The sequence below is a fragment of the Brassica rapa genome, chromosome A01 (genome assembly GCF_000309985.2).
Source record: "Brassica rapa cultivar Chiifu-401-42 chromosome A01, CAAS_Brap_v3.01, whole genome shotgun sequence".
Classification (NCBI taxonomy): Eukaryota; Viridiplantae; Streptophyta; class Magnoliopsida; order Brassicales; family Brassicaceae; genus Brassica; species Brassica rapa.
In genome coordinates, this window is record NC_024795.2 from 15774325 (window position 1) to 15839422 (window position 65098).

At 37.1% G+C, this 65098-nt stretch overlaps 1 protein-coding gene, 3 long non-coding RNA genes and 1 other non-coding gene across 9 annotated transcripts; 2 read left to right on the forward strand and 3 right to left on the reverse strand.

The window, feature by feature from the left end:
* Positions 1 to 13252: 13252 nt before the first annotated feature.
* Positions 13253 to 13358, reverse strand: LOC117129113. Its single transcript, XR_004452692.1, has one exon. It is a non-coding gene; the product is annotated as a small nucleolar RNA R71 (small nucleolar RNA).
* Positions 13359 to 23587: 10229 nt separating this feature from the next.
* On the forward strand, positions 23588 to 29218 carry LOC117125961. 2 transcript variants are annotated; one of them, XR_004448429.1, is made up of 2 exons: positions 23588 to 28829; positions 28894 to 29218. It is a non-coding gene; the product is annotated as an uncharacterized LOC117125961 (long non-coding RNA). The 2 variants fall into 2 exon arrangements; XR_004448430.1 differs by having other exon boundaries at positions 23588 to 28757.
* Positions 26360 to 41146, reverse strand: LOC108872028. The gene is made up of 7 exons (XR_004448427.1): positions 36630 to 41146; positions 36459 to 36541; positions 36233 to 36336; positions 35115 to 35946; positions 33461 to 35026; positions 33212 to 33380; positions 26360 to 33136 (listed from the first exon to the last, which is right to left on the reverse strand). It is a non-coding gene; the product is annotated as an uncharacterized LOC108872028 (long non-coding RNA).
* Positions 41147 to 41210: 64 nt separating this feature from the next.
* Positions 41211 to 44792, forward strand: LOC103872981. Of its 4 annotated transcripts, none has more exons than XR_001958499.2 (6): positions 41211 to 43455; positions 43538 to 43648; positions 43772 to 43843; positions 43927 to 44033; positions 44141 to 44412; positions 44501 to 44792. It is a non-coding gene; the product is annotated as an uncharacterized LOC103872981 (long non-coding RNA). The 4 variants fall into 4 exon arrangements; XR_004448426.1 differs by having other exon boundaries at positions 41212 to 43455; positions 43538 to 43581; XR_001958498.2 differs by having other exon boundaries at positions 41212 to 43455; positions 43927 to 44412.
* Positions 44793 to 47307: 2515 nt separating this feature from the next.
* On the reverse strand, positions 47308 to 48354 carry LOC117126724. Its single transcript, XM_033275666.1, has 2 exons — positions 48152 to 48354; positions 47308 to 48049 (listed from the first exon to the last, which is right to left on the reverse strand). The coding sequence occupies exons 1-2, from the start codon at positions 48352 to 48354 to the stop codon at positions 47308 to 47310; spliced, it is 945 nt and encodes a 314-aa protein (XP_033131557.1).
* Positions 48355 to 65098: the final 16744 nt, after the last annotated feature.

A 65098-nucleotide genomic window follows, 5' to 3' on the forward strand; every position in this document is an offset into this window, starting at 1 on the left:
TGTTTCTATTTCTTTTCATCTATTCTATGAGTTTCTATTTCTCTATTGATATGAATTGCTTTGCTATGTCTGAGTAGTTCAACTGTTAGATCCAGGGTTCAGATAGGTTTGTGGGATTAGCCCCAAACTATAGATCTGCCTTGTTGTGATATTCATGATAGATTTGTATTCATTGCTTGTTTTAGCCTTGCTAACTAGAACTTGATCATAGGATTGCATATTCAAGCCCCCTTGTTATCCCATCCTGACATCTATCTATCATATTAGGATTGCTAGAGAGGGCTAACCGCCAATTTAGAATCTTAGTAGGGCATTTCATACTCGCGCATAGGCCTGGCTAGAACCCCTTCGATCGATGTCCTCAACTGACAATCGATCGACGTTGGCAAAGGTAAATCGGTCGACGTCTTAATAGACTATCGATCGACACTCTCTCGTTGTCTGCATACTAACCGTTGAGACACGAGATCTAGCCTATTAACCAGTGGTACATGCGACAGCTGATCACTGAGTTAAGCGAATGAGCTCTAATATATCATGCATGCAACAGTTAGGCATCTATAGGTATTATAATCTCCAACACCTGAATAGTGGCTCTCCATCTAATATCATTTCCAACCAAGTTACATTTATTATTTACTGCTTGTTACTATTGCTATTTCATTTAAACATTTACAACCTTTAGAATTAATAAACACTAGATTTAATTGTTCCCTAGCTCCTTGTGGATTCGATCCCTAAGTACTACATCTGAACCTCTTTTGATGAGAGTAACACTCCTTAGGGTAATTTGAGTGGTATCATCTACCAATCATATGATGCCGCTTTTCCATGTCAGCCTACTTCTGAGATCCTTTTAAACCCAAGTAATTTGTCGTCTCCAATTCTTTCACTTCGTTTTTATCGTTACAAATCCCTGCAATTCATGCGTGCATTCAGCTTCACACCGTCGTGGTCGTCATTTTGCTCCGTCACCTGAACCTCCACGATTCTTCTTCTCTGTCACCGGAGTCCATAGTTCGAGTCGTCGTGGTCTCAATCTCGCTCCCGAGCTTCTCCTCCATCGACATGGTTTAGGTTCAGTCTACTGCTTTCCACCATGAGAGCGCCGGGTCAAGCTTCACCGCCGTGCTCAGCCTTCGCCGTCGTCGGGATCAGGGTCACCGTTGCGGATCGGAATGAGGAAGAACGACAATGGTGATTTCAGCACTAATTGCAAGTCTGGTCCTTCACATTTCCATTGCTTTCACATCTGCCCCCGGACTTTTGATATTACATAAATAACCCCAAATCAACCTCCGTACTTTTGATTGTGCAATTTAACCCAACCGAGAGTTCTGAATTTGCAGCATTATGTTTCTTCTTCCTCTGGACTCTTAACTGTAAGTTACAATTGTAGAGTTGTGATGTTTAAGACAGCCGTGTCTATGTTTACAGGTGCAGATAAAAGCTTTAAGGTAAGCTGTAATAAATCATTTGCCTTGTGATCTTATCATTTGTTAAGCAATTGTTAGTCCTCTGTAATTTGTATAGCCCTTTTTAAAATAAAGAGCCTCTCTGATGTCTTCTAACACAATTTGAAGCAGAAGGAACACCAGATGCTAGAGATTAGATATGTTGTGGTTCCAAGCAGGTTTCTGAAACAGACACCTGAAGAAGGATTTAACAAATAAGGTACAAGCCTCATTTCATAACACACAATCTTTGCATTGGCTTATGGAACAAGCTTTATTTGTCTTGTGGTTACATATATCTAATGGCTGGGGGTTCCGATTTTGTTTTGAACATGTTTTTAAGATTGAAACGACCACTTCTTATCAATCGAACTTTGACAAAGATCAGCATAAATGGCTTGATAGGCAATGCAAATGTGATTTCTGGAGGAGCTTCTTGGGCTTCAAATCAGCAATCTTTGATAACTGGAAACGCGAAAGAGGTATTGCATCTTTCACTCTGTTTAGATAGATTCAGAGTGTGGATAATATAAGGGCTGCATAAGTTTTTTTTTCTGCAACCTTTGAATAAAAAGTTTCAAATGTTGATGGTTACTTTAAGTTTCGCTAATCTGTGTTTTATGGATGTAATAAATGTTTTTTTTTACTTTGCTTAACCTGCTAATGGTTTCTTTATTATATATTACTGAAAATATTCATACGAGGTTATGTTATGTAAGGTTGAAGCCTATATATGCACTACTACATTTGTTTAGCTTAATGGAAATGCCTTCGATACTATTTATTTTGCAGTTAGGAAAAGTAAGTGCAGCCAGACACCCTAAAGGAGATTGGAATGGCTAATGCAGAGGTGTACGAATGGGTGAGGGCTACTGTTAAAAACTCATAACTCCATCAACAAATTGATGTTTAGGCTTTGGTCATCACATACAAGTTGGCAACGACCAACTGAAGGCATGGTGAAGGGCAACTATGATGCTGCTTCCAAACTAACTGGTGGACGTAACTCTCAGGGGTCAATCATCTAGGGATCATGATCTCTTTAAGGGAGGGCAGGATGGGCTTTAGAGGCAAAAGCAATGGTACTACTCTTAACTATTCCGAAGCTCATGTAATATCACTCCTCCACCAAGCGCATGCTTATGAGATCATGAATGTGAGCAGCAATATTAAATGGTGGGCCTCAAAATTTTTTTTATAGGAAGAAGTTTCCTTTTGTGTTGCTCTTCGTTCTCTCAATCACAAAGAACATGATAGTCCTATTTGTATATAAATTGTTTAGTATAAATACATATCAGTCTTAGTATTAGAAATTATGTGATATAGCATAAATTTAATATTTTCAAGAGAACATTTGTCCCTTTTTATTAATGTAGACGAGATTTATAACAATGAAAACATATCTTTTAATAAGAAAAAATCATAAAAATTAAAATTGTTGACAAAACTTAATAAAAAAACATTAATTTAAAAGGATGATAAATATAAGCTAAGAGACAGTTCTAAATTTCGAGGCTCTCAAGTTAAAGAGGCTGATTTTAGCCCCAACTAAGTTGAATTTGAAAATGTAAAAAGACGTTTTAATGGTGAATGAGACTATCTCTAATATATTTTTCTATTTTTTTATCTACAAAATATTGGATATCTATAATAAAAATGGAGTTTACTCCAATGTATTACTATAAAATAGCAATTTATATTTATTGAGTAAAAAAATAGAAGATTACTACTTCTTCTTCTATTTATGGAGAAAAAATAGTAATCTCTATTTTGAAAGAAGATAGAATTAGGTTAGAGTGAATTTACTTTTAAATGCTATAATACAAGCAAATATAGGGGTGGTTAGAGATGCAGTCGGAGCTAAGACTCTATGTATTCCTTTCGGAATAGTTTGAACTAAGAAAATATACTTTTGTCTAACATTAATAATATGCTTGATTAAATTGACTGAGAAAAATAATAATTGAATTTTAAATAAGAATAATAAAAAACATATTCAACATGCGTACCAGTTTATGTGTATTTTCTGATATTGGAAATAAAAAAATTGAATTGTTGTTATACCAAAAACAATACGAAAATTATAAATTTTTCTATAATTTATATAGTGTCGCTAAGTATTAAAATATATTAAAAATACAAATTATTAAATAATCTGAATTTAATTTACATATATGAGAAAAAAACCCGGGCGTAGCCCGGGAAAATCTCTAGTGTCCTATAAGATGTTAATAAATAGCTGACATTAGCTGGTACATAATTTTTTTAAATGGTACAAAATTGATTACCGCTCTAACAAGTCATATAACATTGTACGACAAAAGTTAGCAGCTATATTTTATATAATATGCTTCCATTAACCGATATATGTTTAGTTAGCTGTTATAAAACATGTTATCGTTTTTAAATTGGTTGCCAAGATGTTAAAAATACCTATTAACAACTTATATATATTTTGTTAAGTGGTAAAATATAAATTATCGTGTTAGCTTAATCGTTATCTATTCAACTTATATATTCTTAACGGTTAATAATTATTGTATATATAGACAAAAACAGTTGTATTATGTTTCATCTTAGCGTTAATGTTTATGGTTAACATGCTAATAATTTAATGTGTTTCTTTTCTTCTTATATATTGTGTTTTCTCTCTCTTCTGAAATAGTTGAGTCGGTAGAATCCTTTGGAAAGTTTAATGTTTAAGACGAGGAAGAGGTGACTGTAGGAATGGTACCAAAAACAGAATAAATGATGATTTGGAGATTTAAAAAGATCCATTGATTTGAAATGGAGTTTTATTCTTAGTAAATATTGAGAAAATTGGGGAAGAAAGAGATAGATAAAAGAGATGTGAATTTGGGAAGTAAAGAGAAACAAGATGAAAATTTTGGGCAGGGGTAAAATGGGAAAGGGGGACACAATTATCTATAGTGGATATGGGTTTTTTATGGTTTTGGGTAGTTAGCTAATTTTGCTCCCATTTGTGTATATGTAGCAAATTGTCTCTAATAAATAAGAGCAATGATGATAATTGTTACGGTGATAGATAAATACCCAAAATGATTGATACTTTTCTTACAAAAAAATGATAGTGTTTCGAAGAAGTGATGATGGTAAGTAAGTGAAGAAGAAGAAGTTTGTGCACGTATTAACCGGAAGGAAGGGTAATATAGTATATATCCCCTATATATTATTTGAGAAGCATTGCAATATTTTTTTGTAGCCACATGTCATCACTAGAATGATTCTTAGAATCTTTAGAGAAATAGGTTAGTCCATCTAAATATATAATAAACTTTTTATTAAACCACAATAAATACATTATTAATGTGTTTCATTATTTCCTTAAATAAGATTACGGAATTGCCTAATATTTTCTTAAATAAGATTACGGAATTGCTTAATGTGGCTAAAGTATATATGACAATTAATGATTTTGAATAATAAAGATTTGATAAAAATAAATGTGTATTATAGTTATATTTTTTTTTAATTTTAAGCTATTAAAATAAATTAAACAATCATAGTAACCATATTATAAAAATTAAAAAATTATTTATGTATTATATTTTGAATTTTTAAAAACGAGTATAAATTACTAAAACTGTTAAAAGTTTCACATTCAAATTTTGTGATCTATGATTTAAAACTTTTGTTATGACATGATACAAATAATTAAAATAATATAAGTTGAAAGTCTCATTTAATAAGTATCAAAAATAAAAGATATATAAATATATGTATCATTTTAAATTAAAGTATATGCCATATAAAAATACATAAATATCTTAATTTTGAAATTTACTTGAACATTTTTTTGATAAAAAAATTGAAAAAATATTGACAGCTTAATTTTTTAAAATATTATAAATTACTTAAATCGTTAATCTCATAGTGAAAAATTTGTTATCACTAATTTAGATTTTTTGCTATAACAGATACAAATGATAAAAAAATATATGAGCAAAAAGCATCATCTAATAAATATTAATATTAAAATATATCATATATATGTTACTATCATTTAAATTTAATTATATATCATATCAAATAGAAAAAATATTTTTTCGATTTATAAAATTTATTTATATGTTCGCACCAATTTAATTATATAAGTAGTAGATAATGACTTTATAATTATTCAATATATATTTATTATTTCATAATATGTTATAAACATATAATATATAAAAAAAATTATATATATAATGTTCATCCCGTGCAAGGCGCGGATCTTTACCTAGTTGTAGTAATAATTGAGGATGTTGTTTTTTAGTTAAATACCTAATTACATTTTATTGCATGGCGATTCAGGCCAATTTTCCTTTTTTTAACTTTTGCTTCCACTTTTAACCTTTTTTTTTTCTTTTTTAAAAAGAACTTAACAACTTTTTTCTTTTTTTTTTGACATCAACATAACAACTACTTTCATTCAGTAAATATGATTTTCCACCATAATTTTACCAGGCCCAACCTGATATTTTAACCACAATGGCACAACATAATACAACTTGAGAACATTGGACAAAAAAGTGAAAGTTTCCTTTGCTATTCTGTCAGCTGCCTTATTTCCACCTATTGGATAATATCTCACTTCATAGCTCTCAGTCTGTGACAAAGAGTGACGAATCCCCTCTATAGTAGGCTGTAAAATTGATCATACTTCTTCAGTCCGTTTAATATCCTGACTAAGGTAAGAGAGACAGACTCAAATATTATACCTTTGTATCCAAAAGTAGCCAGCGATTATGCAGCCCATTTAAACGCCTCAGCTTTTGTTATAATGGAGGATGCCGCTCTTGTCACTGATCTTGCCTCTGCCCACAATACATATCATGTTTCATCTCTACGCAGCCACCCAAGACACTATTTTCTTTGTTCTTTTTCCACGCTCTGTCGCTATTGCATTTTAGCCAATTTGCAGGTGGTGGAGTCCATGAACATCGCTGGTTAGTATTTGTGGGAACTTTAACCTCTGTATGTTTTACCTCTTCTAATTCATCATGTCTCCTCTTCTGCCATTCCTCTGCATCCTCATGGGCTTTCCTTATGACACTCATTGCCTCATAGTCCTTTCCTTTGAACATTAATTCATTCTTGTTTTTCCATAATCTCCATAACAACCAAGGAACTAGCATGTATCTCATCGTTAGGGGACTATTTCCATATATTAAGCACATGATACACATTCGAGTATAAGGAATTCATCAATAAACCATCAGGAGGAGCATGGATTGGAGATAGAGCCCACACTAGTCTAGCAAAAGAACATTGAAATAGCACATAATTCACTGATTTTGTGTCGTAGCCACACCTTAGGCAACCAGCTTCTTTGGAGATGTGTCTTCTCGCCATATTTTCCCGCTACTGGAATGGTGTTACTTATATATCGCCACAAAAATGATGAATCTTCGTGCTGGTATCAGAGTCCTATGCTAACTGAAAGAGAGGATCCATGCTGGATTGCTCTTCCATAGGTGATTGTTGCTTGCCTATTATATTGGTTTGGACCCAATATCCAGATTTCACTATGTAGTAGCCTGTCTTGTTGTAATCCCAGATATAGACGTCTCTTCTTCGACTTCCACAGGTTCTGATCCAAACTATTTATCTCCACTCCTCCTCCTCAGGGAAGATCTTTGCAAGCGATGAGAGGTTCCAATCTCTTCCTTGGTTACACAATAAATAGCAAACTCTCAGGTTCTGAGGAACTCTTTGCCTTGTGGCCTCTCTGTCCCATCTTACCACTTTTGCTTGTCTTGCTGGTTTCTGCTCAATCCAGTGATCTTGCCACACCTTTGTATCCATCCTCTCTGTTGCCTATCAGAACTCTTGTGCCTTGTTTCATCAATCCTTGTACCGAGTGTATGCTTCTCCAGGCATAAGAGGGGCGAGAGCCAACATTTGCAGTTAAGGGGTTCGATTTTGCATAGTACCTGCTCTTGAAAACTCTTGCTAGTAGTGATCTTTCTTTGTTAGCAATCTCCAAAGTTGTTTCCCCAACAAAGCAAGATTGAAAGCCTCTAAATCTCTGAAACCCAGCCCACCCTTTCCTTTGTTTTTTCTTAACTGGTCCCAAATTTTCCAGTAGATGCCGCTGGTCTCTCTCTTTGTACTCCACCAGAACTCAAACATTATCGACATTATTTTGTTACAGATCATTTTGGGGAGGGAGGAAGCAGGATATGGTGTAAGTTGGGAAAGCTAGGACCACTGACTTCAACAAAACTTCCTTGCCCGCTGGTGATAGGAATCTTGTCTGCCAGCCGTGTACTCTTTCACTCATCCTGTCTTTTAAGTAGCTGAGAATTAAGATTTTAGAGCCTCCAAAAGCTTCAGGTAAACCTAGATAAATCCCTTCTCCTCTCTCTTGATCTATTCCTAGCTTAGCCTTTATTTGAAGTCTTCTTTCCTGTGTAATATTTTATTATCAAAATAGATGCTCGACTTCTGGTGGTTAATCCTCTGACCATTACAAGAAATAAGGGTTTTGATAGCATTCGAGGATAGCGTTTTTTTCGTTTCCGCTATGGTTGACATACTCCTTACTTTTAGATAGCGTTTGTATATTTGGAAACGCTATGATAGAATGACATATTTGAAAACGCTATGATAGAGTATGTTTAATAGCACATAATTAATAACATTATGTTTGAATTTTTGGATCCCTAAACCCCGAATAAGTTTTTAAACCCTAAACTCTAAACACAAACTTTAAACTATAACACACTAACAATCTTTATCATATTTTAAAACTTAAACTCCAATTTTTAAATATAAAATTATAAATTTAAATCTTTTCAGATTAAACACCAAACCCTATATACATTAAATCCAACCCCTATAATCATACATAATATTTAAATCTAAAATCCTAAACTTTATATCTTTTTTTATCAACTCCTAAACTTTATATCTAATGGTCTTAAAATTTTAATCCAAAAAACATACACGCTAACACCAAAATACATGTATTATATGTATACTCACAGAATTTTAACACAAACGTTCTACTCTTAATCCCTAAACAAACCCTATATACACTTAGGAACCTTCAAATTTAAATTTTATTTGTTTTAACACAAACACAAAACTACCAAATCAGTTTTTCTTTAATTATATAACCACAAAATTCAAACCCACAAGTTTATATTTCAAATGTTAAATATGTTATCTAATTTTTAAGTTCAAACAATTTCTAATAAACTATAAAAATGTGGTGTTTTTCGTGGGCCATTGATTAATTATGATCTGAAGGCCATAAACCATTATCTTCATGTTGCTTTCTTATTGGTTGATTCTTGAAATCATGGATCACTATTTTGGCCATTGGATTACATAAATCAATGTGTTTCCTTCTCATCTATCTTACTCTACTCTGTACGTTATTCTCTCTATCTCACTTCATCTAACAGATTCATCTTTCTTCATCTCTCTACACGGGGAGTCCAATACCATCCAAGCTCCGCCAAGAGAACTCTCAGAGATTTCGCCACCACCGGAGAGTCCAGCACCCTCAAATCACCGGAAATCTAAAAGACATTGGTTCCCGAAAACCTAACATCCGTATCCCGCTTTGGAGACTCGCTGCTGCACAAAGTCCGAGAAAGAATGCACCCTCTATAGCTCCAGTCCATGAGAAGAATCGACGCCGTCGGACACAAACCCTAGAACCCCATCGTTCTCGAATGGAGGCAACCGCCATCGACAGACGAGACACCAAGACTCCGGAGCTTTTGTAGGGAACCACCGCACAAGGCTCACCCGACACACGGTGACTGTTAGAGAAGCGCCTCCAATCTTCACCGAATCTCGTCTGCTCCATCAAGTTGAGCGGATTCCGAGAAGCAAGGGTGGGGGAGGGGGGTAGACATCTACGCGGTGATCATTTTGTTTCTGGCTACGAGACGATGGAGAAGCTGGTGGTCGTGAGAGAAGAGGTGGTGGTCATGGGGCTGGCCGCGAAAAGGCGACGAAGAAGCTGGTGAGGAGGTGGGAGAAGATTAGGTTTAATTAGGATTTGGTTTAGTTAAGATTAGGTTTAATTTTTACAAAATCTGGTTTAGTGTAAACCAATTCTTATTTTATATCGAATGTAATTTATAATGTTTAATAAAAAATAATTTATTATCTTTTTTTTAATAGTTAACTAAAAATAAATAATTCTAAAAATATAAATAATTTTCAAAATTAATAATTTTAATGTAAATAATAACAATAATAAAGCGTTTTTAAAACATCTTTAATTGCATAAACAAAATGGCTATAATATATAACATTAAGATAGCAGTGCAAAAACGCGCTATCTAATGTGTCTGACCTATTATGACGGCGATGATACATCACTTCTAAAACCGCTATCGTATCCTTAGATAGCATTTTATGGCAGCTAAGAAAAGCAATTTTCTTGTAGTGGACCGGACTCAAGGCTGTAGCTTTTCAGTAACTGGTTTAAATGATCAAGTTCCTCTTCACTTCCTTTATAGTAGAACATACTTTCGTCCACATATTGGAGATAGAAATCTTTGGGGCTCCTCTTGCTACTTTCAGGCCCGTAATCTGATTACTTCTCTCAGCCTCTTCCAACATTTGAACTAGCATCTCCGTGCAGATTACAAAAAGATATGGGGACAAAGGGTCACCTTGGTGCAGGTCCCTCGAAGGACTGATGTCTCCATATGGAGTGTCGTTGATTAGCACCTGGTATTGGGCTGATGTGACACTAGCCATCACCAATTTATTCTATTGCTCTGATGATATCACTCAAATTACCCTAAAGAGTGTTACTCTCATCAAAAGAGGTCGAGTTATAGTACTTAGGGATCGAATCCACAAGGAACTAGGGAACCGATTATATCTAAACAATTTATAATAAACTAGGCTAATAGATTATAAAGCAGTAAAATAGCAATTAAATAAACAAAGCAGTAAACAAGTTGAACAAGTCAATTGTTCAGCTTGGCAAGGGTTGTTCGATGGAAGGATGGTTGCTAGATCTAGGGTTTCAATTCAGGTGTTGGAGATTATAATTCCTATAGGTACCTATTTGTTGCATGCATGAGATGTTAGAGCTCAACCGCTTAACTCAGTGATCAGCTATCGCATGTTTCACTGGTTAACTCGCTAGATCTCGTGTCTCAACGGTTAGTATCTTGATCACGAAAGAGTGTCGACCGATGGTCCTATTGGGACATCGACCGATACACCTTTACCTACGTCGACCGATAGTCAGTTGAGGACATCGATCAACGGGTTCTAGCCAGACCTATGCGCGAGATGATTTGCCCTATTAGGATGCTAAATTGGCGGTTAGCCCTCTCTAGCAATCCTAATAAGATAGATAGATGTCAGGATGGGATAACAAGGATGCTTGTGTATGCAATCCTATGATCAATATTCTAGTTAATTACTCTAGAACAAGCAATAAGTATAGATCTATCATGAATATCACAACAAGGCAGATCTATAGTTTGGGGCTAATTGATATACTTTGGATTTGACCCATTTTTATCTATGGTATATAAGTATTTTACTATATATATATATATCTATGTTTTCTACTCTTCTAGGTATGTTTTCAGGTTCAGGTGCATTTCAGAGTAAAGCTATGACTTTGGAGCATTTTGGAGCTTAAAGGACATTTCACCCGAGCTGACCACTTAGAGGTCGATGAGAGGAAGAACAATCGATCGATGCGCATCAGTGCTGACGATCGATATCAGGAAATGCCTCGACAGATGAAGATCAATATCGATCGATGTACACAAGTACCATCGATCGATGTCGAGACACCAGACGCGACATTTTGGATTCAGCAGACTTAAAAACCAAGGCCAAGCCAAATTACCAAAATACCCTGACGAGTTTTTAACCTAGTAGAATATATACTGCCTAAGTGTTTTTGACGGCAGAGAGCTTTTTCTAGTCCTAGTTTTGTTACAAGTTTCATTTGGGAGAGAAGACCACTTGTGATTGGAACTCCTTGTTTCTATTTCTTTTCATCTATACTATTAGTTTCTATTCCTTTATTGTTATGAATTGCTTTGCTATGTCTGAGTAGTTTAACTGTTAGATCCAGGGTTCAGATAGGTTTATGGGATTAGCCCCAAACTATAGATCTGCCTTGTTGTGATATTCATGATAGATTTGTATTCATTGCTTGTTTTAGCCTTGCTAACTAGAACTTGATCATAGGATTGCATACTCAAGCACCCTTGTTATCCCATCCTGACATCTATCTATCATATTAGGATTGCTATAGAGGGCTAACCGCCAATTTAGCATCTTAGTAGGGCATTTCATACTCGCGCATAGGCCTGGCTAGAACCCGTCGATCGATGTCCTCAACTGACAATCGATCCACGTTGGCAAAGGTGTATCGGTCGACGTCTAAATAGACCATCGATCGAGACTCTCTCGTTGTCTGCATACTAACAGTTGAGACACGAGATCTAGTCTGTTAACCAGTGGTACATGCGACAGCTGATCACTGAGTTAAGCGAATGAGCTCTAATATATCATGCATGCAACAGTTAGGCATCTATAGGTATTATAATCTCCAACACCTGAATGTGGCCCTGCATCTAATATCATTTCCAACCAAGTTACATTTATTATTTACTCGCTTGTTACTATTGCTATTTCATTTAGACATTCGCAACCTTTAGAATTAATAAACACTAGATTTAATTGTTCCCTAGCTCCTTGTGGATTCGATCCCTAAGTACAACATCTGAACCTCTTTTGTGAGAGTAACACTCCTTAGGGTAATTTGAGTGGTATCAAATTTGGCGCCGTTGCCGGGGAGCTTTGATCGCCATTAGATTTAGTTTTATTGATTCTTATTCTTTTCTTTACTCCCTTTCTAATAATCTTTTTCTTGTCTTTTCAGGTGCATGCCCAGCGGTACCAGAAGCAACAAGGAGAAAGACTTGCTGTTCTCAGACGATCCTGCTCATTTGGAACGCACCATCCGTAGAGGTCAACGTTCCATATCGCTCGACGCAAAAACAACTTCGTCGATCGACACGCACAACCAACCGTCGACCGACACCAGACCATCATCGTCGATCGATCCCAATCATTCGACAACGATCGATATTACACCGCGTACGTCGATCGATACCGTGTCGTCAAAAATGGTAAACATTATTATTCTAACTCAGGACGGGAACGGAAACCTGTATGACCAGGCCGGTCATCTGCGATAACAGGTCAGAAAATAGATGCTCAGGGACGATCCCAATCATTCGACAACGATCGATATTACAAACCGCGTACGTCGATCGATACCGTGTCGTCAAAAATGGTAAACATTATTATTCTAACTCAGGACGGGAACGGAAACCTGTATGACCAGGCCGGTCATCTGCGTAATGCAACAGGTCAGAAAATAGATGCTCAGGGGACTTGTAGATGAGGACGCTCGATCGAAACCACTGGCCGACTACAATCACCCAGATGAGTACTATTCCAACAGATCAGCTATTCGACTTCTGGAGATCCAGAAGCATAATTTCGAGTTGAAGCCTTAATACTAAACTCTCGTGTCGCAGATACCCTACTCTGGGTTACCGCACGAGCATCCTATGGACCATCTGGAACGGTTCGAGGATCTAATCGCTGCTATTCGGATGGAAGGAGTCCCCGAAGATTACCTGCTGTGCAAGTCTTCAGATACACGCTGAATGGAGAAGCGATGCACTGGCTTAGGCAGTAACCCACAAGATCTTTAACATCCTGGAGCGACATCAAGAATGCTTTCTTACGAAACTTCTTCGATGAGGCGCGCGCTGAAGAACTTCAGAACAAAATTTCCATATTCTCACAGAAGGCTGGAGAGTCCTTCAAAGACGCGTGGATTAGATTTAGGTTCTTCCAGCGAGACTGTCCACACCACGGATTTAACGAAGTGCAGCTGTTAAGCACTTTCTTCCGAGGTCTCGCCTTACAGTATCAAATGGCTCTTGATATGGCGAGTGAAGGAAACTTCACTACTCGGAATCCGTTGGAAGCTGTGAGACTTATCAAAAACCTTGCTAACAGCAGCAGCACCAAAAACACTGACTCTGGACGGAAGAAGTCTGTAGCCTCTATCGGGAAGGAACATATGGACGAAGTAAGAGCTAAGTTAGATGTGGTGCACGAGCTTCTTAGGAAGCAAGTCTGTTCAGCTGAAGGAGAAGTACCAGATACAGAAGGATAAGAAAATGTGAACTACATCGGAGGTACCGGATTCCAGAAATTTGGAAACCAGGGCGGAAACAGAAACTTCTTTGGAAATGGCCAAAGAAGTAACCAAAGTTCACAATTTCAAAAATCCTTCAACAACAGCAAAAGCTACTCAAACTCTTACTACCAAAATCTACCACCCCAGACTCAGGAAAGCAAGATCGAAGAGATGCTTGATCCAGTATTGTTGGGACAACAACAAATCACCGTGGATTTCAACGGTAAGATAGACTCCGCCTACAACAATCTGAACACCAAAATCGAGACCTTAGGGACTCAGGTGAGAAAACTTGAAACCCAAGTAATTCAGACGGGCGAGACTATAAAGAGGCAAGAAGCTTTCGCTAGAGAGGCATGAGCCGACAAAGGGAAACACCACGTAAATGCCATCATAGATGATGATTTCTGGCAAGTGGTGAGAAATGAAAAGCTTGAGGAAGGAGTCTTCGAAATTGAAAGCTCCATGAGTCTCGGCGGATCCCAATGGTGTCGACCGATGTCGATGAACTCGCATCGATCGACAAACCATGATGAAGATCGATGGACGGATTACTCCAGTCATCGATCGACGTCGTCTGCCAAATCGACTGATTGCAATGCAGTTCGAATTCTAACTCATGAAGAATTCGCAGCTAAGCATCCTCACCCACCCTCCCCTTTCTATGATAAAATCGATCGATCGGTTGAGCCAACCATCGATCGAAAGAGTGAGTCCGACGTCGATCATCAAAACACACCTCCCATCGATCGACAGGTACCTCTGACATACCGAGTGTGGTTACCCTCGATTGATAATGATTACATCAACGCACTCAGACCACCACCTAAACCATTAGCTAACCCACCCGAACCAAAACCCAACCTTTAAATAGTTCACCAGAATCAGTTCAAGAAGAACAAGAATTGAGGGAGAAGGTTAAGGAAAAGAAAGGAGAAGATTCCTAAAAACCTTAAGAGGGAAAACGATTGGATGGTTTCACTGAGTCCTCAGAATCCCAATCGAAAAACCTTTTGATGAAGCTTACTTCACACACCGGTTGTGGATGTTCTTCAGAGAAACAAAGGTAACTAAGGAGGACATTCGGAGAATGTTTCATCAAGTCAGAGAGAAGATGAAACACATGATCACATTGACGAAGAAGAGTGATCCTGGGAAGTTTGCAATATCATGCGTAGTCAAGGGTGTTGAATTTCCCCATTCAATGTGTGACACAGGAGCATCAGTTAGTATCCACCCTAGGATCATGGCAGACCAGCTTGGTTTGACCATCGAACCTTCAACGGAATCCTTCACCTTCGTGGATCTTTCAGAGAAACGATCAGGAGGTATCATAAGAGATCTGGAGGTACAGATTGGTAATGCCCTTGTCCCTGTAGATTTTCATGTCCTAGACATCGAGCTTAACTAGAACTCTTCACTTCTGCTTGGAAGATCATTCTTAGCTACAGTAGGAGCTGTATGTGACATGAACAAAAACAAATTGTGTCTAACGCTCATAGACCCAAACATCCACTACAACCCCATCCGACCTAAGAGAAAGGTCATTAATTTTGTGGATTATGGGAAAGAACTTGGCTTCATTGGCGCATGGCATTGTGGAGCAGAGTATGAATTGGAGTACGAAACAGAGTACTCGGAATCGATCGACACTCCAACCTTTCCATCGATCGATTCCAATGAGTCAACGGTGACCGATGAGCGCAACAACACGTCACTCGACGTAATGCATCCAGTTAACCATTTCGCTTCACCTAATCATTACTACCAACATTTTGCCTTCCAACATCCAAGCAAGAGAGGACATGATGATTATTCCATAGGCAGTTGGGCAGACAATGGTTTTCATGAATGTTTTGCAGTTGACACTGTAATTACTTCACCTAATGAGGAACATACAGAGGAATTCGATGAGGATTATTGGAAAGAACGTGCAATAGAAATGTCTTTGCAGGATGAAAGACTTGAAACACATAAGTTCACCAACATGTTTCCAACATCGTTCGACGCTGTGCCACTCCACATCGGTCGATACCCACCCTCGTCCAGCAAAACAACCGCTCACATCGATCGACACCCACAAATGAACATCGATCGATATTCGCGCTGCAGCGAAAATTCAGGAGCAGGAGAATATTCCCTCCCCAACTAGGTTTACAGATACCTATATAAATTGTTTTCCACCTCCGAAACCACCTACACACATCAGAGCAAACACACAAGCAAAAAAGATGAACACTCTTCCTTCTACATCAACAGAAAAATCCATGAAGAGCAATTATCTCAAGAACACAAGTTCTGTAGAAATTACTCTGCCATCGATCGATGCAACTGTATCTACATCGATCGATACTACTCTAAACCCTAATCTTTATATTTCTAAATTAAATGATTATGCAAACATTGATTACGGTTTTCTAACACCTGATGAATTTGGTATTTTCAGGGACCCAGATGGCAATGCACGTGCAATGGATGGAAGGATTTTACAAGTGTCCAGAGAGGACATAGCAGACATCCTTCAAGTAGCCAATGGACCTGACAACCTATTCTCACAGCAGCGTGGCACTCCAGACGTCATTCAAACAGATCCTAACAACCACGCAGGAGTCGCCACAACAGAGATCAATCCAGATCTATGACGCCAACCAAAAGGGCAAGCATCGATCGACGGTACAATGGAGACATCGATCGACAGGGTAACACCAACGTCGATCGATATAGATGAACCGACGTCGATCGACAGACGGTATGAATGTGGGAACCCGCTTTTGACATGTATGGAGCCAGAAAGTTCACTTGGGAACAAAGGGACGAGTGTGGAGTCTACAGAGATGAGTGTGGACACGCACGAGGCGTAGCTGGTGAGATGATACCTGTCACAAAGGAAAACATCAGGAAATTACTGGAAAGAGCATCTCTTTTTGAAGAGAGCCACATCTGTCTTCTAGAACATGCCACTTCCTTCACACTCACAAGACTGGCACCAGAACTCTATACCAAAGATGAAATCGATGAGATGGTGTTTGGTATTTGTGGAGCTCAAGAGAAATTGGGAGAGGAGCTCAAATCATTCGTAGAAGAAACACATCAGCCTTTGGATAGAGGCTACAATGAGCTTTTCAGATGTATGGCAGAAATGAGGACAGAAATTGAGAGTTTACGTCAGCAACTTGAGAAGGAAGCTACGACCTCAGCATCGATCGACGCACCACATACAACATCGATCGACGTCAGTCTTCCTACAGCCCAGATCCCTGCAGAACCGCAATGTTCAACACAACACAGGGATGAATGGGAAGTCTCATACATCGACACGAGGATAAATGACCTTTACTGCCCTCTCAACAACAACGTGGACTGGCTAAGCACTAAAATCGAGCTACTACATCAAGATCTGGACACCATTCGCAAGAAGGACCAACAACCAGCCACATCGATCGACATGTGTACCTTCACATCGCTCGACGCTAAAGTCTCAGCCATGAATAAGAGGCTGAAGACTTACGAGGACATGCATGACCGCTTTATATCACCAGTCATGATAGATTTAAACAAATTGTCTAGTCAATTACTTCATGCCCAAAAGGATATTGAGAACATTACTAATCAAAATTTTTTGCAGGCAAAATCAGCATCGATCGACAGGCTACGAGGGCCTTGGATCGATGGCAAGAAACCTGTGGAGTTACTTCCTTACACAGCAGCAGAGGTTGACAAGATCACATCCAAGATCTACACTGCTCTAGACACCATGGATGAACGACTGGACAAATGCTGCGATGACATCTACTTTCCATTCGACAACAAAATCAGTGGACTAGACAGCCACGCAGAATGGCTACAGAAAGAAGTCAAAGCCATTCAGAGGCAACTCGCAGCTCAACACCAGATATCAGCATCGATCGACAGGACACGAGCAAAATCGATCGATGGCAACACGCCGAGATCGACCAACGAACACATAATCGCATCGATCGACGCCGAGTCTACACCAATCGGCGAGCAGCTGATACACAAGACAGTAGAGTCAATGCAAAAGGAACTGACAGATCTTTCAGCATACGCCTATGACAACATAGGCTGGCACAAGGTCAGCATTGACAACGTTCAAGAAAGGCTACAGAACATCTCCAATGTACTTGAGAAGATGGATGACAAATGGACAAGAAATGATGAGGCCACAAGAAGTTTCATTGCATCTTGGTCCAGAATGTGCAGAGATGACGTGGATGCTTGCTTTCCAACAAGCAGCTATTTCTCGACACAATAACCAATCACTACCACAGTCAAGCTAAATGACTATAACCAAGCGCTGAGTGGGAGGCAACCCACTATTAGGTATTTTATTTAGGTTTTATTAGCTAGCATTTATTTACTTTTGTTTTATTTCTTTCAGATTTAGGAGACCCAAGTAGGAGGACCTAAATATTGACCGACGACGAGACGTCGACATCGCTCGACATAGACAACCACACGACGATCGATGTAACACTTTCACATCTATCGATATCTAATCCGGTCAGATGTTTCTTCCTTACTTGTTACATTTCGTACATCATGAACTATTCACCATAACTCCGACTGAGTTACACTGGGACAGTGTAATTTAAGTCTGGAGGGAGATTTACTAATATAATTTATTTTATTCTTATGTAAGAAGAAATTTTAATAAATTATGCTTAGCTATTGAAAATAGGGACTATAATCTTATATTGATTTAAACATGAATATCTAACCAATCTTTAGCACCATTTTAGATTTACTGATTGCAGATAGCACTAAAGATGCTAAAGCGGATCAACCTATCAACTACACACTTGCCTTGAACCGTATGAAGTAACCAAAGCTGATTTCCAAAACTAAACCTGACATAACCGCTTGTCTTGGGGCTTGGTATACATGGGATCGGATTCTTCAGACATGTCTGGAAGGTAACGCCTGGTTTAGATTATTTATCACATTTTCTCTCTCTATATTTCGACCCTAGATTAGTTAGTGAGTATTTAAAAAAATAAAAATAAAAATAAAATAAATAAGATCTATTGTTTAATTAGGATGAGTCTGAACAGGACTTGGTGGCTAAAACCATTAAGGTTTGATTCATAAAGACTCAAATAAAAGAGTTCGAAACGGGACTTGGAGGCGGCAATCTTCAAGGCTCGCTTTCGCAAAGAACTCTTGGATATAGGTCAAAAAGAAGTGAACAGAACTTGGTGGCAACCACCATTAAGTTTTGATTCATGGAAGCCTGTCCAATCTTGGTCACTAATCCTGCAATGGAAGCAGACTTTGACTCAAGAGAGAAATTTAGAGAGAGAGAAACTAGGAACTAACTTTTACCTGCAGCTCTAGATACCTGTCTGAAATCCTTGCATCCTGTGATCGATACTCCCAAGGTAAAGCATTCACTTTATATTTATGCTAAGAAATAAAATCAGTAGAGGGGATGTCAGACGTGAATTGATGAGTTGTGTTATGTTAGAAATGGTTGCTAAGCTAGGATTTTGCATAGTGTTCTTTTGTGATTAGGACTTTTTAAATGTGGTTGAAAAATTGTTGAGAAAAGATTTCTATGCTTTAAAATCTTAAGTCCCCAAATATTTTTAAACCTCTTTCAGAGAGACTGCCTGTATGTTTTGCTTGAGGACAAGCAATAGGGTAAGTCTGGGGGAGTTGATATACCTTGAATTTGACCCATTTTTATCCATGGTATATAAGTATTTTACTATATATATATCTATGTTTTCTACTCTTCTAGGTATGTTTTCAGGTTCAGGTGCATTTCGGAGTAAAGCTATGACTTTGGAGCATTTTGGAGCTTAAAGGACATTTCACCCGAGCTGACCACTTAGAGGTCGACGAGAGTAAGAACAATCGATCGATGCGCATCAGTGCTGACGATCGATATCAGAAAATGCCTCGACAGATGAAGATCAATATCGATCGATGTACACAAGTACCATCGATCGATGTCAAGACACCAGACGCGATATTTTGGATTCAGCAGACTTAAAAACCAAAGCCAAGCTAAATTACCAAAATGCCCTGACGAGTTTTTAACCTAGTAGAATATATACTGCCTAAGTGTTTTTGACGGCAGAGAGCTTTTTCTAGACCTAGTTTTGTTACAAGTTTCATTTGGGAGAGAAGATCATTTGTGATTGGAACTCCTTGTTTCTATTTCTTTTCATCTATACTATGAGTTTCTATTCCTTTATTGTTATGAATTGCTTTGCTATGTCTGAGTAGTTCGACTGTTAGATCCAGGGTTCAAATAGGTTTGTGGGATTAGCCCCAAACTATAGATCTGCCTTGTTGTGATATTCATGATAGATTTGTATTCATTGCTTGTTTTAGCCTTGCTAACTAGAACTTGGTCATAGGATTGCATACTCAAGCACCCTTGTTATCCCATCCTGACATCTATCTATCATATTAGGATTGCTAGAGAGGGCTAACCGCCAATTTAGCATCTTAGTAGGGCATTTCATACTCACGCATAGGCCTGGCTAGAACCCGTCGATCGATGTCCTCAACTGACAATCGATCGACGTTGGCAAAGGTGTATCGGTCGACGTCTAAATAGACCATCGATAGACACTTTCTCATTCTCTGCATACTAACTGTTGAGACACGAGATCTAGTATGTTAACCAGTGTTACATGCGACAGCTGATCACTGAGTTAAGCGAATGAGCTCTAATATATCATGCATGCAACAGTTAGGCATCTATAGGTATTATAATCTCCAACACCTGAATAGTGGCCCTACATCTAATATCATTTCCAACCAAGTTACATTTATTATTTACTCGCTTGTTACTATTGCTATTTCGTTTAAACATTCGCAACATTTAGAATTAATAAACACTAGATTTAATTGTTCCCTAGCTCCTTGTGGATTCGATCCCTAAGTACTACATCTGAACCTCTTTTGATGAGAGTAACACTCCTTAGGGTAATTTGAGTGGTATCACTAATCCCACAAACCTATCTGAACCCTGGATCTAACAGGTGGATCTACTCAGACATGAAAACAGAAATCATGGATGAATAGATAGAAAAACTGAAGTGAAATAGATAAATAAAACCAAAGGAGTTCCAGGACGACTCTGGTAGGAATTCTTCCCTTCTCTCCTCTAAGAGAAACAATGAAACTGAAAACGTAAAGAAGTCTGCTGTCAACAATGGTTTAGAAAACAGTAAAATAGGGTTTCTGGTCGTCTAAGGGCATTTTGATAATTTGTGGCTTTTGGGCTTCATGCAGTCATAAAATATACAAGGCCCACTATTTGAGATCTCCATCGATCGACGTGCAGAGTGCTGCATTGATCGACGTGGCTTCCTCTTCTCGGTAGCTTCCTCTCGCGAGGCAGACTGACCCTTCTTCAGTAAAACGGGCATAACGTCTACTACAGGATGCTGATTGACCTAACACCGGTGGAATTGAAAAGCTAACTAAAAGCTCTATCTTGTGTCAAAATATGGGCGCAATCTAACGGTTGGAAAGTCTCCATCCATAGCTAAACATCTGACGCATCTGTGCAACTCTGCACTTCCAAAGGCTCCAAAAGACTCCAAAATCACCATATTTCTCCTAAACGTCTCTGAACCTGTAAATACTCTAAATAGACTCCAAAACATAATAATTGTATCTTAAAACACTTTAAAATACTTATAGACCATGATTAAAAATGGGTAAAATATATGGTCTATCAACTCTCCCAGACTTACCCTTTTGCTTGTCCTCAAGCAAAACAGACGGGCAGTCTCTCTGAAAGAGGTTTTGAAAACAGCAGGGACTCACATGATTTAAAACTTAGAATCATCACCTCTACAATATTGCAATCCACATCTAAGAAGTTTTAATCACAGAAGCACATTATACAATATCCTAGCTTAGCAACCAAATTCACCTAGCCAACATCTTAGCAAATCATGTCTGACATTCCCCTCTACCAACCTCATTTCTTAACATAAATAAATGTGTATGCTTTACCTTGGGAGTATCGATCACAAGACACATGGACTCTTACTCCAACAGGTATCTGAGTAAACAAGTAGTCTTGTTCTGGTTTCTTTTACTCTATATCTCCCTTCTCTGAATCCTTTTTATCTCAATTCCAATAAACAAAGATGCTGATGCAGTCCATCTTATTCACCTTCTTTTCGATTTTTTTATTATTTTTTTTTTCTTTTTCTTTTCTTGACAAAGTGTAGGCGAATAGTGGGGTCATCAGTAATGTACCTACCCCTCGCTTCCAACAATGTATGATCATTCTATTAGAGTAGAATAATGGGGTCGCAGGAGACGCTCCTACCCCTCTAAACCGCAAGAAATCATCTCAATCTTTTATTTTATATTATTAGGATGCCAAAGGGAGGAGAGAAGGAAACCAAAATCACTCAGACTTTTACCTTTCAGACCTGAAGGAGGAATCCGATCCAGTGTATATCAAGCCCCAAGACAAGCAGTTAAGTCAAATTAGGTTGGAGGTCAGCTTCGGTTCCTTCAAACAATCTCAGCAAGTGTGAACAAAGTTGACAGGTTGATCCACTTTAGTATCTTTAGTACTATCTGCAATCAGTAAGTCTAGAATGGTGCTAAAGAGTGGTTAGATAACAAGCATGAATCTAATAAATTCATTATCCCCTTCTTGACTCAATAAAAACAGTTTTGAAAACATTTTATAAAACTCAATAGATAAGCAAATATCAATAAACATCTTCCCAGACTTAAATTACACTGTCCCCAGCGTATATCTAGTCGGAGTTATGGTTAGAACATAAATAATAAGTAGACAATTTAACAAGTAAAAACGATAATGTGCTCGACATCAGTGTCGATCGACACAATGAATAGACAATCGATCGATGTTGATGAAGTGCTGTCGATTGATAGTGACATGGTCTCATCGGTCGATGGCTAGAGCAATCATTCGACACAATGAAGAGACAATCAATTGTTGGATATGAAGCGCTGTCGATCGATATCGAGCTGGTGTCATCGGTCGATGTGCTGAGCAATCGTCTACTCGGATCTGTTTTTTTTTTTTAACTAGCTAAAACACAATATTAGTAGAACCTCCCCCAAAAAAGTGTAGGGCATATCATACTCGCGCATAGGCCTGGCTAGAACCCGTCGATCGATGTCCTCAACTAACTAAATTTGATATCACTCAAATTACCCTAAAGAGTGTTACTCATATCAAAAGAGGTCGAGTTATAGTTTTTAGGGATCGAATCCACAAGGAGCTAGGGAACCGATTATATCTAAATAATTTATAATAAACTAGGCTAATAGATTATAAAGCAGTAAAATAGCAAATAAATAAACAAAGCAGTAAACAAGTTGAACAAGTCAATTGTTCAGCTTGGCAAGGGTTGTTCGATGGAAGGATGGTTGCTAGATCTAGGGTTTCTATTCATGTGTTGGAGAATATAATTCCAATAGGTACCTATTTGTTGCATGCATGATATGTTAGAGCTCAACCGTTTAACTCACTGATCAGCTGTCGCATGTTTCACTGGTTAACTCGCTAGATCTCGTGTCTCAATGGTTAGTATCTTGATCACGAAAGAGTGTCGACCGATGGTCCTATTGGAACATCGACCGATACACCTTTACCTACGTCGACCGATAGTCAGTTGAGGACATCGATCGATGGTTTCTAGCCAGGCCTATGCGCGAGATGATTTCCCCTATTAGGATGCTAAATTGGCGGTTAGCCCTCTCTAGCAATCCTAATATGAAAGATAGATGTCAGGATGGGATAACAAGGATGCTTGTGTATGCAATCCTATGATCAATATTCTAGTTAATTACTCTAGAACAAGCAATAAGTATAGATCTATCATGAATATCACAACAAGGCAGATCTATAGTTTGGGGCTAATCCCACAAACCTATCTGAACCCTGGATCTAACAGGTGGATCTACTCAGACATGAAAACAGAAATCATAGATGAATAGATAGAAAAACTGAAATGAAATAGATAAATAAAATCAAAGGAGTTCCAGGAGGACTCTGATAGGAGTTCCTCCCTTCTCTCCTCTAAGAGAAATAATGAAACAGAAATCGTAAAGAAGTCTGCTGTCAACAATGGCTTAGAAAACAGTAAAATAGGGTTTCTGATCGTCTAAGGGCATTTTGATAATTTTTGGCTTCTGGGCTTCACGCAGTCATAATATATACAAGGCCCACGATCTGGGATCTCCATCGATCGATGTGCAGAGTGCTGCATCGATCGGCGTGGCTTCCTCTTCTCGGCAGCTTCTTCTCGCGAGGCAGACTGACCCCTATTTAGGAAAACGGACATGACGTCTGCTACAGGATGCTGATTGACCTGAGACCGGTGGCATTGGAAAGCTAACTCAAATCTCTATCGTTTGTCAAAATATGGGCTCAATCTAACGGTCGGAAGGTCTCCATCCATAGCTAAACATCTGACGTGTCTGTACAACTCTGCACCTCCAAAGCTCCAAAAGACTCTAAAATCACCATATTTTTCCTAAACGTCCCTGAACCTGTAAATACTCTAAATAGACTCCAAAACATAATAATTGTATCTTAAAACACTTTAAAACACTTATAGACTATGATTAAAAATGGGTAAAATATATGGTCTATAATCTGAGAATCTCAAAATTTTCATAGCTTGCCTCAGAAAAGACCACTCCACCCGGTCATACGCCTTGGAGATATCAGTTTTAACAACAATGAATTCCTCTGAGCATTTGTTATTGGAGTTTAAAGCATGGAGAAGCTCATGAGATAGCAGGATATTATCCTGAATTTTCTGCCTTCTATAAAGGCAGCCTGAGTTTCGGAAATGATCAATGGAAGAATCTTCTTCAACCTTTTTGCCAAAATCTTTGATATTTTCTTAAAGGCAACGCTACAAAGGCTGATCGGTCTAAAATCAAGCATATTTTCATTAAGCTTCTTAGGTATCAAGTAGAAATTCATCTTTTTAAACGCTCTTCAAGCTTTCCAGACCAAAAAACTCTCGAACCATCTCTGTGATATTTTCTCCCACTGATTCCCAAAAGTGTTGATAAAAGAACGTGCTCATACCGTCCGGACCAGGACATTTTTGGGGATTTGTTTCAAAGATCGCGCGTCTCACCTCCTCCCTCGTAACCTCTTGCAACAGCTCCTCGTTCTAAACCTGGGAGACTTTTGGGGGCACACATCTCCATTCCTGCATTTCCAAACCTAAGTCCTCCGAAGCAAACATAGCTTTGAAGTAGTCTTCTGCTACTCTTCACAAGTCCTCTTCTTCGAACCACTCTCTCCCCTCCGCATCCACGAGACTATGGATTTTATTCTGAGCCCTTATATTATTTGTGATAGCGTGAAATAATTTTGTGCTCCTATCTCCTGCCTTCAACCAATCAAGTATGCTCTTTTGCTTCTAAAAATTTCTTCGTTATAATATTCTTCATTTAACTCCTTCCTCAATTGACTCAGCAGACCTGGCTCGTAAAGCATTTGGTGAGACGCTTCATCTAATCTGTGATGAAGTTCCTGAATCCTGATTTCTGAGTTAAGTTTTGCACTTCTCTTCCAAGTCAATATGGCCTCCCTACACCCTGCAATGTTTTGCATAATGCTTGACTGACTAGAGATACCACTATTCCAACTCCTTTTAATCACCTCCTACAAAATTCTTTCCTTATCCAGTGTCGATCATATTTAAAGTTTTCTTTCCTTCTCTACTCAACCCCATCGAGGAAATTCATTAAATGGCTGTGATCTGAACAACCCCATCTTGTTGTTGCGCTTGGAAAGAGGTTCATCCAGTACTGGTCTGCAACTTTTTTCTTCTTCTTTGTTTACCAAAGTCCAAAATACAAAATAAACGAGAGTTAAAAGTTGGATGGTATTATGGACACAATTTGTAAGTCTAAAATCAATTCACTAGGGAAACTTATATTAACCCAAACATAAAAGTATATGATAAAAAATTTTAATAAACCAAACTCGAGACCATATTCGCTGGGCATGGAGACAATTACGTATAAATGATAATTTCCTTATTAAAAGAATGAATTAAATACTAACTTAATATTGTATGCTTAAATATCTAATATAATTGCATTGATACACAATTCGGTATGAGGTAAATATGAAAAATTTATATTTAAGATGTAAAACAGGACCAACTATCTGATTTTGATATCGATGATTTTCATTGTAGTACAAGAACCACGTTTGTAAACTATCTAGGATTTAGTAATTTGAATTAAGGGTGTTCAATTTGGTAAAAACCGGACCAACTAAAACCAAACCAAATCGAAATAGAAAAAGTAGTTTGATTCGGTAACACTGTATAAACCGAATATGTGTTATTTCTAGAAACCATAGTATATATATATATGGTTCAATATATAAACCGATCAAATCATATAAACAGAATAAATTGATTAATTAAACTATAGTAGTATAGTTTTATGTAAATTACATAATATAATTATATACATGTAGATTATTTTATTTATATAATCTTGATATTTAAGACGTTAATTTGGATAATTGACATATATTTGTCTTACATTTAGTATACTAGGAGCATAGCCCCTGCACAAGGGCGGGGCCAGATATGTTGTTGATGCGTTGTGTAGTTTTGTGTACTGAATTTTGTCATTTTCTTTTTTATAAACTTTTGTTTTTTCTGTGTTGTCTGTAATGGTGATAAATGGAACATTGGAAGTCACACAGGTTGATTAGGTTGATATAAGAATGACCGGCAAATTCATATGTGTTGATATTTTTTATATCTTATCTTTGTAATGATTTGACTGACCATTAGCGTTATTAGCGCTTTCATGTTAAAAAGCTGAGGTTTACGGGATTGGAAAGTGTTAATTTAGGTAGTTGTTAGTATATAAATCAAATAGTGTAAAAAAAGATATAAAATTCGGATATAAAATTTAACAATTATACAAACAATAATTAAATTATTTTCTTATTTTACCCAAAATTAATTTTAAAAATAAAGAATTGTGATAAAAAAATTTTAATTAATAACTCTACAAAGTTATAAAATTATATAGTTACAAAATTATTTATTTTTAGAATTTTTACTGGACTTTGTTATCATATAGAATATAAGTCGAATATATAGTTTTTATTGGACTTTGTTATCACGTTAACTGTCTTTCGTTAGGAGTATATGATATCATATATGATTGCTAATATGCTAATCCAACTTTAGGAGTTTGTTTGCAACTAAAGTTGTAGTTATTTGTTTGTGCAAAGCCACTGGATGGGCAGTTAAAAATGAAGATGATGTTCTTGAATTGTCTTTTGAGTTTTTGTACTTGGACTATATTTTTTAATTAAGAGTGGCTGAGTGAATACATTGGTGGAAATAACATGAGTTTTTTTGTAGTTGGGCTGTTTTTGTGGCCTCTAATTTATATGATCGGATTTGTGTCGGTTAACGTAGTAAACCTAGTCATGACAACAATTGCAGTTCATGGGGTTGCATTTCATGGGAATTTTCTATTATGTCTAAGGCGAGTGTTAATTAGGATTTTAATCCTACATGTACTATAAAATTTTTTAAGAACTCGTAATTTATCACTTAAGAATTGTTATGCATCCACTTTAAAAAGAATCTATATCTATATATATCTATCTATATATCTATCTATATATATAAAAATATGTTTGCATCTCTCATGTGATGCCACTTCAGCGCCATGTCAATAAGTCGAGTGTTCTGGTCGTGACACGTGTCCCGCCTTGCAAAACGCATCATTTCATTTATTTGGAAAATTGAGGGGCTTTAGTCATTACGCAATATGAAATCGAATGGGCTTTGTTTGAAGTGTCTTGGGCACGACGTGGCAAGTCGAAATCTCTTTTATGTTTCGTTGATATCTCTAATAATGGATTTCCATAATATCTCTATATATAAAAATATGTTTGCCTCTCTCCTGTGATGCCATGTCAGCGCCATGTCAATAAGTCGAGTGTTCTGGTCGTGACACGTGTCCCGCCTTGCAAAATGCATCATTTCATTTATTTGGAAAATTGAGGGGCTTTAGTCATTACGCAATATGAAATCGAATGGGCTTTGTTTGAAGTGTCTTGGGCACGACGTGGCAAGCCGAAATCTCTTTTATGTTTTGTTGATATCTCTAATAATGGATTTCTATAATAACTAAACCAAATAACAGGTCCATACGTCACAAGCCCATATGGAACATATTTACCGCCTTAAAAATAATGCATTTAAGTCTTTACCCCATTTTTCCCACTCTCGCACATTTAAAAACCTTATTTATTGATTAAAAAACGCATGAAAACTTGATCTATAAATAAGGTTTTCTTATTCCATGAAATGCATCGCTTCCAACAAATCAATCTTCACATTCTCTTTGACGCAAGAACACCAAGATGGCCAATACGAACCTTCTCCTTGCCTACTTGAAAGCTTGCCGACGGCAACTTGCAAATACCGATCTACTTCCTCACGTTCTGAAAAAATGGTTTCTCTTTTGTTTTTTAAAGGTTGTTGAATATGTAGGACCTTAAATTACAAAGGGACACAATCTGAATAATTGTGAGATAGATTATAAAAACATTGAATAAATCCAGAAATACCATGGATTAATCGAAATGGACAATGAGTTTTTGCAGAGTCGAGACTTAGGAATCTCTTTCCTTAACTCAAAAAAGGCCCCGTAGTGTGACGGTTGTATAGCGATTAGAGTCCCAGGATAAAACTGCATCTTTCTTCTATTCACAGCACTTGAATAAGAAGTCTAGCAAACCTTCATTCTGTGTGTACTCTCATTGAAAAGAGAAAAAAAAAATAAAGAGAAGAAGTGGAAGAGATTGTCGTTGTTCACTTTTTTCATCGTATGTGTTAGTGGAATGAGATATAAAGGTGCCAACACGTCACTCTAATGTTTTAGTAATTACCTTTAGATCAGGCTTTGTTTTCTTAAATGATTGTCTTTCAAGTGTTTTTCTTTATTTCTGCAGGATGAAAAGAAGTGTATAGCCGGCAGTTTTTGTGACATGCTCTTCATAGCACCGTCAGACAGGAGCTAACGTTCAGAATTTAAAAGAAACAAAACTTTATCATATTCTTTTACTTCATAGTGGATGAGTATTAAGTTAGCTGGTAAGTTTGATTTTATACTTGCAACTCTTAAAGTCTCCCCAAATGTTCTTGGAACTGCTTGCAGTGATGGTATGTAAGGTTACTTGACTCCATGTTCAGGGGAGACTCGCCTGCCTATATTCAAGCCCCCAATGGAGGGTCTGGAGGACATCTTGACCAACCAAGTCATGTGAGATCACTGACCTAGATCACAGGTTTCTTCTAATGGAAAGAATGTACTCAACTCATCGAATGATACTTTGAAGATATAAAAAAAACAACATCTAATATTTTACTTGAAGATCATAATACTCCGGAGAAGATACTATTTTTTATGTTTATATTTTATTTTTTCTGACATTATATGTTACACAACAATTCTTTAGATCAATCTATTGAACCATTACTTTGTAATAAGGTAATAAAATAGTTCAATACTCAAACAAAAAAAAGTTTAGTTACACCAAACTTTGTAGATAAATTCTTATTATTATTCCCATATCAAATATCAGAAACGTATATTATTATTTTATATCCAACCTAAAAAGTTAAAAAAATTAAAATTGAATAGTATATTCTAGATACTATTAAAATTATCTGATTTATCAATAATATATAAAAAATAAAAATACTATTTAAATAATTGTATGTAATCACTCATTTGTTAATAAATTCAGGAAATAGTCATTTATGGTATATTTGAATTGGAAAAATTGTAAATTTAGAAAAACTATTTACCAAAAACAATATGAACATTGATTATTTTCATGAAAATGTATAGACATCAACCAAATTAAATTCTAAAAACAGACTATAATCTCACCGAAGAAAAAAGTTTTGAGAACATGTTAGAGAAGGCTATAAATCTACAAACTCACTACTTATTACATGTATCTATTTTTACTACTTTCATAAAACATAAAGAATGGTATTTTTTTAGAAAAGCATATTATACTATGAGTATCAACTAAACAACTTGACAAAAACATATAAACAGAAATAAAAGAAGATATACACTGTCAATTTAGAGTAGAACATAGCCCAGTTATAATCATATAAAATATCGATTCCTATAACTAACGCAATGAAATTTAGGTTGGATATCATGACCTCAAAATTTTTTATCGTAAAATATAAAAGATCAACAAAAATAATGATTCATACATAATATATAAGCAATTATTATTTAAAAATATATAATAAATTTTAAACAAAAAAAATCAATTCTCTGCACTACTCACAATAAAGCATATTATAGTTAAGGTTCTCTCTCATAATAGTAAAATCAATAGATTTTTTTTTAAAGTATATTAACAGTAAATTCGAAAGAAAATGTATAAGAAAAGAATAATTAATATTTTATGTGCTGAAATTCAATCATAATTTCGAATAATTTTGTTTATTTATTATATTATAATTATAAAATAGTTACATGATTAAAAGTAAAATTTCTTTTTAAGTCTATGATTTGTAAAAAGGTATCAAAATAATTTGTGAATGTTAACATTACTTTAAGAGTAAACTAAATATTCTAAATATGTCTCAGAATTTAAGATATTTGTATATTGCTTTTCACTTGCATATCCGCCCGTAAGGTGGATTTTACCCTAGTGTTTGACATTTAAGATAACGTTAAAAATCATGCTGACATAAAGAAAGAACAATGATGATGTGTGTAAGTAGGCCTATGCGTACTATGATAAAACATTTAATAATTAACTCATCATCCGTCCAGTTTTAATCACAATAAAAAAGCTAGCACTCACAAATTTAATTATGACCAAAAGGAAAAATAAATAATACTATCATTATATGTTGAATATAAGTATGATTAATGGTGACAAAGGTTTCGTTTAATGAAGTGTTTACAAAAAGCCGAAGTAAAAGATATAAAAGAAGAACTCGTAGTCTTAAAGATGAACTCGAGATTATCTCTACTTTATCTCTCTAGTCTTTCTTTCTCTATTTCGCTGCCTCCTTCTCATTCAATGCTCTTCTTTATTTATACTCGTTTTAGGCGCGCTTTATCCGCTTCATAGTGGTTGTGTGTCAGATAGTTGGTTTGGCCCTTCATCATTTCCCTATTGCTTGCATAGGTTCCTTATCTACGATCGGCGGTAGGTACAGACTACGCGTCCTAGGTCCCTGTTTCCCTGCGCGCGCCGCGGACGTCTCTTCCCTGATTGGGCTTTGCTGGACTTGTCTTTTAATACCCAACTCGCGAATGGGCCGACGGCCCATCCTCCAACATTATAGTTAACACTATGCGGGTTATTACGTTAATCAATAATCATGACATACGATATCAATTCTGACGCCATTCTTTTGAGGAATCCTTTAATAAACAAGCCATTTCTCAAAAACAATTGTGTGACGACATATAGGAAGCATCATATAATCCCCTCCATAACTGTTTAAAATATAGCAATTATAATTCAGACTCTAAGTCACACAGCAGAAGCCCATATTAATTTATAAAACCTAAATACTCATAACCCAAGAAAATTATATTAAATATTAGTACTACCCAAACAAAATTAATAAAAAGGCCAAGCGTCTAATTACGCAATGTGCTCAACGATATCTTGATTTTCAATTTCCACCAAAATTAATCGGACGTAACAAAGATCTACGAGTAATCTAATCTATTAAAATAAAGTCCTACTTTTTATCTGCTTAAAAATGTTATCATTTAAATTTGGATCTATTCAATTGTCACTAGAAAATAATATAACATTCATTACTATTAGATTAACATTACAAAATATCTTTCCCCTCTAACTAAAAAGATTCTGTCGACTACCCATAATACACTAACATCAAAATACGCTAACGTAGTTTTATTAATATATTTGAACCTTCACCTTTATAAGTTCAAGCATGAATACATTATATTTGAATCTGTCAAAGTTCATTAATACAACTGTGTCTAATCCTTTACGGTATATTATAATTAATACAAACATTTTCACAATATGTATACACACATTTCATTTGTTTTTTTCTCTCCTCATTGTCTCATGTTTAAATCTATGAAAGTTGGGTCCTCATTAGAAATAATCTGATATATAGACATTTGCTTCTTCTTCTCCATGACTTCTCTTCGTCATGAATAAAAAATAAATATTTTGGTTCCATGCAATATGAAATGTAAACAGATGCATAAACATTTATCATTCATGCATATTAGAAAAATCCAGTGTTCTAAAATACGGTTGGTACACCCGTATATACGCTGTTCAGTAGTACACTGTAATGTTTTTTGGTAACAGCAGAATAATATGGTTATGGTTTATACGGTATTTATACAGCGTTTTAATGACGAATCGTTTAACTTTTTTCAAACTTAGATTCTAACAATCTTAACTAGAACAAACAATAAATTTTCAAACGTTACGCTAACAAAATTAAAAAAAAAGTGATTTTTATTTCATCTTCTTATAGTTTTTAAAGCTCTAACAATATCATCTAAAATAACCAAATCGTTTCCTAAAATATGCTAACAAGAAAAAACAGAAACAATTACTTTAGAACCACGATGAACTTTAGATGACTAACTTAATATTGTTAGAATTACTATCAAGTATCAACCAAAGAATCTTTTGTAAATCTAACCTACACAAACGATAATAACAAGAGGTAAAGATTTATTAAACATCTACCATATCTCATAATAGGTTATATAACAAATTTTAACTTTTGTTACGTTTAATATTTATAATTTTGAACTTATTTTCTAACAATATGATGAAGATTTAATTATTTTCATTTGCAAATCAGTTATATTTTTTTCAACAAAATGATAAACGCGTGATTTTAGTCTTAACTAAAATCACGCTTTTATCATTTTGTTGACAAAAAAGTAACTGATTTACAAACCACCCAATGTAAATATATAAATTTATGTTTTTGAAAATATAGTAAGTTCATATGTATCCAACTAAACATTTTCAGACTAAACTGTAATAATAACTTTTTGCAAAGTAATTTTTGTAACTTTATAACAGCTCCTGCGACAAAAAAAAATATAATGTGAACTTAAGCTTGTAAGAAATAGAAGGGTTATAAGGTAGATCACTTGAGTAACTACACTGTGCGAGCCTTCTTGAGTGGGCAACCAGCTCCTGGAAGCTGTTGTTCCTCTGCAATGATCCTGCCAGAATTGGGCTCATATCTTGCTGTTCTGCTGCAGATGGACCCCTGGGTTTCATGTGGAGGTCATTACGTCAAATGTTCTGGTCAGTGGCACTTGTCTTGTCACGTCTAAGCAATTTCAGGAAACTTATATCGTCACCATGCAAATCGTCATCAGGATAGTTGTGCCCATCCTGTCAATGACTTTTTTATGAAGTACAACGCTTCATTTATGTAAGGAGGAGTATAAATTTCAAAATATGGTTTACCTGAATCGCAAATGTTGCTGTGAGGGGACGCTGATGCGGTCAAAGATACATGTAACAGTGAAGGTCTGATGCTAACTCAGTTAGCTCCAACTGGAAAGTGAACGTTCTGCCAACAATATTTTGCAGAAATTGTGGAACCTCGGCCCTTACAGTCTCCCACACCAACACCCTGCAAAAAGAAAATGTCTGTCAAGGCATGTTTCTTTATAAATAAAGTCTAGGCGATAAGATGTGGCCACTCAAGCATACCATAAGTTCACTGATTTCCGCCGCACGCACATTAGTCAACCATGAAATTTCGGCATAGAAAACAACAAACACTGCAGACTCTGTACCATCTAAAATGCACAGCTCCACACGATATCTTCAAGTTTTTAAATGTTGCAAATGTCTTAGCAGGATATGTTGGTTGGCTTAAATGGTTTGTGCGATGTACACAAAATGTAGTTAATGGTCTGCTTACATGACAATACCAACATATAATATATAAAATACTTTATATATATAATGTTTATCCCGCGCAAGGAGTGGGTCTTAACCTAGTTTCATTTGATTTGATATCTCTGAAATCGTTATCTAACAACTTGACCTTAGGAAGTTATAGTGCCAAATATTGAGTGATGGACAACTAAGAAAATAATTTATAGGCAAATTAAAAAATGTCTTTATCGATCAATACCATATTATAATCAACAGATTTAAGTAACTTATAAGCAACAAGGTCACCCAAAGATCAAGGTGTAGTGCTTGCTATGTATATTCTCAACAGCTTTAATAGTTTTTGATCCTTGCTAGAACTTGAAAAATCAAACTGACTCTGCATAGTGCATATAAAAGGAGACAAATCAGACTCTTCAAAAACGTGGAAAGAAATATTCCAACAGCTCACCAGACTCTGCAATCCTTCTGAAACCTAAAAAGCAAGTCTTATGTTCGTCTCTTATGATCTTCCATCCTCAGATCAATTTACCATCGTTTTGCGAATCCAAACACTCTTTACCCCGACTGTGACCATTCTGAGTTGCCAAATGACCATAAGGGCCACGCCGATAACCAATAAAAAATATATGCAAACTTATTGGAATATATTTCAATGTATACAAACATTGCAGAATATTGGAATATTTATATAGTGAATCCGTTTTTTTAACTTTTATTAACTCACTAGGGGTATTCCGGCGCTACGCGCTGGGTTCAGACGTTATTTTCTTTTTTGAATTCAATTAGTTTTATTTTTCATTTGGTATTTGTTAGTCCAATCAACATAGAATTATTAGTTCTTGACAATTAAGAATCGAGAGTCATTACCTAATAATGGATTTTCTGAGTGCATGTTAAGAGATCTCAGGCCTGGAGTCCTTAACTTTCAAAGGTATGTGAATGCATTTTTGACTCATGCTGAGTGAAAATGTTAAAAGTTTTGGCAGGCGATGCATTTTATTGGTTTATGGTTCGTATGTATAGGGGAATTTTTTTTTCTTTTTGAAGTTTATTGGTTTATCCTAAACGGAAAGTTGATGGTAGGAGTTAGTACATGAGGGAGAATTAATGAATTTCAAAAGTAGCAAACAACAAATTAACTTTTAAAAAATATTCATGATAGAAGAAATGTAAATTCAGATTTGTCTTTAAAAAGTGAAGTAAAAAATGACATTTTTTTTTATAAAAGGAAACATGCAACAAAGCATCTTCCTCAAAATCACCATAATGCAATTTGCAATGACTCTTTGCTTCCATATGCTTTCTTACAGCTTCTAAGCTGCTGAATGCATGGCACAGCTCACTGCAGTAGAGACACATGAAGTCTCTCTTGACCTGAATCATGATCAGCAGTAGGATAAGAGTAAATAAAAGTTAAGAAAATTCAAAGCTTTACAGCAATGCTAAACTGATGAGTCCGAACCTTAAGACCGAGGCAAGTGAGAAGCCCTTCTAGATTAGATACTCAACCTCTGGAACAAAAAAACCATTGTGCTTATGCATGTGAACCATACAGGTCTCCAAAGTCTTATGTTTCTTGTCACACATCAAACAACAGGTTGGATCCAGCTCATAAAGGGAAAATAAAATTCGATCTGGTGTATGTAGGTTTGAAGTTAAATGATTTATAAAACACATGTGAGAGAGAAATGAAGCTTACGGTTAAAAAAATTTGACCAAGTACCAATTCTAAGTAGGGATTTTGTTTCAATCTCTTAGAAATAAACTTATTCTAACTTGATAGTATAATTTGAAAATATGAAACAAATGATGAAAGTATAACTTAAGAGCGATTCATGCTTTCGGTTGTTGTGTATTTAAGGATCTATTTCTTTCTGATAAACACGAAACATAAATATTCATTTTGCTTTAAGCCATTTTCTTCCGAAGTTGCTCAATGAGTACTTCTTGCTCTTCCTGGATATATATTAGTACATTTTAATTGTTATTCAAAATGCCCAAGAAAATAATATAAATCATTATTATATTGATTCTAAGTTTCTAAAATTTACAATCATTGTTTCAGATACTGTGCAAGTCGTTATTCATGGATCATGCTAAATAAATCAGCCTCCTACAGCATACACCAAACTAATGGATGCCTATAGCCTCCTATGAATTGTTCTTAACACTTCTAACCACTGGTCATCATCTCCTGATCTTTCTCTTGGAGCTTCTTGCTCATGTCTTTCTCTGCGGCCGTGATGAAAGATGTGATATCTCTATTCTCTCATACCTTTCGCCCATTGGATCGCCTGTTCCAAAGAAAGTGCAATTTCAAGAACATGGAATACATTATATAAAAAAATAACATGAGCTTTGCAGATAGAATTAGTACCCAAAATTTGATGCTGATTAAGATCTTCTTCTTTATATCTAGCTCTTTATAGTTAGCAATATTCCAAGCAAAAAAAAAAAAAGAAACTTACTGGTTCCAAGCAAGTGAAGCTTAAATGTGTTTGTTTGGTACTAAATAGGGAACAATATTCCTTACTAATGGCAAATGAGTTAATATTTTCAAAGAAATTTTCAGACTTTCACCTGTTTTGGAAGATGTCGGTGAGTATTTGTGGAGAATCAGAATCGTTGGTTGGTAATGGACTGGGGATGACGTTTGTATAAATTGTATATTCACTTAGTTCTCACTATCAGTTGAATACATGGTATGAATGAAAATATGAATATATCACCATGCTATACTATACAGTAGAACAAACTTGTCTCTATATAATAGAGTGTAAATAATTTAGGGAGGGATTAAAATCACCTCTGTTTGGAGTGCATGAATATTTTTGAGATCTCAATGGGGAGTTTGAAGTTGTCTTCATAAACTTGGAACTATTGCAGAGCCTGCAATATTGACCAAAACAAAAATTGCATATGTTCTTTCAGGGGAATTACTGCAAAAATATCAGAAGAATGGTAGGTAAGTTTTAACCTCGTGATGTGAAGCCGTAGTATGTAGGGCGTAGTCCATTAATCAAACCTGTATGTCCGGTGATCAGATAAAGTTTGAGCTATTCTTGTCTATTGTTGTGTAAGAATTTGTGGTAGGGGAGTTAGACATGAGTCAGAACTGAGAGACAGCATGAGTTCATATATTGTCGATGGAGAGTCAGAGCAAACTAAAGAGGCTTTGGTAGATGTTTTTGTCATTTTCAGACGACATGGTTTCTCTTAATAGAAGCGAAAGAATGGCTTATCTTGCAACCCTTGCTCTTCTGATACTTCTCTTCAGTTTGGATTATGTTTTTACCTTCAAGAAGAAGAAAGAACACCTCTGTTTTCTGGGGTATCAAGTTTCAAGTCACAAAAGAAGTGATATATTAGAAACTCCACAACAATAACCAACACTAATAGTATATAAACTCCACAGTCTCATTAAAATCAAAGCTCGATTATATTTTTCACATTCATACGAAACTCAGAAATTTAGACTCCTCAAACACTCACCGAATATATCTATATCATATCCTCCGAATAAATAAAAAAAGCTCATCAAACTAACCTTCTGAAGCATTTTCAAGTCACTGTCCTGAGAATCGTGAAAGAAATGCATGTAACGTTTGGTTCCAAATACCCTGACAAACACTTGTCTGCTGAATTTGCCTCCTCGTGGTCACATCTAACAACTCAAATTAAAGCAAATTAATTCGATATACAATTTACAACATCCAGTTCTGGGATATCAAAAGATGACCCCCACTTTCCCAAATTCAATACAGAAAGCTCATCATCTCTGTTATACATATGAATTTCATAAACACACCATACATAAACCATGTCTTCAACTTAAAAAATAATAATCACATTCTATACATCATTAAGCTCTTACCATATCAATTTTATAGCAAGGTAATGTAGCGAGAACAGGATGGGAAGCTCTTGTGAGTGTACTAAGCATCTGAGCAGAATAAACTTTACCCGCTTCCTGCAACTCTGCAACTACACATCTACCAGTCAGCTCCAATGAAGGTATCATAAAACTGGTTAGAAATAGTGAGGGAAGATACATAATAGAGAGAGGGAGAGAAATAGATGAAACCTGATTGATTAGGGGTGGTTAGTCAAATGTTTGTATGAGACATTAGGCCTTTTTGTCAAGCAACTATATCTTAGAGAAGTAATCTAAGAAGCATAATGAAGGAGAAAAAAATCCATGATTGAACTGCATGAGATTAGGCGTATACATGGTCTAAGAAGCATGTGATGTATGTTACACTCACAGCTTAAACGAATTCTTCTTCTTATCTTTATTTGCTGGTGAGCTAAACCCAAAATCCATTGGATCATCATCTGTATTGACTTAAAGTTGACGTATCCTTTTCCATGTCCTTGTCTGCAGGTAACAATGGAATCTTACATATTATTAAAAAATCATCCCTTTTTACAATGGGAACAACTTCTCAAGACTTCAGTCTATGTCAATAAAATCCACAGCTGGTCAAAAATTGAGGAATAGAACACTGAGGACGATAATGAAGATTCAAAGATAGCAAGCATAATAATTGTAAAAACAAAAAAAAATTGGAGTCAATAACCAGCTCTCAAACACTTGAACTACTGAGCATTAGATCTTTTTTCCTCTGCTTTTGAAGACTTTTTTAGCAGGTGGAGACATTGCAAAAGCTGTTCAGTATTACTCTCGACAATTTACTTTAAATAAAATAACCTACCATCATAATCATTCAATCACCCACTCACGGAAATACCTACCTCTCATGTTATGATCAACAACACACGTGCGACCGCAATCATCTCTGTCTGCTACTTCATTGATGCAAGCTAGCTTCATCACCAATACTACTTCCTCCAGCGTCCTCTCTACCCAAGTACTTCCATCTCCAGACAATCCTCTACCTCCGGGTTAGTCGCCATCGTAGTTAAAAATTCCTCTCAGATTATTCGGGATCGTAAAAACCAAATCCCTTAACCATTCGTATAGCTTTTTCTAAAAACAGTTCTATCTCTAAATCGATTACAAACTTATAAGAGGAGAATATATAATTAATTAATGGAAGAAGTGGGTGATGCCTTTGATTTGTAATGGACGACGTTCAAGTTTTGCAGAGGCAAGAAAAATCAAAACGAAAGGGTTGGATACACGCATACGTAATCACCGCGACGCGCAAGAAGCAAGAGAGAGCGTGAGAAACACCGGTCCACTTCCGAGCCGCCAGGTATCCAAAAACGCCCCATCCTCTGTGCTGACGTGGACGCAGGAGGAGAGAGGCAAGTCAACTTTATTATATAAGAATTCTGAAGATTAAGGAAACAAATTATTGCACACAATAAATGTAATTAGCTCCCAAATTATAGGTAGAGATTTGCATTGCATAACACAAAATCAGACATATAATTGTACGGTATGTATATAGAGATATATAGTTTTTGGAATTATGGCAACTTAAATTTGGGGAGCGATAGTTTAGTTAAAGTTTTATTGTGAACCATGAAATCTCCTATATGTCAAATATAAATGCAAATGGGATAAATCAAGTATCATTTTATTGTGCATCACGACTTTAATTATCATATGTGAAATATGAATGCTGAAAATAGAAAACTATTGTTTTAATAAAGTCACTCGATAAGCTCATTATATATACGAAACTTCAAAATGTTTATCATGTTGCACAATACAACTTAAAAATAAAAATACATTAACACATGAAACGTGTTTTAGAAAATTGCAATATATGAGATTTCATTGCAGAATAGTTTCACGAATTAAGCAGTTTTATGTCATCTTAAACGAAATTACGATCAATGGTAGTAAGCTAATTGAGTTGATGGTAGATCTGCTAAAAAGTTGAATTCGCGAGTTTTGTACTTCACAACATGCTTGTACAATGCAGTTCAAAAAAAAAAAACATGCTTGTACAATGGAATAAGTGTCTTTGGTACGGATAAATTGATTAGTTTATCTTGATATAATGGTCTAATTGTTATGATCAGAAGGAAATATTATCATCAACAAACGTAATTACTATATAGTGTTCTGCTTGAATTTTGTTCATGACAATATCTTTTAGAACGAAATAAACTCTTTAGCAGATCATGTAGGACCTCATATTAGTTAATAGCAACGGGGTTGTGCAGGAAAAAATGTCATTTGTCCAGTTTATAAGATCCATTACGTTTTTGTTTATTTTGTAGGTGACTATGAAGAAATCAAGGTTTTTCAATGGGTTGGATTAAAGTGTAAAACATCTCAAGCAGAATTATTCTATACAACTTTTTACCGGAGATAACCGGTTAAAAAAGCTTAAAGAGTATCAACCGGTTATTGTCGTTTTATTTGATCCGTGTACTGTCATTTACATTATGAAAAATGTATAATAGGTATGATACCTACCAATGGTATTAGTTGTAAATATCCTAGTAATTAAAGGCTTATTAGTTTAATTAGGTGAAAAGGGCTGTGAATTTGCCACGTCAGCAATAATGGCAAAATTGTTATTAATCTACTAAAGTAAGGTTTATTCTTAAAAATGCTTCTTGATTAATAAGTAAGGGATATTAAGTTAGAGCCGGCACACGTTATAAATGCTCACATTAAATGACAATACAACATGAGATATACTACAACAGCCATAACCAAAATTATGAAGAACATGCCATTGCAACAGGAGATATCATCTTTAGAATTGGGAAAACTTCAAGGACCAATGTCTATAATGTCCCGCAGTCATAACGGAAGTCATGAAGAATTTTTTTTACATTAAAGTTCTTTAAAAAAATTTCAATTTCCCCGCCCAAAATCTCAGATTCGGATCTGGATGCGACCTATGCTATTACTTCAGACAAATGAAATGTTGTGCCTATTTCATAAAGCCTAACCCACTACTTTTTTCTTCGAACATGTTGCTTTAAGTTCATAATTAATCAATTAAATTATTTTTGTACCATAAATATTTCAAAAATACCACTTTCTCAAACAAGTAGCATTTCATTATACCCACATCACAACCGCAAGTCATTACGTGGTTGATCAAGTTTTTATACTGACTAGAACCCGTGTCCGCGCTTCGCGCGGATTACATGTTTAATTAAAGAACATTTTAATTAAAATTGGGAGTTTTGAAGTTTCTGAAAGTGTTAGTTAAGTTTTGTTTTTTATAATGCGAAGATGTTGGAAGCGGTAATCATTTTTTTTTTATAAACTAAAGTAAGTTTGAATAATAAATTATGTTGATGAATTTAATATTCGTAAGAGAAAATAGTATTTGAGTGTGCCTATTTAATTGACGTAGAAAGCTGTAAAGTAAATTTTAAAAAAGTTGATTGGTGTCGTTTGCTATGAGGCTTAGGATAGCAGTTTATTCCTCTTCATGGAAGCGTTGTATGATATCAATATCGTTGTCAAAGTAGAAGCGCGATCCAGGTGTGGTTGTGAGTGATAGTTTCCATGAAAAAGTGAAATATTTGTAAGTATTTAGTTTGACATAAAGTTTATGTTTAGTTTATTACCTTCATGTAACCGTAGAATGATACTTGTGATGATTACAATTTGTTTTTTCCTGATAAATATGCGATTTAACTCCCTGAAATTAGACGTTTCCTTGTCCCATAAAGTTAAACGTACCAGTTTGGATCTACAAATAATTATTGTATTATATTTCAATTTTTTTTATATTTTCTATATATCTAGGGTATTAGGGTCATTTTGAGCATTTTGCTACATGTCATCTCTACAATTAAAAAAATAAACATGAGACGGATAATTTTATTTAATGTTGGTAATATCTTATGCATCATCTATAAAATAAATATATATTCATATATAACATTCCAGATTTAGTAATATTATTATTTTTATATAATTATACAATTTGTATTACTAAAGTTTTTTAAAATATGCAATTTTTAAACATCTAAATCTAATCGTATGATATTTAGTTTCTTATATATCTACAAAATCTTAAAAATATTGTTTAGGCCAAATGTTTGATAATTATACAATTTTATATCATTTTTTTTAGTTTTATACAATTTGATATAATATATATCAAATCTATATTAAATTTTATTAAGATAATAGTAAAATCTATAACATTTAATAAAATTTATTTTTAAATATAAGTTAGAACAACATTAAGAACCTCAATTGAAATAGCATAATAATGGGATGCGTGAGAAGCTTTGTGATTCAACACGCCTCCGGTCACTGTGGCGAAAGACTAAACAAAAGCATGTAATTTTATAAAATAGAATGAGCTTCTTAGTTTCTTGGTATCATATACTGTAAATGAATATTGGGCTGACTTCAGTATTGACTGAGATTCAAATAAATTGTTTGGGCTTCGTAATTGACATGGATATCAGCCCAGTCTGAGATGAGCTGGTAGATTGATTGGCCATGAATTTTCTGCCTATGTGGCACACTTTAGAAGTCTCAAAAATAGCTCATTTTATATAGTAGAATTATATTTTAGATATAGAATATGCATAAAAAACAAAAAAAATCAGTAGGTTAATATATGAATATTACAATTACGTCAAATTGCATTAAGTTATAAAATTATAAATATAATATTACGTACAGATAAAAAATTATTATTAAACATCTATATTATAATATAATATATTCTACACTAAATATATTTTACAAAACATAAAAATATAAATGAAGATTTTATAAAATCAATGGTTTATAAATTTACACTGAACGCAAGTTAAATCCAACATCCGTGCGGGAACGCGGGTCAAGATCTATTTTTGAAGCTTCTATTCTTGAATAAAGCATTCAAACACAGAGAACATAATCAATCTCCTCCTATGAAAGTCTTTGGATCAGCAGCCAAATCAAATTCTCCTATGAAAATCTTTGGATCAGTAGCCAAATCAAATGGGTCAAATCTGCCACCTCCGTAAAGCAAAACCTCATCTTCTTTCTACATCCCATTTCTTACTCGATAACTTACAACAGCTCCCATCAAAATCTCCTAAATGGTCTAAATAGGCAAGATGCTTACAACATTAAGTTTTGAAGTAAATACACACTTTCGAGGGTTTTGTTTTGTAAACTAAGCGTAAAACAAGTTCATATGAACCCACTCAACAGACAAGTTCTTATATTTGACCACCCATCTATCAGTCACTTTCTTTACGTTTTCAAATAATACTTAAACTATTGTCTACATAAAAATATATTCATATCATATTACTGAATAAATAATGTTTCCTCATATATATGATCTATACTATACTAAAAGCGAGATATAAGCTTCTCTTAGAGTGTCCACGTAGGCACAAAAAATCGTCCAATCAGAACATTTTATTTTCACACGTCACCATTGTCTGAAACAACGTGGACTTCATTTTTTTTGTGAGTCCAAATGTTTATGTCAATGGACAATGGCCCAGAAAGCCCATTCCGTTTACGTCTTTTCTTTTTCTCTGTTCCTCGACTCTTCTTCAACTTCGTCTCTCTACTTAGTCTGAAGTTTTTTCTTTCAAACTCTTTACCTTCCTTAACGTTCAACGAGGTTCAACGTATCCTACTAAATTCCCTTAATTAATGTGATTCTCATTCAACCCAATAACATTCTCGACTTCTCAGTTTCCTTCCTTTCATATATGATTGGAGAGGATTGCGAATGGGATGAATCTTCACAATCACTCTCAATTAATTGATCCTTCGAAAATGTCTTCCTCCGATGTTGTTGCGCAATCCGCCTTCGATGTTCTCCAACTGGGTAGATCTTCACAGTTCATTGTTGCTCGCCTGCTACGTTTTTGGACTCTAAAAACATCAAGAAGTATAGTGAATTCATGGGAATCACTTTCTCTCTCTCTCTCTGCAAATAACATGATTCTGATTGTTTATATGTTTTTTTATAGCTGTAGCATCAAGCTTTACTCTGGCTTGAAGCCTCAATCTGCAAGTATGTTCCTTTTTCTTCTGAATCTTTTCGAAAGTTTCTGTCTTTAAATCGAAGCCTCAATCTGCAAGTATGTTCCTTTTCTTCAGAATCTTTTTGAAAGTTTCTGTCTTTAAATCGAATATGGTTAGTCCCTTACGAGTGAAGTGATTTATTTAATGTTACTACAACTGTTTGTCGGAATTGTGTTCAGGCTTTTTGACAAATGGGCATCAGAATTTGAATAGGAGTTCTATGGCAGGATCCACAAGAGTTTGCAATCCAGGTATTTCTCAATGTTCTTCTTTTGGAATAGGTTTGCCTTTCAATGTGCTGGGTTCATTAGCTTTGTGGTTTGTGTTATTGCAGTACAGGGAAAGCGAGTTGGTCACGGGTGAAGATGATGCCTATAGGTACACCTACATAATGGGCTTGCCTAAAACCTTGCAGGTTTTCTTCTTGCTGCCGCTGAAAAGGTACTCTTTATTTCACTTTCTTTTGAAGCATGTGGAAACCAAAATTGATCTTATATGCTAGCTAGACTCTGAGGAACTTGAAGTTGAATTATTGTTTTTTGTGAAAGGGTCAACGGTTTGCGATGCCATTGTTAAGGATCGCTCTCCAGTCACCTGCTGGTGCAGCTTGTGGTCAGCTAGTGCAGCTATAAGCCGCTTATCTCTATGGATTATAAAAAATAATTTTCCTCTCTTATACTAACATGGTAAAGCTATATATATACACTTGCAAAATTCCTTCAGGCTGATGATATTCAAAATGAAGCAAAGGAGCTTTCAAGGATAAGAGATTACCTCTTCAACTAACTAGCCAAAAATACAGGACAGCCTGCGGAAAAGGGTTAGTTTTGTTGTCATAATAATAATTGACACCTCTGAGTGCATATGCTGATGATGATGAAAATAATTTAACAATGATGATGATACAGATCTTCAAAGATTTGAGCAGATTGAAAAGGTTCAACTCAGAAGAAGCTATAGAGTGCGGACTTATCATTGTTAGACCACCGCGCATCAAAGACAACGCTCCTCTCCAAGATGAAACCTGAGGTCTTGGTTAATCTGCTTTATTAACATTCTGTAATGTCAAAGTCTTACAAGCTTGGAGTTGTTGTTCTTTGTGCGATTGTTACCAAATAAAATCATTTATGTATATAGAGTTATTTAATTATCATTGGATCTTGAAACCAGTTACGAATTCAAAAGTTTTTTATTTATCGCGATGGTTCAAAAATATATTAAAAATTAAGTATTAAATATCAAACAAGTAATAAAAAGATGATATAAGCCTTAGATAGAGTGTCCACGTATGCTTTTGCTAAACTGTTTAATATGATGATTAACAATATGAATATGATATTTAAAATTATTATAAAAATTAGTATATTGTTATAAATCCATTGTATGGATATGTGGATTGCCATTAAACATCAAGGAGGTTTACATCCGACCCGACTATCCGGTCCGTCTACACCCGTCTCCGGTCCGTCTACATTCGTCCAAGACTAGTCAAGATGAATACTCATTCAACCGGAGCATTTATGAGCTTTGACCAAGTTTGTATCTTTGTAATGAATGTAGTCAATATGTATTAAATGTGTAGATTCTCTCCTTTGCTGTAAACCTTTGTATGAACCTCCACTATATATTGATAGTGAGAGCTAATGAGAAAGACACAACTTTCACAGCAACACTTCTCTCATATTTCTAACACGTTATCAGCACGATTGTGCTCTCCACATGAGAAAGCTCTCTCCGCCGGCGTTCCCCTTTCCGGCCAGCTCCTCCGGTGCTCAGCCTTTGCTCCACCGGCGCTCAGCCTTCTCTCCACCAGGCCACCTCTCTCTCTCCGCCGGAAAACTCCTCTCTCTCTCAAATTCCGGCCAAGTCTCAGCCTCTCTCTCACGGTGGTCCTCTCAGATTCTTGTGGTGAAAAAGGTAAACAAATCAAAACCTTGAAATCTAAAGAACACCATTATATCTGAAAGAAATCTAGGATCTGTATGAATCCATAACTTATAAACAATCTATGGATTTAAAATATTAATCTTGTTTCTATGATCCATATGATCCATATGAAACTTGATTCTAAAATTATTTTGAATCCATAAAACTTAAAATTCTCTAAAGGTTCTATGTTTCTCTAAAAACTTATAAACTTATTAAAATACCTAAAGATCTATATGAATCTTGTTTATAAAAACTTATGAATCATAAAATTATTAGAGAAAGCTTAAACCTTTTGATTCAATCCTTTTGTTTGGCCATTTTACCAGATGTGATAAACATAAGTGTATAATCTGGCCAAAACAAAACTCCATCAAATCCTTGATATGCTATTTTCGGCCAGATCATTGCATATCCTTGACTGTTAATATTTGTTTTTTAACTGTCAAAGTTTTAAAAATCTTTTATGATTTTTATAAATGCATAATCGATTTTATAAATGCTTGTTTGATTTTATTAAATGCATATCTTTGACTGAAAATTATTTCTAAAGTTTTATAAGCCATAGTCTTGTTTTAAAATTGATATGTCATAAGGTAGAATAAAATCTGTTTGAAATCATTTGATCATATTGTTGTTAATTAAACCAACCATGAACCGATTTTATCTCATACTGAATTTTGATCACATAGTTTGCTAGTTAAAATAAAACTTGATCTAGTTTCATCCTTGAATACTGAATTTTGATGATCTGTCTGTGCCAATAGTCTTATGATCTGTGCCAATAGTCTTGCCAATGCTAAGTTTCTAGATGATAATAGACAAACATGCGACCATCTGGTCGATGCGTCAATGAGGACCATAAAATATCAAAATGTCCCACAAGGTGGGTGTATTGGTCCATATATGTCACCATGTATTCTTTCCAGAAAGTTTAATGTTTTCTTACCCACCTTTCCAGGTGATGGCCTTATTATTAATTTCCCTTGTGAGCATGGAATACATGTAATGCTCATAGGGATAGTTATCCTATCTTTCAAGGAATGGCCAGTTGAGCTCAAGATTATTTTGCGCATCATGGATCTGCCAGGATGGCCAAGCCTTTCATGCCATTGTTTAAAGGCTTCTCTGAACTCATTAGGAATTGAAGTGTTAGTCTCACTCGATTTTATATTGGCACAATAGAGGCCCATTGATATAGCAGAGATAGTCTCTAGGACTTTCTTATGGCCTTGGGCATTTTCATAAATCAAGAGGAATTCTTTCTTTCCCTTGCCCCTAGTTTCAACATGTAAATCATTCATCCGAATGTCTTTGAAACTTAACAGATTTCTCTTTGATTTAGGAGAATATAATGCATTAGAAGTTTCTAAATGCGTGCCTTTAGGCCTCACTAAGTGAGCCGGGCCATGGCCTTCAATAAGGCTGGCTGTGCCTGCTATAGTATTGATATTGGCACTCTTTAAAATGAGGTTAACAAAATATCTTTTGTTTTTTAATATAGTGTGACTTGATCCACTATCCACTACTAGCTGGTTCTTGTCTTCTTTCATTTCTGAAAATAGACAAGAGTCAACACCTTAGATATTACTTAGGTTTAAAGTATGTTTTAATGGCTTTGTTTTATGTTCTTAATAATTTCAACTTTGTATAAGGCATATATAAAATAAAACTTTATTTCATAAATAGAATTGCCAAAGTCATAGAACATGGGAAACAAAAGACATAAAGCCAAATCAAGAATTCAAAGTGCAAAGACAAAAGCAATATGATATCGAAATCTTCATATTCAGCCACTTGTAAGGAGGTCTGAAGTCTCAAAGTCCTCCTGATCATCTTTGTCATGGGCTTGATCATCCTCATGGTCCAGATCATTCTCATCATCATAATGGACCAAATTTGCCTCAGAGTTCTTGCCCTTTATGATCTCCTGGTAGAGCTTAACAAGGTGTTGGGGAGTTTTGCATTTATTAGCCCAATGATTGGTCATCCCACAACTATGGCAAGCAGATTTGGTCGAGCTCGAGCCATGGGTTTTGAAGTCGGACATATACCCACGGTTAGCTTGATGACCTCGGCTATAGCCTCGGCCTCGGCTGCGACCAAGATGGTCTCGTGGTTGAAATCCACGGCCACGTGGTTGAAACCCACGGTTACGACCTTGCCATCTACCACGGCCTCTCATGCGACCATGGTATGACTCTCTTGGAGTCTCATCCTTTGGCTCTACGGCCGCATGTGCCTCAGGCAATGCTTTAGCACCAGGAGGCCATAGCTCACTGTTCATCATGAGCAACTCATTGTTTTGCTCAGCTAGCAACAAACAAGAGATTAAGGCAGCATAAGTGGAGAAACCCTTCTCTCGGTACTGTTGCTGAAGCACAACATTGCTGGTGTGGAATGTGGAGAATGTCTTCTCCAACATATCAGCATCAGTAATAGTCTCACCACAAAGTTTCAACTTTGAGACTATTTTGAACAAAGCCGAGTTATACTCTTCCACAGACTTATAGTCTTGGATTCTCAGGTTTCTTCAATCATAAAGGGCTTTTGGCAATATCACAGTTTTCTGATGATTAAATATGGTTTTCAACTCTGTCCAAAGTTCCAGAGGATTCTCAATTGTGAGATACTGGTCCTTGAGACCTTCAGCAAGGTGATGGCGAATGACAACAATTGCCTTGTAATTATCCTTGTCTGATAGCTCAGTGCCTTCAGTGATAGTATCACCAAGGTTTCTGGACCTTGAGAGGATCTTGGTATCAAGCTCCCATTGGAGGTAATTATCTCCGGAGAGATTGAGGGAAGCATATTCAAGGTTGTTGATTTTTGACATATGAATCAAATATCCATAAAGGAGTAAGGATTCATAATACAATTCAGGATTTGAATTTATATGCCAAGGAGATTGATGATTTATAATAATGATGGTTTATTATGCATTTTATTTTCAGAAAATATTTTATATGCATTAAGATAAATTTTTTGTCAATCAATATGGATGGATTAAAATGCATCATGGACAAGACAAATAAATTTTATAATGTTCAAGATATTTGTAAACCAAAGTAGATTTTCAAAATCGGTTAAAACTTGGTTTGTAATTTCGAATAAAGCAAATGTACTAAATTTTAAATGGAAACCGATTTTGTCTAACTATATGCAAACAGTATGAATCATTTAGATGCAAACAACATGAACCACTTCAGACGCACTAGTATCATCATTGCTAAAGCTATGCGAACATGTATGTTTGGTTTCAACAATATGATACTTATGTCCAGTTTTAACAATATGATAGTTGGATGCATGCAAAGGTCGGTTCATGGATGATTCAAGTTCGATCTAATGATTTACTAAATGATGCTATCAGGTATGCAAATGATCAGTACATAATTTAATCACAGAATCAGGTTAAAAGATGAAACTAGATCAAGTTTTATTTTAACTAGCAAACTATGTGATCAAAATTCAGTATGAGATAAAATCGGTTCATGGTTGGTTTAATTAACAACAATATGATCAAATGATTTCAAACAGATTTTATTCTACCTTATGACATATCAATTTTAAAACAAGACTATGGCTTATAAAACTTTAGAAATAATTTTCAGTCAAAGATATGCATTTAATAAAATCAAACAAGCATTTATAAAATCGATTATGCATTTATAAAAATCATAAAAGATTTTTAAAACTTTGACAGTTACAAAACAAATATTAACAGTCAAGGATATGCAATGAATGAATTTAATTTCGATTTTATTGATGGGTTGACTGATTTTTAGGGGATCTGGCCGAAAAATGGCACAGCAAAGATTTGATGGAGTTTTGTTTTGGCCAGATTATACACTTATGTTTATCACATCTGGTAAAATGGCCAAACAAAAGGATTGAATCAAAAGGTTTAAGCTTTCTCTAATAATTTTATGATTCATAAGTTTTTATAAACAAGATTCATATAGATCTTTAGGTATTTTAATAAGTTTATAAGTTTTTAGAGAAACATAGAACCTTTAGAGAATTTTAAGTTTTATGGATTCAAAATAATTTTAGAATCAAGTTTCATATGGATCATATGGATCATAGAAACAAGATTAATATTTTAAATCCATAGATTGTTTATAAGTTATGGATTCATACAGATCCTAGATTTCTTTCAGATATAACGGTGTTCTTTAGATTTCAAGGTTTTGATTTGTTTACCTTTTTCACCACAAGAATCTGAGAGGACCACCGTGAGAGAGAGGCTGAGAGTTGGCCAGAATTTGAGAGAGAGAGAGGAGTTTTCCGGCGGAGAGAGAGAGGTGGCCTGGTGGAGAGAAGGCTGAGCGCCGGTGGAGCAAAGGCTGAGCACCGGAGGAGCTGGCCGGAAAGGGGAACGCCGGCGGAGAGAGCTTTCTCAGGTGGAGAGCACAATCGTGCTGATAACGTGTTAGAAATATGAGAGAAGTGTTGCTGTGAAAGTTGTGTCTTTCTCATTAGCTCTCACTATCAATATATAGTGGAGGTTCATACAAAGGTTTACAGCAAATGAGAGAATCTACACATTTAATACATATTGACTACATTCATTACAAAGATACAGCTTGTATGAACCTAATGAGAAAGACACAACTTGTATGAACCTCCAAATCTTTTAAAGACACAACATATAAATATTTATTTTTAATGAATATATTTCTAATATATATATAAATATATTAACTTATAAAATTAAAAAGATATATAATTAATTTATTTTATTTTTACAATTTAAAAGTTATGTTCATAAAATATATATTTCTAAAAATAATTTTTCAAATTTGAAATAAATTAAATTATATTTTAAATGTGAAATACTATTTTTTTAAAAAAAATATTTTTTATTGGAAATTAATTTTATAAATCAAAATTTTATTTTCTTGATATAAAAATAATTTTATGATATTATTAGATAAAATAAATGAATTAATTATATATTTTCCTTAATTTTATAAATTATAAATGCAAATGCTATTCTAAAAGCTTCATATGAGAGCATTGGCTAGAGAGCATTTGGAGAGCATTAGCATTTAGTAAATGCTTCTCTAAATGCTTTTCTGATAATTATTGATTGGATAATGTAGAGCATAATGCTCTACCAATCAAGGCCTAAGATAATTTATGTTCTATACATAATTATATTTTTTACATAACTCTAAATCTCGGACTTGATTCTTCATATTTTATTATTTAATTGTGTTACATATAATAGAAATACTTACTTCAAACTAAAAAAAAATCAAATTTAAAAATTAGCTATATATAATTTAATATACAAAAATTCAAATACAAATAAAAATGGTAAATGTAACAAATTTAAATATATTATCCGTGCGTAGCGCAGAGAAATAATCTAGTAGAAGTAAAAATGGTAAATAAAGACTGACTCTCAATAGTGTTGCGACTTTTCCAGAATAACTTGCTCATTCTAGATAAATGGCAAAATCATAAGATGGATACTAAACAAAACATTATCATACCATTGGAAAGCTACTATAAATGGAATTATCTTATACCATAACTCCAAGTGTTAACTTATAATTAGTTTTCCAAACAAAAATACAAACATTATGTCACATTATTAACATATATCCCGCGCGTAGCGCGAACCGACCCTAGTTATAATAATAGTAGAGTTCACTCCCTCTTGAAAGGGTTCACATCAGCAGTGGTGGACCCCACTTTTTTTTTAACTTCCTCTATCCAGTGGACTTTGCATAGGCTTCAAAATAATTGGTTTTGTGTAGGGCTCACATTTATTTATTTATTTATTTATTTATTTTTCCCTGTCTAAGTCTCTGTCTGCGTCAGTTCGATTTTCACTCTAGTTTTTTTTTTCTCTCGAGTTCGCCCTAACACCTAATCCTCCATTTGTGGCCGCTGCTGCTCGACTCCGGTGGCTCCTATAGCGCTGGAGTCGAGTCTTTTGCACTTTAATTTCTTAGATCTGTTTGTTTTCTTTTGTCTTATCTGTAGTTTTCGTTCGATTTGAAAAGGGCTAGGAATCCGTCGTGAAGGTGAACAGAGAAGTGTGGAGAGTGATTTTTTGGCCAGGGGTTATGGGTTCTTAGATCTGACGGTCTATGTGCTTCATGATTTTCCTCTCTCTTTAGATTGGGGGTTTTTTCAGATCTGTCTTTCTATAATTCTGGTCATGTTCTTCAGTCGTGGACACGACTCTCTCAGCTCTGGATGTTCTCCTTAGTGGCGCTCTTAGCTTTGGGTAAATGATAGTTTGTCGTCTTGTGTGATTGGGGTTGTGACTTGTCTTCCTTTGAAGTTTAGTGGTGTGGAAGGGCCTTCTCAACGGGTTAGGATATGGGGAGGTTATATGTTCCGGACTTGGTGTCTTTAAGCCGCTCTTCCTTCCTTGGTCGTAGCTTTTGATCAGGTGTGCTCCAGCTTCTCTTTGTTCTCGTGAGTTGTTGGTAATCTGTGTTTGTCAAGGTCTCTTTTGTTGGGTTTGTCTCTTGGATGGCAATCTGTTGTGTAGGCATCTACTTGCTTCCTCTGCATGGTGTGAGGTATCAAGACGAAGCAATGGGTTCGATCTTCGGCTCTTCTCTTACGAGGACGTGACCACTCTCTTGCTTTGTAGATGGTTGAGTTTGGGTACACGAGGGTCCGCGTGCAAGAGCTGCTGATCCTTTTAGACGTTTTCCCCGCTTGGAGTTTCAAGGTTCAACCTTGTGCCTTTCCTCTCTTGGGTTGTCAGTGGTCTTATTGCAGATGCGGTAGTGGTTGTTATTGGCTCCATTTGCGCCTCGGTTGTTGATTTTTTCCGCCGGTGTTGTTTCTCGTGAGGTTGTGGTTGTGACCTGTGATGGATTGTAGTCTTCTCAAGTCTCTGTTTCTGAGTTCAACTCGTGCGTCTTCAGTTTCTTGGTCATGATTGGCTACCTGGTGCTGTTATGGAATTCGGTTTGAGTTCCCTTGATCATTAAGTATTTCAAGTCATTATCCTTTGTTTGTGGTAGTCTCTAGAGTAATGGTTCTATTTATGTTTTTTTAATTTGGGTCTCTGGGATTTCGATTTGTGAACTCTCCAACTTTGGTCTTCGAAAGAGTTGCGACTCTTGTTGACTGTTGGCTTGTAATGATGGTACTTCCGTTTAAGTTGAATGAAATTCAAAGATGACCAAAAAAAAAGTCTCTGTCTGCGTTAATTCGATTTCAGCTCTTCTCATTCCCTTTGAATACCGGCAATGTTACGCAACTTCGTTGGTAAGACGTAAGCGATAATCATTTTGCTTCAAATGAAGTGTATACATTGCTTAATATTTTTTTTTTTTTGAAAATTGGCTTAAGAATTGCTAAACTTGATTGTGAGAAAAGCAATTCTTGTAATTTATCCATGTGGCAACTTTCAGGTGGTCCGATAGTGCCTCTTTCTCACAATATCGACATGACGTTTTTTTAAGTTCATGACATAGTGAACTTAATTTTCTGTATTTTTAAATGGTGGTAATTAGAGAGACGTAAGAATCTTGTAAGAAATGTATTCATAGGAGTGTTAAGGATAACCTGAGGCTGTGCAGTTACAACATACTCGTTAAGCTCTCAACTATAGTGAGTGGTTCCACTTTCTTGAAACCCCGCAACATGGAGGGAGTAGAGTTGATGTATTGCCACCAGCCTATATTACAAGCGGGAATGGTGCGGAAAGTGTATATGAGAAAAGTGTTTTGCCAAACTGTAACATCCTGAGTTGTGATATGTGAAAAGGCTTAAGATAATTGATTTGGCTACCTATGTCACCAAAGTTGACTTACCTTTTCCGGAACACATCCTGAAAGAACTCCAGAGTTAAGCGTGCTTGAGCTGAAGTAGTGAAAGGATGGGTGATCTATCGGGAAGTGATTCGCGATAGTGTGCGAGTGAGGCCAAAGCATGAAAAAGGTCGGGTGGTGATTGCAGGGTCAGTAAACAATTATTTGGAGCCTTAAAAAATTAACGGACCAACCGTCGGATGCAATGGGGCCCATGGGCCGAGAGAGCAGGCGTGGGTGGCCCATTAGCCGTGGGCGGTCGGGGCGTTACAAGTGGTATCAGAGCTGGTTAGCCATCTAAGGTTCTGACCCGAGAGGCGTCTTGAGACCTGTCGTGGGGCGCAACGAGGACGTTGCGTTCTTTAAGAGGGGGTGAATTGTAACATCCCGAGTTGTGATATGTGAAAAAGACTTAAGATAATTGATTTGGCTACCTATGTCACCAAAGTTGACTTACCTTTTCCGGAGCATATCCTGAAAAGATGCCAGAGTTAAGCATGCTTGAGCTGGAGTAGTGGAAGGATGGGTGACCTATCGGGAAGTGATTTGCGATAGCGTGCGAGTGAGGCCAAAGCACGGGGAAAGGTCATGTGGTGATTGAGGGTCAGTAAACAATGATTTCGAGCCATGGAAAATTAATGGACTGATCGCTGGAACGGGATGGGGCCCACGGGCCGAGAGAGAGGGTGCGGGTGGCCCATTAGCTGTGGGCGGTCGGGGCATTACAAGTGGTATCAAAGCTGGTTAGCCATCTCAGTTCTGACCTGAGAGGCATCTTGAAACCTGTCGTGGACCGCAACAAGAATGTTGCGTTCTATTAGAGGGGGTGAATTGTAACATCCCGAGTTGTGATATGTGAAAAGGTTTAAGATAATTGATTTGGCTACCTATGTCACCAAAGTTGACTTACCTTTTCTGGAACACATCCTGAAAGAACTCAGAGTTAAGCGTGCTTGAGCTGGAGTAGTGGATGGATGGATGACCTATCGGGAAGTGATTCGCGATAGCGTGCGAGTGAGGCCAAGGCATGGGAAAAGGCCGGGTGGTGATTGCAGGTTCAGTAAACAATTATTTGGAGCCTTAGAAAATTAACGGACCGACCGTCAGACGGGATGGGGCCCACGGGCCGAGAGAGCGGGTGTGGGTGGCCCATTAGCCGTGGGCGGGTCGGGCTTTATAAGTGGTGTCAGAGCTGGTTAGCCATCTCAGTTCTGACCTGAGAGGTGTCTTGAGACCTATTGTGGGCCGCAACGAGGACGTTGCGTTCTTTGAGAGGGGGTGAATTGTAACATCTCGAGTTGTGATATGTGAAAAGGTTTAAGATAATTGATTTGGCTACCTATGTCACCAAAGTTGACTTACCTTTTCCGGAACACATCCTGAAAGAACTCCAGAGTTAAGCGTGCTTGAGCTGGAGTAGTGGAAGGATGGGTGACCTATCTGGAAGTGATTCGCGATAGCGTGCGAGTAAGGCCAAAGCATGGGAAAAGGTCGGGTGGTGATTGCAAGGTCAGTAACAATTATTTGGAGCCTTAGAAAATTAACAGACCGACCGTCGGATGGGATGGGATGGGGCCCACGGGCCGAGAGAGCGGGCGTGGGTGGCCCATTAGCCGTGGGAGGTTGGGGCGTTACACAAACGTTTATGGAGTATAATGAAGAAAACAGACATGTATACTTACGTGTCAAAATAACACTTCTCTCTGCATTCGTCTTATTGTCAATGTAAAAAAGCGTTACGTACTTTGCGTTTAAGAACAGACTGCCTGCAAGTGAGAGAGAGTTAGCTTGGAATAATAGAAGTGGCCTTAACTCATGGATTCAATGTTAGACGAAATTAACAAAGTAAATTATCAACTAGATAGAGTAAGATAAAAAGAAATGGGACCACCTCCAACAATCTTTGGGTTTATGCTCATTGCAACAACAAGGAATAGGGTCACCATGTAAGCTTTCCATTTTTTTGTAGAAGGAAACAGCAAGAGAGTCGAATCACATACAGAGGAGAGTCATACAGTTTGAAGTTGAGGTTACTCCGCTTCACTTCGAATCTGCTCATGCCGTACACGGAACCGGCCTTCAAAAGGTGTTTCAAGTTGTTCAAGTGGACGTTGCATAGGGGTCGACTGAAAAATGATATAATGAGATGTTTAATAATTAAAAAAATTGTAAAGATAATAACAACACTCAGCATAAAAAAAAAACATTAAAGTGTGATTTTGATTTTCTAAAAATATAGAGATACTTGAGCGTCGCGGTAGCATCACCGTGTCTAACGCCATAAGTTCGCCGCCTCTCAACATATTTCTGACCTCCCAAATAGCAGCCAAAAAAAACTTCAATGGTAGTGCTACAACGACTCCATTATGCTCTGTAAAATCTTTTTTGCTTGATATGATTGTGAGTATGGAAGTATTGATTTTGACAGATGGAAACTGTTAGAATGAGAGAATTATTGAGAGTTTATTTCTGGGGAATGAAGAACATGAAGAACATGAGAGAGAGAGAAAGAATGAGAGAGATGTAGATTTCAAAATGTAAGAGAGAGAATGAGAGAATAGTTTCCTTAATTTAATTGTAGATCTGAATACAAATATTTAAAGGCAAGTTGCCTCAGTACACAATACAATAAAATATTTATTGTTTTAAAATATCTTCAATGGTCTCCTTCTCTCTTCTTCTTCTTCTTCTTTGCTTCTCAAGTCTGGTGTTTTACTCAAATCTGGTGATCCTTATAAAACCTTATAAGTGTTTTCAAGTCTGGCTGCATAATTCTCAAGTCTAGCAGCTTAATTATGCTTCATGTCAGCACTCCCCCTCAAGCTTGACCATGTGGAACAAGTCAAGGTTGGAAGCCATGAAGTATTCCCTCATTAAAACCTCAACTAGGTAAAACCCTTTGGGAGAAAACCCAAGTCAAGGAAAAAGAGTATAACACTTCATGAAGGAGAGATCATTGACATGATAGGTCTATGAGTCATAATTTTGGATGAATGGACTCACATACCTTAGTGCTTGCTGCCTTGGTGAAGATATCAGCTAGCTGATCTTCACTCCTTGTGTAGCACGGCAATATGATCTTCTGCTCCACGGCTTGTCTCACTTTGTGGCAGTCTACCTCTATATGTTTGGTTATTTCATGAAAGACTGAGTTGCTAGCAATGTGTATAGCAGCCTGGTTATCACAATGCATTGTGATTGGTGTTGTAACTTCAATTCCCAAGTCCTTAAGAAGTCCCTTGATCCAAATCAACTCGCTTGTGAGCTTCCTTATAGCTCTATATTCTGCTTCAGCACTTGAACAAGACACCACCTTCTGCTTCTTGCTCTTCCAAGTTACCAAATTGCCTCCAATGAAGGTACAATATCCAGTAGTTGATCTCCTATCAACTCGATCTCCTGCCCAATCCGCATCACAATACCCAACAATCTCAGTGCTTCTATTGCATCCCATCCATACTCCTTGACCTGGTGCCTCTCTTAGGTACCTGAGAATCCTCTCAACCATGTTCAAGTGGTGTACCTTGGGAGCTTGCATGTGTTGGCTTACTTGGTTTACTGCAAAGCATACATCTGGTCGGGTAATGGTAAGATAAATGAGCTTTCCCACTATTCTCCTGTAGTGCTTTACATCTTCATATGACTTGTCTTTAATCTCCCCCTCACGCATCACTTTGTATCCTTCCTGTAGAGGTGTTTTGGCAGCTCTTCCACCAAGATCTCCAGCCTCATGTAGTAACTCAAGGGTGTATTTCCTTTGAGATAGAAACAACCCTTCCTTAGACCTACACATCTCGATCCCTAGGAAGTATTTGAGCTCTCCCAAGTCCTTGATATCAAATGAATCCTTAAGGAACGCTTTGGTCGAGATGATCCCTTCTTTGTCACTGCCCGTGATGATAATGTCATCAACATAGATGAGAATGACAATGATTCCTTGCTGGCTAGTGAGAGTGAATAGGGTATGATCAGCTTCAGACTTGGCAAAACCTCTTCCATTGAGTGTGGTGCTTAGTTTGTGGTACCACGCTCTTAGTGATTGTTTCAAGCCATAGATGGCTTTCTTCAGCCTCAATACATTTCCTGGTTTGTTAAGGTGTTCCATACCAGGTGGTGGTCTCATGTAGACCTCATCTTCTAACTCTCCTTGTAGAAAATCATTCTTAACATCTATTTGCCACAGATCCCATTCTAAGTTCACAGCCAATGAGAGTACAATCCGTATCGTGTGAAGCTTAGCTACTGGTGCAAAGGTGTCAAGGTAATCTTCACCATATACTTGAGTATATCCCCTTGCAACCAGTCTTTTCTTCTTTCTTTCTGGTTTTCCATTGGCTCCATACTTGATAGTGTAGAGAAGCCGGCTTGTCACTGCATTATTTCCTTTTGGAAGTTCAGTCTCAAACCATGTATCATTATTGATCATGGCTCCCATCTCATCTCCAACAGATTCTCTCCACTCCTTGTGTTGCATAGCTTCTTCATATGTTCTTGGAATGTATTCCTGATCCAATTCACTGATGAAGACTTGATGATCTTCTGGATATTGAGCAAGGGAGCATATTGCACTTATTGGGTGAGCTACAGCTTCAGCATTGAAGTAAACTTTTGTGTTGATCCACTATGAGGGTTTCCTGATCCTTGTAGTCCTTCTCAAAGGTTGTATCTGCTCAGGTTCTGCTTCATTTCCTTCACTTGGTGCCTCTACTTGAGTCTCAACATCTGATTCTGATGGCATCTCATCTTGATCATGAGCTACAGAGTTCTCTTCAGGTTGAGCTTGTGTAGACTGCTCAACATTTTTACTGCCCCCCTCATGATCAGGATGAGTGCTCTCAACACTATCAGCTGCAGTAGATGGAACATTTTCAGGGACAGGTTCCACCCTTGGTAAAGACGACATATTGATTCCCAGGCTCTCCATTACTCCCCTAAGGTTGTTTGCTCTATTTGAGGCTGATTGAGAAAGATCTTTGAGCTCATCCCAACTCTTTCCATCATAATAGCCTCTAGATTCTACAAACTTCACATCCCTTGAGACAAGAACCCTTCTTGACTCTGGATCATAGCACTTATACCCCTTCTGAGTTGGAGAGTAACCAATGAACATAGCTTTTGAGCTTTTAGCATCAAGCTTGTTCCTCAGCTCCCCAGGTATCATCACAAAACAGAGGCATCCAAACACACGCAAGTGGTCCAAAGATGGTTTGGTCTTGTTTAGGACCTCAAAAGGAGACATGTCGTTGAGGACTTTAGTTGGAGTTCTATTAATCAGATAAGTAGCAGACATCACAGCATCACTCCAGAATCTTTTTGGAACATTGGTGTGAAACATCATTGATCTTGCTACCTCCATCAAATGTATGTTCTTCCTTTCGGCAACTCCATTCTGTTGAGGAGTGTAAGGACAGCTTGTCTGGTGAGTAATCCCATGTTGAGCAAGATATTGCTTGAATGCATGACTTGTATACTCTCCACCATTATCTGACCTTAGAATTTTCATCTTGGCATTGAAATGGTTGCAGATATGGGTCTGGAAATTCTTGAAAGCATCCAACACCCTGTCCTTAGACGGAATCAGTGTCACCCAAGTGTACTTGGATTTCTCATTAATGAAGGTGACAAAGTATTTGTGGTTCTCTCTGGACACACATGGAGCAGTCCATACATCAGAGTGAACTAGGTCAAAACATCTTTCATAGATGGTGCTAGACTGTGGGAAGACTGTTCTACAATGCTTACCCAATATGCAAGCTTCACAATCATAATTTTTGTAGACCACACCTGGAAGTATCAAGTTTAGGGCTCTTGTATGAGGATGTCCCAACCTAGCATGCGATAGTGTGCTATCAACCCCGCTGGATGTACTAGCCAAACACTGAGAAGTGGATGGTCTAGACATTTTTGTCTTCTGAAGATGATAGAGTTCATTGTGAACGTGCCCCTTTCCAATCACTTGGCCTGTCTTTAAGTCTTGAAATTCAACCTCATCTGGTCTGAAGACAACCTGACAACTCAGATCAACAGTAGCCTTTCTCACAGATAGCAAGTTTGATGTAAACTGAGGCATATACAAGGCAATAGATTCCCTATCAAACAACCTCAGGTTCCCTATCGCTTCTATCTTAATCTTATCACCATTTGCTATTTGAACATCACTAATCAAGTGATGGCTTGCTCCTGAATCTATAATGATAGGTTTAGGGTCAAGAGAGTGTGTACCAGCCTTCTTGGATGAGATAAAGGCTTGGATAAGGGAATGTAGGTCACTCATGGTTGCTGGACCATCAGTGTTGGCTGCACTATCAGTACTTCTCCATGTTCCTTCTTCATTTGAACCACCAATGACAGATGAATACATGGTTCGACCTTGAATCGATGGATGTTCAAACTCCTTGATTACATTCCTGGCTTGATTCAAGTCACTTCTTCTTGGCATATTGCGCTTCTTATGTTGTTCCTTAGCCTTCTTGTACTCTCGAAACAACACCATGTTGGAGTTCTCCCTCATGGAGAGATATGGACCAGTGGACAATAGATTGTTTCTACTGATTTTGAGATAAACTGGACTTTGATGAAGCTTTTCCTGATATGGCTGAAGCTTTCTTAAGTTACAGAGAATAGGGTACTCCTCTATCTTGAGTTCTGGTGAGGTTCTTCTCTTTTGAAAGACCTTTGGACAAGTGGATAAAATGATGTATCCCACAGATTTTGAAGATAATCTGAGAAAGAAAGAAATTTGCGGAAGCTTTTGTGAGGTTTAGGAGTTTAATGCTCTGATACCATGTTAGAATGAAAGAATTATTGAGAGTTTATTTCTGGGGAATGTGAACATGAGAGAGAAAGAAAGAATGAGAGATATGTAGATTTCAAAATGTAAGAGAGAGAAAGAGAGAATAGTTTCTTCAATTTAATTCTAGATCTGAATATAAGTATTTAAAGGCAAGTTGCCTCAGTACACAATACAATAAAATATTCATTGTTTTAAAATATCTTCAATGGTCTCCTTCTCTCTTCTTCTTCTTTGCTTCTCAAGTCTGGTGCTTTACTCAAATCTTGTGATCCTTATAAAACCTTATAAGTGTTTTCAAGTCTGGCTGCATAATTCTCAAGTCTAGCAGCTTAATTATGCTTCATGTCAACAGAAACTAACCTATATGCAAATTCACCGTCTTGAAGAATGGAATGATGTTTGAATGTGAAATTGTGGAAAGAGTGAGGAGATGTATTTATATTAATACTTGACAATGAATGAATGGACGAAGTTACGTAACGTTGCTGGTATTCAAAGCGAATGAGAAGAGTTGGAAGCGAATTAAGGCGTACATAGGCTTTAGGGGAAAAAATGTGATCCCTACACAAAACCAATTATTTTGAAGTTTATACAAAGCCCACTCGACAGAGGAAATTGAAAAAAAAAAGGGTCTATCACTGTTGACGTGGACCCGTTCAGGAGAGAGTAAACTCTACTATTACAATATAGATAGATTATTAATCATTTTTCTTTTCTTTTTATGAATCTGCAATAACTATAATTTATTTAACAATTATTTTAATAGTTAAATATAATAGAAAAAAATTATTTAAAAATTAGAGTAGTATTTAATAAATTTAATTTTTAATCATACAAAATTAAATTGACAAAATGTAATAAAAGAAAAATATATTTTAAGTTTTTTGGTATAAAATTGAATAAACCAAAAACTGACAGTATATAAACCGAACCAAACCAAAATATATATGATTTTCTAATTTTTATAAACCAAAATAAAAAAAAAAACAAACTGAGACCAGACTAAAATTGAATGAACCAAAAACTGAAAGTATATAAATTGAATCAAACCAAAATATATATGATTTTAATAAGGTATTGTGGGAACCGAAATTCGCACTGTCGATTTCCGTTTAAATAAGGAAACTAAGAAAACCCTAGTTTCCCAGAGGACCCGGATATCTGTTAATTACCACACGTCAAGCAATCAGAACACGAGAATAACAACGATAAAAATAAGAAATCGAAAAGAGAGCAAAGTAGATCTTATTCCGAATCTGCGTATGAGCGTTACAACAAGGTATAAGCCTGGGCTCGAGAGCTGTCGGCGAGATTCCTAGTTCTAGCAACCCTAAGACGGCTAAACCTAATTGAGTCGCAGCTCGAAATAACAAAAACGGAAAGTTGCCTAAATCGCTCTAAGTGCTAAGTTTGCTCTGAAAAAGTTCTCCTTTCTGCTCCTCGCCTAGGACTCCTTATATACTAGCTCCAAGGTCGGTTTACGTTTTTACTCTTCTGCCCTTAAGCCGTCATAGCAAAAAATGGAGATATTCCATTTTTCCCGATCTTCACAATTATCTTCAAAACTTCCGTATTTATCCGCGGAAACTTGACATTTTTCCTTCCTCGTGGGCCAAGCGTGAACCATGCTGTGGTTCACGGGCTTTTGATTAGGAAAAATCGTAGGATGGGCCTCGAGTCGTGTTTTAGGTCCCTTTGGGCCGTCTTCCGACTCGACACGTTTACTACGAGTTTTCCGCGGTTTCTAATCGAAGTTTTGATCGATGGATTTAGAATAGCGGGAAACATGGACTGAGCTTGCCACGGTCTTCGGGAGATAGCATTCGAAGGTTTGACGAGAATGCAAGGACTGGTGTCGTATCGTTGTTCGGAAAGGTTCAATCGCTACACCGCGACCGACCTTTGGCTCGAGCCCGGTCGCTACGTAGCGACCGAGCGGGACGATCGCTCGGTCGTTACGTAGCGACCGAGCTTTGGCTCGAGCTCGGTCGCTACGTAGCGACCGAGCGGGACGATCGCTCGGTCGCTACGTAGCGACCGAGCTTGGCTCGAGCTCGGTCGCTACGTAGCGACCGAGCGGGACAATCGCTCGGTCGCTACGTAGCGACCGAGCTTGGCTCGAGCTCGGTCGCTACGTAGCGACCGAGCGGGACGATCGCTCGGTCACTACGTAGCGACCGAGCTTTGGCTCGAGCTCGGTCGCTACGTAGCGACCGAGCGGGACGATCGCTCGGTCGCTACGTAGCGACCGAGCTTGGCTCGAGCTCGTCGCTACGTAGCGACCGAGCGGGACGATCGCTCGGTCGCTACGTAGCGACCGAGCTTTGGCTCGAGCTCGGTCGCTACGTAGCGACCGAGCTTGGCTCGAGCTCGGTCGCTACGTAGCGACCGAGCGGGACGATCGCTCGGTCGCTACGTAGCGACCGAGCTTGGCTCGAGCTCGGTCGCTACGTAGCGACCGAGCGGGATGATTGCTCGGTCGCTGTGTAGCGACCGAGCATGGCTGAGCTTGGTTGCTACGTTGCGACCGGACTTGGCTCGGGTTTGGTTTGAATCTCAAAGAATACTTCTTCGTAAAAACCTCGTATAGGTTATTTTTACGGAAATTACATCCCTTCTTTTACTAACTCTTTCGGAAATACGATCTCCGAAGATTTTCGGGTGGTAATTCCGTCGTGACCGTTTTTGACCCCAACAGTTAGCCCCCCAGCCCGTTAGGATCATGCATCGTAGGATCCTAGCGTGCGGTTGGGCATGTTTGGCAAGTTAGGCGTGATGGGCGGAATTAATATCCGAAAGTCCGAGCTTGAATAGTAAATCCTCATGTCTTATAAGAAGAGAGGTAACTTGTTCCATAATTTTTTCACTTTCTTGTTTTTCTCTAAGATCTCTAAAAAAACTTTCTATCTTTCTTTCCACCCCTTTCCTTTATTCTCTCAAGAGAAGTGCAAAGATGTCGAGCAAGAAAAAGATTGCGAAAAAAGGGTCTTCGTCCGCGAGCCCCTACGAAGAGCTCATCGTTCCGAAGATGGAGTTCGTGCCTCACTCGGTGCATCCCGCCGAGAACGAGGCATGGTGGGTTGCTCATTATGGCTCGTTGACCCCTCCCAAGGAGAAGCCATTCCCGATCCTGGTCCATCGTGGAGTCGAGGAAGAGGATGCAAGCAGGACTACCGACGAGTTTCTCGCGACGATGCGGTCGTTCTACCACATCTCGGATGCCGTGGGGTTCCGGGTTCCCTGCCGCGGGGAATGTGCTAACAACCCCCCGGAGGGTTACTTTACTTGTTATGAGGCGTTCATAGTGCGTTGTCGCCTCTGGTTCCCCATACCCGAAATTCTCGTCCGAGTGTTGGATCGTTTCGAAGTTGCGATAAGTCAGTTGACACCCCTTGCCATTCAACACCTTATTGGGATCTTGGTCCTAAGCTATGAGCATGGCCTTTCCCTCTCCGTCGATCATTATGAAGCGCTTTTGAGGCTTCAACTTGTCACGGATTCGGATAAGCATAGGTTTGTCCCTCAGAAATTTATGTCGGTGGTTAAGAAGTTCATTTCAAACTTCAACTCGTGGAAGAAGTTCTTTTTCTTTGTTCGTTTGGACGCTGCGTCCGTCGAAGAGAGTTGCATTCCACTGTTCCGAAGGTTGCCGAACAATCGTCCTTTCATCAATCCTCTTGCTCCGTTCCCCGAAGATATCATTTCGGTGAGGGATCTTCTCAGGAATGGTCCCTTCTTCTGGACTTCTTTTACGCCGAAGAGGGTTCGGAAGGCACTGAGATTCGTGCAACCCGGTCCTACTCTGGATGCGGACACGGGAAGCGACTCCGAACCCGACGACCAGAATCCCGTCGAAGCTCCGACAGCTGTGCCGGAGTCGAGCTCTTGGAAGGGAAAAGATGTCGATCTCGGTGAGATAGAGTTTTCGATGGACGACTCTATGCTTCCAGGATGGGATCCGAACCTTGCTTACGGCGACGGGAGCGGTTCGAGCGAGGCTCCTATTCCGGATTTCGATGATTTCTTTGCTGGGCTGCCATCGGGTTTCGATGCTCCTCCTCCTACGAAAGAATCGGCGAGGCCGAGAGTCGTTGCGGAAGGATCTCGCATCATCAATGGGGTTAGTTTTTTTTTTTTTTTATTATCCTATGTATGGATTCGTAACACGCCCATCGAATTTGCAGGGCCTGAGCTTGCTGGGCTCGGCCATCGAGGCGGGTCATAGAGAAGCCATGGTCTACCGTTTTAAAGCGGAGAAAGCGGAGCGGGATCTTGCTCGCGTGCAAGGCGAGATGCTGGAGCGAGAGGCACAGCTTACTCGCGATCATGCGCGGCTGTTCGTAGAGCGGAGAGGAAAGGCAAAAGAGAAATCGTTGAGGTGATGAAGACTCGCGCATCTCAGTTCCAGGTTGAATACGGGAACCTTAAGAATGCCTTTACCTCGGTGGGCGACTTTCGCGAGTGCCGTGGTTCGGTCGGAGGTCTTTGGCGGACGCAAGCCGACGACTATGTGTTCGAAGAGGAGATGAGCTTGATGAAGAGTGGGATGAGTGACCGTGCCCACGCTGAGGCGCTTATCCCTCCGATCGACGAGAGGATTCAAGGGTTCTGGGATTCCATCCCGGTTTCTCCTGATACCGTGGAGGTCCCGATTGATTTTCACGATGGTGGCGAGGAAGTGGATCGTCCTGCGGATGCGTTTGGTGCTTCGTTGTCCGGGGACTTCGACTTTGGAGTATGAGGGGTGGATCAGTTATCCTTGTTTTCGGCCGAATGTGGCCCTTTGAATTTGGATTTCGTTTAGGCCAAGATGGCCGTATTTGTATTTCCGGGACTGGCCGTTGGTGGCTTTGAATCCCTTGCCGCTTTTACGCGGTTTATTTATATGATAAATGTTTTGTTTCAAGTTTTTCCTGAGTAAGGTTGAAGTAAATACGAGTTGTCGTCTCGTATGTAGTTCTAATTAGACGTTCAATCTGTTGGTTCGTTCGTGA

Excerpts from the sequence above, each read along its gene's own strand:
- LOC117126724 (XM_033275666.1), bottom strand. The coding sequence starts at position 48,354 with ATGTCAAAAATCAACAACCTTGAATATGCTTCCCTCAATCTCTCCGGA. Across the intron at positions 48,050-48,151 it reads GCTGAAGGTCTCAAGGACCA|AAACCTGAGAATCCAAGACT; the intron begins GTATCTCACAAT and ends TTATGATTGAAG.